Genomic DNA, 71,831 nt, shown 5'->3' with positions numbered 1-71,831 from the left:
AGAAATCTTGCTTCTGTTGCCTCAAAGTGCCTGAATGGAACACAGGGAAAAGAGTACAATTAGATATTATGAAGAACCCTTTTAAGCTGAACTAACTAGTTACAGTAAAAAAAATTCTTAAAGAGAAATCCAACAAATTTTAGCATAACTGATGATGATTGATTACAAAAATATGTTCCACTCGTGTTTGTTTGAAACATTGTGTTCGTGTTGGATCACATGGCAGGTAGGTCAGAAATGAAACCGCTGAGAAATTGAGATTTGGTACAACTTAAGATGTGGCTTAAGTAGTAACAAATTATTAGCTAATCACATATCTGTCTAACTAATCAATAACAACTCATCCAAAACATAACTTACTCTTAGAACATTAGCTGAACAAGAATTGTTTCAGTTGAATAGGAAAGGATGCACAATTCATGCAGATTATAGAAGCATTGATAGAATAAGAATAGCATAGAGGCTACAGAAGAGACTCACGCTGAAAGCTTTCCATGAGACACTGTCATGAGTCGTTTCACCTTGTCTGGTTGCAACTGCGGCAGAAATCAAATCGAATTAGAAACTCAATGAGAAATTTTTCGGTAAAAGAGTGGAAATTTCATAGCTTGAAGAAACAATGACCTCCTTATCAACAGCTAAGGCTGCGCATACGATAGCAGCATGTTGTTCATGTCCAAAATCCACTTCTAGGTCACTGTAATGGTCATGAACAGTTACTAAGAGATAAATTTGGTACATTAGCTTATCAAAGTGTTCATCAGAAGTTGGTGAAGTTCGTATTCAAATAACACGGTATCCACTTGCACACAGATATAATTCACAAATAAGGGCTCATATACCAAACAAGAAAGCAATCTAAGACCACAAAAATCAAAACTTGGGAGTGATTAAATTCATGGATAGCATATAAAACAATGCAAATAGAAGATTAAGAAAATACTAAGTTTTTCAGAGAAAGAGAGAGACCAGCTGAATGGCCATTGGGATCCGGCTTCAGCTGTTGCTGTGGCAGCCATTTCTGTTCTGATGATTCCAACAGCGGAGGGAGGGATATCACGGCAACAGATATTGGGCTTTCTTGGGTATGGGCCTCGCGAAACCAATCGGCCCAAATAAAGCCCACTAATCGAAGAAAAGTGGAGCCAAGAGAGAATACGTCTTCTCAAGTCCCAAAAAAAAAAGAAAATACTTCTTTTTTTTTTCTTTTACCAAAGATATGAGACTCGAACTCGCAACCTCTTAATTGAGTATGGAGAAACTATGCCATTTGAACTATTACTCATTGGCAAACACTTCTTCTTGTTTGTGTATGTGTGTTATACTATTATTATTCTTTGTTTTTTTTAGAGCTGATATATTGTATCACTCTAACCCGATATCTAATTTATGCATATTGAATTTTTTATATTATAATGTCCCTATCAAAAAAGAAAGATAACAAAAAGATTTATCGTTTTTTTTGTTTTTAAATGTGAGATCTATTAATAATTGCAGTATGTTACTTTTATCTCTCAAAATAAGAGTGGGGGCAGTATGACCTTGATGGTAAACTTCACTAAATAACAAATCAGATCTCTACCAAAAACACACTTGTAATATGTACAATAGAAAAATGAATTACTCGTGACATATATCATATGACTAATTTTATTTGATAATTCAGGAACATACTATTACACATATCTAATAGTCAACTTCTTTGTTCACAGTTTCTTCCTTGATTAATATTTACCTTAAGATCATATTTATATATATACACTTGTGATGAATCCTATCAGCATAAACATAAGATCAGAGTGGTGTTGGTGAATGAATCAGTTTATAATGAAGGAAACATCCATCCCATGGTCCAAGTCCAACCAAGAATCAAACCAGCACCAGAAAGGCCTAAACCCACAGCAAAAGCAACAACACATTTTCCAATCCCACATTTTTTGTTACCATTTCTGCGATGACTCTTCTTCTTCAGCTGCATTTCCTTCATTGGCATCCAAGGTAATGATGCTGGAATCAGATTCAACAAAGGCTGGTTTATGTTTGGGAGTTGAAGGCACAGATTCTCCAGCTGCAGGATGTGAAACCATTGCTTGTAAGCAAAGAGTTGCGAGGCCTGTCTGAAAAAGAGGCTCAGAAGGTGCTCCTTCTCACTGTACGCTTGTTGCGCTGCTTTTTCGGCCTCCCTTGCTCTTTTTTGGGAGTGGCACAATGCTTCCAACAAGTCAGACACGCTACTGTTCTCAGAATTTGTTTGCCGATCCTCGCTGCTCGAACTAGAATCCTTGCTCTGGCTGGAACTGAATATATGAAACATTGTTTAGATAAACTGATCTTAGCAATTAGCACAATAAAATTGAACTTTTTAGCAATTGACATATGAAATCAAATTCGTTGATCCTGCACATGAGCTTATAGAACATGTAGTCACTGCCAAAAGACTGTCAAACCAGTAGAACCAAGAAATTGAAAGCCAAATTTAACAATCCACTTGGTACGTCGATACTTTAATCACGAAAACAAAGACAACACAAAGTTAAAATGCAAAAACTTTAATGTATCCCAGATACCAGAAATTCATGTTTGAATCCTGATAAGAATAGCCAGAGGTTGGAGTTCCAGATGTACAACTATTGATATTGGGAGAACCAGTCTTGGCTCTCCAGTCTATAGATGATAGTGGAGTTTTGTCAAGGTCAACACTGGGCTTCTGCTTAATATGTTTAGTTTGTGGCTGAGGGAGATCACAATTCTCTATATGGTCAATTGACTTTTGAGCAACCAAGGAAGCCAACTCGTCTTTTCCAGCAGTGCGCCACCAAGGCCCGGTTTTCTCTGCTCCCATCAAATGTGACTCCAGATCAGAAGCTGACATTTTACTTTGTTCATAGGACAAAAAATCCGCAATATCACAGTCCATAAAATGACCATCAGAGAAACAGAATTCTTTCTGTTCTTTCTTCTTAGCTGTTAAATGAAAATCATTATGCAGTGAAGCCTCGGTTTTCGACATCTTGGTATTACTGCTGGTTTTCACGCATGTTGGAGAGGCATACCATGGGTGATCTACGGCTACATTGGCGCTTTCGGCATATGAAAGAGCATCAAAATCAGATTGATCTGCCCCAAGTTTGATATCATCATCAACAAATCCATACACGGCACACTGCTCAGACCGCCAAGAATAGTGAGGCTGAGATGTATAACTTGCTCTTCCCCCCATGTTGGTTTTCACATTCAGCCACCATCTCTTTCCTGTTGTTGATCTATCAGAATTCAAATCATGATCATCAACAGAACTACTATGCGGCCAATCAGATTCTAAATCTTTCGAAAATGATGATGGTTGATCAGAAGAATTAGGCTTCCTAAAATCTTGAGCAAAACAATTAGCTCTATAAGCACCCCTCTCTTGTGATGATGCCATTACCTCTTTTCTCTGATTAAGGACCAATTTTATGGAGCAACATTTGATGGATCCAGCATCTGTTGTTAGTAAGACAAACTCAAACACATTAGATGCATTATAATGCAGATTTCAAACTCAAATCTTAATGATATAGTAACAACAATTTTCTTTTTTTTTTTCCTCCCAACCCTCTCTTCGACTACCTATAAGCCAATACTAACACAAGGAACATTAGATTATTAATGAAATATGAAGTCAACCAGTAAGTAAAGAATGAAACTGTCAACAGAAATGATCCAGTTTGATACTGATGACAGCAAAGCGAGAATTCAACGAAGTCGTTACTTTTTAACAAGAATAATTAAGTTTCAATAAATAATAGCTATCAAGTCAAGTTATCATCACATTATGTAGTAAGGAGAAAAAAACGAAATAATATATAGGCAATGCAGGAGTAACAAGAGAAACTTTTTGTTAGCTACTGAAACAGAAGGAGCATGCCCATTATGGATATGCAATAGAGCTTTAAATTTACCCAAAGAACGAGAACCTAATTGAAGGTAACAAGTATATAGTACACAGAAAGTTGAAAAAATTTACAAAGGGTTTTGAAGAGAGGTTCCAGCGAAACAGCAGAAGCAAAGCAAGCATATTCGTTCAATCAAAGGAAACGGATCACGCAATAAACACACACACACACACACACACAGAGAGAGAGAGAGAGAGAGAGAGAGAGAGAGAGAGAGAGAGAGACTTGCCTTTGGTTAAGATCTGAGAAGTGAAATAGTTGAACTTGATGAATCAAACACTATAATTGGGAGCGACAAAGGGAGAGAGAGAACTTTTGGTTTGGTTCTTCCTTCTTACAAGTTACAAAGAAACATATCCTACATTCATGTGTACACATATTAAATAGAATTCTTTTACACACAAACAAAAAAAAAAAATTCCCAGTTTTTTTTTTTTTTTAGTATTGTTCCTATAAATTCTAGTTTTTTTCCTTTTATGCAGTAGTTTCTACATTTAATTTTTCTATTCTCAAATTTAGAATTTCCTTTACTATACTTGTTTTGTTGAGAATCACATTTTTGTTTTCATGTTAATGACACTAAGTGCTTTATCATATAGAAAGAATTTCAAGTATATCAAGTACATTAATATTTTAATAATTTTAATTATTAATTTTAGTTATAAAAAATATATATATAATATATTACTTTAAAATCAACTATTAAAATTATTAAAATACCGATATTTAAATATATTTCAAAACTTTTCTACCATATAATTCATTATATGCGAATGAATCTAATATTTTTAAGAAATTTTATCTTGGTTTTAAAATTTATCTAAACATGATTATCATTTAAACAGTTACCATTTAGAAACACGCTAAAATTTTAAGAGTAATAAAAGTGGAAATTAATACGAAATATTAAAAATGACATAGATGCTATAATTGTGTACAGTAGGAGTGTGTATGGGCCGGGTGAAATCGAGTTTGATGTGATCCAGATCCGACCCGAAATATATATCGGGCCTATTTGTTAGACCCGAACCCGATTCTAGACCCGATAAAACCTATACACTTTCGGGCCACGATTATACCAGATAAAAACCGGGTGAAAACCGGGCTGTTAACATTATATTACCTTGATACCTTCTTGTAAGTTAGCATGTAAAAATATCCCAATTTTCAAGACTCCAACCATTATTTGACACGGTAAAATTCACTTAGAAAAATATAATAAGAAGTAACTCTTCTCTAAAATTAAAGTATAACCATAATCAATACTAATATTGCCTAATAACACCAAATATTTAAATCAATACAAATAACACAAAATTATGCATTAGTCTAAAGTCTTATACATTTTAAACATAAAACATTAACTTATAGTCTTATATATAATGACTAATAACACAAAATATTAAGGTTTACAATACTTAAATTTCACATAATAATAGCCATCATCCATCACTAATAACACAAAATATTAATTGTGTGTGATGACCGGGCCACCGGGCCGATTTCGGGTGACCCGAGCTATGGTCCGGACCCGACTCGAAATAATGACCGGGTCTACTTTTGAGACCCATACCCGGCCCTAGACCCGATGAAATCACATCAAATTAGCCCCTAAAGTTCTCGGGGCCGGACCGGGTTTTCGGGCCGGGCCGGGCCATGCACACCCCTAGTGTACAGCATGACCATACTCATTTATCTTTTGGCTTTTGTCCTTGTCCAAAATATTTCTTTAGTAGCAGATGCATTCTATTCTATTCTCGTTCTCCTTTGACTATTTGATCTCTACTCTCTAAAATATCTAATTATTTTCTCTTGTGTCTTCCATATTTATTGTGCCATGCCGAAGAAGATTGGCTTTCCAGTGATACCTCTGTGATATGGATTGTATTTCATTTTCCACTTCTCTTTATGTTTCTTGTCCTTTATCTTGGCAAAATCAAAGTGATAATTATTATAAACGGAAGATATATGAAAATTAAACATTTTTTTTTTCCTGAAAAGATTGCTGTCAATTTTAGACATCATATTCAGCTAGTTACGCATTGTTTTCATTTATCCCTTGCAAGTTAAGATAGAAAACGAAGCTTGAATTAGCATCCAAATTAATTAATCGTATAAATTAATTAGTTACGCGTCGCTCTCATGGAGAGAAATAGAGAATAGCCACTATTTAAGACTTGTTAGTTGTTATTCACCTTAACACGTAAGCATGTATGAATTAATACAGATACATGGGCCACAGCCAGTCAGCCACAGGTCCTCTCAATAATATTCTAAATAAATCGATTCCAACACTCTTCTTCCTATTCATTTACTCATTTCCAGTTCCTAAACAAAAAACAGTTCACTAAATCGTAACCAATCTGATTGGTCTAGACTTTTTATTATTTTTTAAACCCGCTTGGATTGCCATTTAAGCTCACAAAGACAGCACCAAAAAGGAGGCCTTGAGTTCAGTGATAAATCATCTGCTTATACTTCTTCCTAAGCAAAGACAACCTTCTCTGCAAGGGAAGCATTTCATCACTTCTCCCTAGTTTATCCAAGAAGGACACAATCTTTTTTAGTGTAACCAAAACCTCCTCACTCTCATATCCAAATTCCTTCTCTTGTATATCTAGAATCCTCCTAAGTAGCACAAGTAACTCACTCTCATCTTTACCAACTCGGGTTTGAATAGACACCAAACAGTCCAAAGCCTCCCCTGCCATGCATAATATCATGTTAAAATAAGAATTTTGATTTACACTCTCGCGGCAAAATGTAACAGGAATTATGGAAAGGAAAGGGGAACATACCAACTGGAAGAGAATCTTCTCCAAAAGTCTTCTCACGGATGCGCAAAGCATCCAGTGCCAGTTTCTCAGCTTCTTCATCTTGTTTCAAATGGTAGAGCGTAACTGCAAGTTGCAACATTGGAAAGCTGACTGACTGGTCATCGCTTCCCTTCTGCTTTATCATTATTTCCAAACTTCTTCTCAACAAGTGCTCGGCCTCTGCATAATTCTTCGATTGGGAATATGAAGTTGCAAGATTTATCATGTGTGTCACTAAGCTGGGGTGACCCTTTCCTTTGTGCCTCTCTGTGATTAATAAGCATTCCTCTAATAACTCTCTGCCTTCTTGTGCTCTTAAATAAAGCAACAGAAACCACAGTGGGTGCCAATTTTTACCATCAAGTCTTAGTATTTGATTTTCCTTGATGTTTTCTTTTTTTAAATATGAGATAAATATTACTTTAGTTGTCTGAATTTGTTATTTGAATGCCAAAAGAAATACTTAAATCTTCCATTCAAAATACCAAGGTTGTAAAAGTTTACCTCCCAACAGCATGAAGCAACTCAGCAAGATCTACCCTCATCTTTTCCATGATGCTGTCATCTGGCAACAAGTAATTGGAATCATTCATGACATGAAGCGCACGTTCATACAAATGGATTGCTTCATCTGACTTCCCTGCAAATTATATTTCATATCAATCAGTGCAAAAATATTGTGGCCAAAAACAAAAAGCAGAAAATGATGCGAATTCTATACTTGGACATCATTTATTTATTAAAAAAAAAAAAAAACTCATGCATGAAAGAGCTTGTAACCAACATTTGTCTTAAATGATACACCACCAAATAAAAAAAAGAACAATACACATGCGTGCGCACAAAAAAAGGAGGAGCAGCAGAATAAAGAAGAGAAAGAACTAGATAAAGAAAAGAGGAATATGTAAACAAAAATGAAGTTGCATAAGTGAGAATGTACAGTTACCTTGAGCACACTTAACTTGGGCTAGGGAAGTCATGGCCAATCCGATTCTTCCATCATTTTGTCCGTATGACTTTGTGTATATGTCTAGAACCCTAGAAAACAACATAAATACAGGTAAATATGCAAGAAAGCAGAGCCATTAATGCATTGAATCAGAAAGGGCCATATTTTTTTATTAGAAAAAAGAAGTCAAGCTCAACCTAGTAAAATGAGTTTCTGCATCATTGACTCTTCTTTCTTTCAGTAAAAGATTCCCAAGACCAAGTAAAGGTACAACCAAATCCTTACTTTCAGCACCTCTCTTAGACTCCAAAATAGTTATTGCACAGTGGTATTTCTCTATGGCTTTTGTTGCTTTTCCAGTTGAACCAAGAACCTTTGCCATAGCCAAATAGGGTGTGACAAGAAAAGGGCTGTCCTTACCTAAAAGAAGAGATGAAATTGAGAAAACCAGAATTTTGAAACTTTGAACATCAACTGCATCTTAGATGCAAATTTTTCCAGGTAACTATAACTGGACACGTACAAATAAAAAAGTTTGAAGAAAATAGATCTAGTTTATAGTGAAACCAAATAGACAATTAGCAGGTCAAACTAAACACAACCATTCAACAGGCTGTACTAAATTAGAAAACAAAACTTAACATTCCTAGCTGGAACATCCACTCACCATAGGTCCTTTCCATAATGTTGAAAGCCCTTTGATAAGTGTCCAGTGATTTTCCAAACTTGCTCAAAGTTGAATACATACTTCCCATATGCATTAGTATCAAATCTAGATGTGGTGAGTCATCTTTCAAATTGTCAATAACTTCTTTCATCTAGCATTAATGAAAATATGAGAACAGACACCACATAGGAAAGGGAGTGAAACACTATAAGATTCTAGAGGGAACTACAACTAGAATAAGTATGCAAATGTATGCCTTTCACCATTGAAATATGACTTCAACAGATACGTGGAACAAATAACTATTGGCAACTATAAGTATACAATTACAAACAGATATAGTCACAAGGACACTACTTCAGCATGTAACATGTCAAACAAATTGATAGTTCATAACTTGAAAGGTACCAATTATAAGCCTCATGTGTAAGAAAAGATACTCTTCAAGACTAAAACCATGATAAATTTGACAAAATCGAAAGTAAAAACAAAATACTCAAAAATGGGTAAATTGGATCAAAAGGAAAGCATACCGCATTCAACAGAGAACCAACAGTTTTTAGGTCTCCAACAGCCACATAACCCAACGCTATGACATCCAGAAGTGCAGCTTCTTCAATGCCTTTAGCGCCAGCATTCATCCGATCTTTTACCACTTCATAATTTGCATTAAGTAGGTCAACAGCATCATCCTTTTTTCTCACCCTAATCATTCTTTTCACTTCATCAAACAATTCGTTCAACTCTCTCTCAAATTCGTTTATTCTGCAGAACACAACTTGCACAGTCAAGTGTAACAAAGAAAATCAATGAAGAGGGACAGCGAAGTCATTTCCAGAATGGGGTAGTGCCAAATACAAAGTTTGTTATGAAAGAAACACAGATGGCCCATGAACCGCAAGCTCAAGTGGTGACAAAAAGCATTAGGGTGAAAACAATAAATACTCAATTGAGGAGCTACATTCATTAGGCATTAAGTGGTATTTTCCTTTCTTCCTGGTATCTTCTTCCTCTCTGGTTATCTTCTCTTGTTTATCTTTTCTTCACATTATTCTTATTCCAATTCATACACTTGGTCCAGGTAGTGAAGCTTCCCATGGAACTCCCCTGCAACTTGAGTTTCCTCAGCAATCAATATATATCTCTTATACTTTCAGCTACTCCTTGTAATTAGCTTACTCATAGAACTATTATACTTCATTTGTGCATTGTTCTGGTTTTTTTTTTTTCTTCATTCACCTCATCAATATATATACATCAAGGACTCCATCTCATAAATTAGCTTGTGCCTACCAGCTGTTTGATTAATTGTTCCATCAAGTGACATTGGCAATCAGATAATACTTCTAGCTATATCGATGGAATAAAACCGCTTTATCATTCCATGACGAAATTTATAAAATTGGTCTAAAACATTTTAGACAAAAATTCAGAAATACTTGAAAATCTGAACCACTTCTTACCTCTGATTTTCATTAGCATTGGTGCATCGGGAAGTCTCACCAAACTGCAAGGACTCAAGTGATGCTCTTGAGGCACAGAAGCGAGTAACAGTCTTGATGGGTATAATGTAAAGCTTTGAAGTGTGATTCTCCTTTCTGTTATTACTAATTGGGAAGCATGCTATGCTTTTCAACTCACACACTGAAAACATACGTGGAACCTCTTTGCTACCCCTAATAACAATAATAGATAACAAAGGAAATTAGATGAAGACTTTTAGAAATTATTGCAATTAGAATTAAATATCTAAAATAAACAGTAAAATCAAGAGCGGTGAGTTAGAGAATTGAAAGAGATAGAGAGAGGGAACCTGAATGGAGTGAAAGAGGGAGCAAGAAACGAAGCTGAAGGTTCCATTGTAGAAAGAAAGTGAAAGTTGGTGTTAGAGTTGGCATTCAGCACAGAGGCATAAACCGTGTTACAGGCTTACAGCAACACAACGAAACGGATAATGCGCTGCTAATGGACTTTCCTTTTTGTTTTTGTTTCCTCCTTCCGTGCGTGCAGTTTAAATTGGGCCACTTGAAAGCCCAATTTTAATAGGTCGCGCCTGAATACCAAAGGCGAAAAATAACACTAATACCGTAATACGTAGCGGCGTCCTGAAAATGAGTTTAAAAATTTTGGCCCGCCATGGAACGCGCCAAAAGGAAACGGAAATCAAAAGAGCTGCCTTACAAAATTCTAAAGTCCCCGCTCAGGCTCTCCTCAAAACTCCACAGTCAACATTGTCATTTGTATTTTGAGTCAACCCAATTACAATCCTTTCTTATTCTTCTCTTGTTTCTACAACATTGTTATTATTATGGTGAGAGAGCAAACGGCCGTTTCCTTCTACAACAAGATGCGGGAATCGGCATCCAAGTCGTCCTCCACGCCGCTCCTCATCTTCCCTTCAACCTCCGATGTCGACTCACTTTGCGCCCTCAAGATCATCTTCCACATCCTCGAGTCCGATGGCCTCCAATACTCCTGCTACCCGGTCTCTTCCTTCAACGAGATCTACAACTACGCCGGCCCCACCCTTGCCTCCGCCGCTGAAAACGGTGACTATGTCTCAATGCTCTTAATCAACTGGGGCTGCCACAGGGACCTACAGAAGACTCTCAATTTGCCGCCCTCCGCCCGCATCTTTGTTGTCGATAGCCACCGCCCCATCCATCTCAACAATATCAGCCAAGAAAATGAATCAGTGGTTGTTTTGTTTACTGATGAGGATGAGAAGATAGCGGATCTTGTTTACAGTTTTGATATTACCCTTGCTGAGTTGGCCAATGCGAGCTACATGTGCAGGGAAAGCAATGAATTGGAAGAATCCGAAGATGATTCGGATGAATCGGATGAGGAAGATAGCGAAAATAGCAACGATGATGAAGATGAACAGGGATCTAGGAGAAAGAGGAGAAGGGTTTCGGATTCTGATCCGGTTCAGTTTTTTAAGAAGCAGGTTAAGAGGTATTATAAGTTGGGGACTTTTCACGGGAAGCCTTCCGGGTGTTTGATGTATGAACTGGCTGATTCGCTACGTAAGAATACAAATGAGTTGCTGTGGTTGTCTTGTGTGTCTCTTACTGACCAGTTTGTCCATGAGAGGTTGAGTGATGAGAGATACTGTGACGGTGTGGCGGAGCTAGAGGACCGTATTAGATGTGCTGGGAACTTGGATGTTGTTACATCAGTCACTCTCAAGGATGGGACTAAGATTCGGGCACCACATTCCTGCAAGATTGCTTGTGAGGATGAGCCTAGGCTTATGTTGTTGAAGGAGTGGAGCTTGTTTGATTCAATGTTGTGCTCATCCTACATTGCAACCAAGTTGAAGACTTGGAGCGATAATGGGGTCAAGAAGCTGAACCTTCTGCTGGCTAGGATGGGGTTTGCACTTGTCGATTGCCAGCAGAAGTTCCAGTACATGAGTATGGAGGTAAAGAAGAAGATGAAACATGAATTTGAGCGGTTTTTGCCAGAATATGGACTCACTGATTTCTATTATAGGAGTTTCTTGAGGATACATGGGTATAGCTCAAGGGTGTCTGCCGCGGATGTGGTGTATGGAGTGACTGCCCTACTTGAATCGTTTGTGAAATCAGATGGTTCATGTGCATCCAAGCAATTCGGGGTGGCTTATGATGCATTGTCTTTAAGCAATCTTGATAAGCTCAAGGCCGGGATGCAACACGCAATTAGGATTCAGAGAGCTATCTTAAGGCAAGGTAGCACTGCGATTACAAAGAATGGGTGTATAAGAAGTGGGAGGAAGTTTCGGTGGGTGAAGCTTGAGGATTCGGTTGACACCAAGTTGCTTGGTTATCCGCAGGCATTGACTAAGTTCTGTTATTTTCTTATGGATGCTTTGAGAGAGAAGGGGGCACGGATGAAGCCTTTGCTTTGTGCTTGCTTGTCTCAAGAACCCAATAGGATGTTGATTGTAGGCGTTTATGGGAAGCCTCGCCTGGCCGGAGCTCAGGGGAATGCATTTGGGATTGCGTTTAGGAATGCTGCTGAGGAGATTGGAGCAGAGTTCTTCCATGAGTTGTTTGAGTCATCATGGATTCTTCTTGACTCTTCCACTGTAAATTCGTTCATGATCAGGTTGACTGAGAAGCTATGATGCTGCAACTCTGCTATGTATCTACTTCAAGGAAGTATGTTGACTTACTGAGAATATGTGGTAGTTGATGTTGAAACAAACATGTCTCTTTTTCTGTCTGTTATGTTATTTATAGCATATGTCCCAAATGTGTTAATTAGGTACTTTCATGTAAACCTATGTCCGCAATGACGTTTAATTTGTTTAAAATACCCTTAACGTTGCAATTTTCTCCCCAATAACTATTCTGTATGTTTATTTATACAACATTATATATACAGGGACTTTATATAACTTTTTGTCCCATTTAACTATTCTATATATTTATTCACCATGTTGTCATCTGGCAGAGGTTAGGGTTATGAATTCATCTCCAATTTCTTGGTATTATTATTTTGCTGCTTCATATATAATCCTAATTCCTAGGTTATGAATTGACCTCCTATTCTGACCCTAAATAAAGAGAGATATAGATACAACTAAGAGTTAATTTGTTCTAATGCAACTTGCAACCAAAGGAAAATAGTTGTTATAGGGAAAATTCATCTGAAATATTGTGTTGATGAATTTAGTGTGTAAAATTGGCAATTTTTCTTTAAGTAATCATCACATTGTGGGTTAGCTAGTCTCTATTGATAATTACTGTATTGGAATAAAGGGATGTTACTTTAATCTGTTGGATTCACTAATGGTTTGGTGTTTGGGTTTGAACGTGTGATTCAAGTTACATGGTAATGCTGAATCCATGGCTGTGTTTAGCATTGGAGGTGACGATGGTTCTCGAAGGAGGGATACAATCATTTTCACTTTTAAAGATGCAAAGATTTCTGTTTGAGTATGGTGATTTTATTCATGGACATCGTATAAGGTGAGTGGCTGCTTTTTAATTTGAATAAATAAGCCTTCGGTTTGATAATTCTTTTGGTTTTGCACTTGTATAGTTATATGAACTAAAAACTAAAGGGATCTTTTAACAATTAAAAATGTGGCCTAAGCTGTCTAATCTCTACATAAATAAAACAGGAGTTCTATTGATATATGTATCTGTTGCTAAAGCAGAATAGAATCCACTTAAAGGCAAGTGTTATAATATAGCTTTGTTGCATTATGTAATTCAACTAACATCCCAAGTATGATAGAATGCACTTAGATCGTGTTCCATTTTATAAGTGTATTTTCTTATGAATTTCTTTTTTTTTATTTTAATTATAGTTTTTGAAGATTTGTGAATCATCTAGAGAAGACGTTAAATTTATGGTCTCCTTTTTAATCTCTCTTTGTTTTTTTGCTTCTGATTGAACTAAGAACTTAGTACTAATGTGTTTATTAAGTTAAAAATCATGAGATAATTTTATTTTGTCATGAATTCTTTATTCTTGGATAGTTGTGACTTCTTAAAATCACACAGTCATGTATCCTAGTTCAGTTATTATGTGTAATGTGACTTACATCTAATTTCCTCTATAACAATAGAAGAATTTTCACTATCTTTTACAAAAATTACAAATATCAATTTTTCTAGGATTAAATCCAATCTTATTTTGGACAAACCCATCTTTTACCCAAGCTAGATTTAGAACCTATTTTGAACCTATTTTGGACATACTCCTTAGATTTACAACTACTAAGTGCTCATTCAACTTAGCAAGAAAATTCTCTCAGGATTATGTGTACAAGACAAAAAAACATACAAAACAGCTTTGACATAATTTTTTGGTTTTTTCTTATATCTCTCTTTGTTTTTTCTCTCAATAGTTTTTATTGATATCTTATTATATGCCTTTGTTCATTGAAAAGAAACAAAAAAAAAAAAAAAAGATGAACACTGAAGAACAGAAAATTTATTGTAAAACTCTGAAAGAGAAAAGTAGCTTGTAAGCTATGAGAATCCAAACTGTGTGCTCATTCTTTGAATCAATTTTTGGCCGCTTCTTTAATAGAGGAGTAAAACTTCTAAAATTTGAAACTTGGCTTGAACATTTGACTTTTCAAATATCACAGCAACAGCAGCAGTGCCGAAGACAGCAACACTGATTAAAGCTAACATGCAAATAAACCTTGTTGCTTCTCTTATATCCTTTTTCAATCTTCTTTAAAGATCTGAGTTATTCATCAATGCTTTGACTCCAAATTTTATTTTTGACTCTTGATTTTATATCAGAGCTTTATAGCCTTCGGTTTCTTTAAATTTCAAGTTCGGTTCTTGTAGGAGAACATATTCAACAAATTACCAATGAAGCACTAAGATAAAAAAGTTTTTTTGATTTACCTCTTGATTTGATCTTAACTTCTGAATCTTAACTTTTGACTTGCTTGGATTTGATAATCATTTTTTCTTCTTTGATATGAACCTTAATGAGACTTTTTTTTTTTTTTGTGATTTCTTCACAATGTAAGAGAAGAGAGAGAGAATAAGTTCGGCTGCTTTATTTTTTGTTCAGAGAAGAGTGAAGTTTTCTGGCTTTTTTATTAAAATAATTAAAAAAATACATTATTTCCTCAAATACGCATGGTATAATTTATTTGCCAGAATACGCATCTCCATTTCATGTTAGGCAGCCACGAAATGGAATTTGCCCCCATCTCACTTCAGGCGCCCACGAAATGGGTCAGAAGACCAACTCATGGCCAGCGCCCAAGAAATGGACATGTCCAGGTAAGCGTCCGCGAAATGGGCTAATTCCTGGATGGTACACACGAATTGGACCCGGCTGACATTTCTAGCAGGCCTGACGCGAAAAGGAACTACTTCAGTTGTACTCCACACGAAATGGAGCCATGAATTCACTATAAAAAGGGGTTCGGAAGACAGTTTGCAAGCATGCTTGAAAATTTTTGGTGTCTCACCGAGGAATTTATCTCAAGCAACTCTCTCCTCTCTCTGTGTTTTCTTTCTTTCTAAAATTCTTTGTTTGTTATTTTGATGTGGTTATGGCCACCGAAAATGTGTACATTGTGTTATATCCTAATGGAGAAATTTCTGTTACATCTGAAGGTGTTACATTCGTTTGTGATGATCCGTTGTGGATAATGATCCCGCCGCAGTCGTCTTTGGAAGAGCTGAAGAACGTGATCTTGGTGAATACCGGTATAGTTGGAAAAAAGAAAATCACGAAGTTGACTTACAGAATGCCAGTTGCAGTGGCCAACTCGTTTACGTATCAGAAAATGCAGATTAAATCTGACCAACAAGTTTCGATGATGTTTTCTTATCATCGGAGTATCGGAAACATTTATTCGCTGGAGCTTTGTGTGTGTCTCCAAGATCTTGGTGGAAGCTTCTCTAGTTCCAATAATGTTGTGAATCATGTGGTGCAACCTGGAAATTTTGTTGCCTCGGATTTGGTGCCATTCTAGGATTGTTAGAGCTCCTAGTCCCACGTTCAACGCCTTTGTCACGCACGGACAGACTGGAGGAAATCGTTGTACACGTCCTCCCCCTTGTACCCGAGTTGCATCACCAGAGGGTATTGGTGGTGGGTTGGCAGACACTTCCGACGAAGATGAGATTGAAGATGATAGTGGTGAAGAAGCAGAAGTGGTTCCTGAAACCCAACCCGTTTACCATGACAGGGATCTTCCGAGTCGGGTTGAATCGGTTGGTGGGTCAAGCGATACTCCGGGCCACTATCTGTCCCTAAATCTCGGAGCAATGGGTTCGGCGACCGCGGAAGACACACCTAGCAACTATGCTTTGTCCGGTGAGATGGAGCTCGAGGTCGGTCTAAAATTTCTCAATAGAGAAACTGCCATGCTTGCCGTAAAGAACTACAACATTCGTAGAGGTGCAGAATACAAGGTTGTAGAGTCGGATCAAACTAGGTATGTATGTCGATGCAAGCAGTTTGGGGACCAATGCCGTTGGTCGGTTCGAGTTGCCAAGACAAGGGCATCCAGATTTTGGATGATTCGAAAATACGAAGGGCCTCACAGTTGTCTAGCAACCTCAATGTCACAAGATCATGCTCAACTTGATAGCGACGTCATCTGCCACCATATACACCCCATGGTACAAGCAGATGCTACTATTTGCGTAAAGGTGCTGCAAGGTTCAGTCGAGTCAGCATACGGGTACAAGGTTTCTTACAAGAAGGTTTGGCATGCGAAGCAGAAGGCAATTGTGAAGATTTATGGTGATTGGGATGAGTCATATGACCAGCTGCGGAGATATTTCAACGCATTGCAAGCTTTCATTCCAGGTAACATTGTCCATTGAAAGTTTTGTCAATTGTTAAGTTTGAGTCCTAAATGCATGTTTCTAATTAAGCCTCGTCGTGGTAGGTACAATTGTTGACCTCCAAACCCGCCCGAACTATGTCGGCAACACATTGGACCGTCAAAGTGTTGTGTTCCATCAGGTTTTTTGGTCTTTTCCGTCGTGTGTTGAAGCCTTCAGGCACTGCAAGCCACTTGTCTCGGTGGATGGAACGCACTTATATGGCAAGTACGCAGGGACATTGTTAATGGGCATAGCGCAGGACGGGAATAACAACATCCTGCCCATTGCTTTTGCAATTGTCGAAAGGGAGAACACCGATTCGTGGTTTTTCTTCTTATCGAATCTAAGGAGACATGTAGCCACTCAACCAGGAATACTGTTAATCTCTGATCGGCATTCAGCAATAAGGGCTGCTTTAGAGCGGCCTGGCTGCGGATGGGAACACAATGTGTACTGTGTGAGACATATTGCATCTAACTTTGCCACAACATTCAAGAGCAAGGAAGCCAAAAAGCACCTAGTCAACGCGGCGTACTCGAAGACAGCCGAGCAGGCACAGTACTACCTTGACTTAATTAGCAGCGAGGATCCAACCAACTCTCCCCAAATGATGGCCTGGATCCGTGGGTTAGAGCCGCCAAAGTGGTTACAGCATCGCGATGAGGGTCGTCGATACGGTCACATGACAACCAACCTGTCGGAGTGTATAAACTCAGTTCTTAAAGGTACTTGCAACCTTCCGGTGTGCGCTATTGTGAAGTCTACCTTCCATCGACTGAATGCATTATTTGTCAAGAAGGGTCGGGAGGCACAATCGCAGATAGCATGCGGACAGGTATTTTCGCAATTTCTGCAGAAGGCTATATTGGCAAACAGAGAAGGAATCTCCCAGATGCTTGTCACGTCGTATGACAGAGCCACGTCTATCTTTACGGTGGACGAGATAGCGGCCGTGGGGTATCAGTCACGGTTCAGGGTATACCTAGAACATGGCAGATGCGACTGTGGATATTTTCAAGCATTGCATTATCCATGTGCCCATGCGCTAGCTGCATGTGCACATGCAAGGCTTGATTGGCAGCGTTATGTTGCAGCAGTGTATCGTGTTGACAGCGTGTTCCGGGTTTACGAGATGGAATTTCCTCCAATGCTGGATGAGGAGTTGTGGCCACCTTACGTGGGTGAACGGGTTGTTCCTAACCTCCATCTCCGACGAACAATGGAAGGGCGTCCGGTGTCGACGAGGATCAGGAATGAGATGGACGAGGTAGAGCCAGGACCTGGGAAAAGATGTGGACTTTGCAGGCAACCGGGTCATACAAGGCGGAACTGCCCGCATATCAATTCCACTTAGCTTTGCATGTTTCATTTACATCTGTTTTGTTATCGCACGTTGTACTTTTTATTACCGTACTCAAGCATGTTTCTTGTTGGCATTTAACTTACATTAAGCTTAAAACACTGAGTTTGAGTTACATATGCTTTGAAACTTAAGTACCACAACCTTTGAATAACTTACATTCACACCCTAGAGATGCATCTAACAAGCACTGACGATTAAATAAAACAGAGAAAAACTAAACATACGGAACTTAAATTACATGCAACATGAGATGGGAATAAAAAGCACATGACTCTGAATACAACATAGACTCCACTAACGATGGTCGTGACCCAGTCTGCCACTTGTACCACATGAAGGTGGTCGAATGTCACGCTGGGGACGGCCTGTGTCCTCATCCTCCATGGAAGGATCAGCCCCTGCGAATGAAAGACGTCGGCCCTGCATGAAGGAGACATCATAAACTGGACGCAGAGATGACACTGCGGTGTCGGCGATAGATGCGGATCTCCTCCCCCCGAGTATGGGCTGTGGATCGGTATTCGAATGTGGAAGGGCAAGACTAAGATCTGTGGGTGTGTGGGGTGACGGCTGCTGAGGTATGAAATGGTCCAAGCCGTCGAAAAAGGAAGAGAAGTTCGTCCAACCAACTCTATCCATGGAATCAATCAAGTCCTGTGTGCCACCCCCCTGGGATGATCCACCGACCTCATAGCTACTCTGTTGTGGAATGAATTGCTGCATGGAAGGTGGCTGAGGGTAGTAGAAATCTCCGTGAGGATGAGGTTGTTGCTGTGAATGATGTGATCCGACCTCGGGCTCATCTTGTGGCCGATCTTGTTCGGGAAACTGTGCCTCCTCGCACCCCATCCCGGAAGCTTGTTGATGTCCTGCTTGTCGCGTTCGTCGGCGCCTACGGTCTTGTGGAACATCAGGTAACCTAACCACCGGTGCTCTTCCATACTCTACAGGTACTCTAGGAGGAATGTCATCCGTCCGCGGATCATGTAATGCTTCCGGGGCAGATAGAAACCTACGGGTCCTGTCACAGTACCATCTATAGTAATCCATACTAGGACGCAAGGTGTCAGCCCGATCAATGTGCAGACGATATGCCTCGGTTCGGCGACTAGCCCAAACCTCAAACCAACTTGACAAACGAATGGGCCACCACCCATCGTCATTTCGGGCCGACTGTCGATGGAATGTGTCGATATTCAACGGAGGGTTCGGCGGTCCTTGTCTTCCTCCAAACTGACGCAATACCCTGTCGATATTTAGAATCTCAATCCACCGGAATAATATTAAGGGTACAACCGAGTGATAGATGTCTCCATGAGGATGGCCAAGAAATTCAGCAGGCACTCTCGACAGAATACGAGAATCCATGTACGGCATCCAATTAAACTGCAAAAAGCGGAAAATAACGTAACCAAAGGTTTAAAGGCATACCCATATCCGAAAACCAAATAGAACATAAACCGCACCTCGTCCACTTGAAGGTTGTCCAACCTGAGGCGGTGCCTGAGAAGGCGTTGCTCAGCATAGTCATTGTGTCCCTTCTTTCCTGCCCACCTGATGCAAAGCCAGTACGTGCAAATAAACCGTAAAGTAAACAGCGAAGGAAAATCTATGATGTAAGTAAAGCTAGAAGGATATGACAAAAATTACCACACCTAGTAGCTAAGGGAAAAGTATGCGGAGTCGTCACATCTGGTGCCCAGAACGATAGCCTATAATAAATCCACGACATTAATAAAGTATGACAGCCACCCATACTTTCGACGGTGTAATCTGTTGCCAAGCACATGGCTCGATATAGCCAACAAAGACATGCGCTCCCCCAACTATAACTGCTGATACCATCAAAATCGGCAAGCAAAGGTAGGTAGCGTACATGGACTGTGTTGTTGGCCTTGTCCGGTAATAGCACGCCGCCCAACAAATACAGAATGTAACAACGTGCATACTGGATCATGACATCATCTGCAGCATCCAGCGGCATCTGCTGAAGACGAGTTCTAATCCACTTCAGCCTTATGTTATACTTAGTTGTCCCAACATGTCTGGGTGGTACATCACCGAGTAGCTCTTCGCACCATTGCCATATATCTCTCTGGTGAAACTTGCTCCATGACCTAAGAGTTCCACTAACAGGCTCGCCATCAATGGGTAACTCTAACTGCATAGCCACATCCTCTAGTGTTATGGTACACTCGCCCCACGGAAGATGAAAGGTGTGCGTCTCGGGTCGCCATCGTTCAACAAATGCACTTATCAGCGGATTGTCATACTCAAAACGCCTTATTAAGGACGCATAATAGAATCCTGCTCGTCGTAAATAAGGTTCAAGTCTCTGCCGCCTGAGATCCATGCTTGGATCCACCGGCTCCGACGTGAAAACATCAACAAGTGTGCCATGCGACGTCAGAACACGTGCGGGCTGCAACACCGAAACAGAGATGCCACACTTAAGTTTACACTACCAAATATTAAATAAGGATATAGACTAATAACAATATTAACCACACGTGACACTTACCTTATGAATCAAATGTGCGGCAATATGCACTTCGTCTAACCGATTAAGATTTTCTTCCACGTTCATACCACTATCATCCCCCATGTCTCACTTTTATATTCAAGCCACAATACAAAAACACTAGTCAACACTCACTTTTTTTTTTCCAACTCTCTTCCACGGTTTGCATTACCCAACCCTCTCTTCCACTATTTTTCATTGCATGAAATACTTGGTCCCCCCCCCTTTAAATACACAAACCATTTCAGCACCCCCAACCTTGCCTCCCCATGCAACCAATGCATGCTTGTACGGGACTGACGCACTGAAAATTGCAGCCTTCATCAACTCCCCATGCATTTCGTGCCTGCCACCATTGACATGGCCATTTCGTTGGCGCCGCAACCGAGGTCGCCATTTCGCGTCTGTCACCCACGAAGTGCCTCATCTCGTGGTCGCTTCACCTGAGGTCTCCATTTCGCTGGCGCCGCCCCGGATATGGCCCATTTCGTGGCTGCCAGAGGGGAGTTAGCATCAGCTACAGCTTTGTCAGTCTTTTTTTCAGCCATTTCGTGGGGGATTAAAGTGACATGGGGGCAAAATCCATTTCGTGTATGATTGCTGTGAAATGGTGCTGCGTATTTTGGCAAATATTTTCATCCATGCGTATTTGAAGAAATAATGTATCATTTTTACTTATTTTAATAAAAAAGCCGAAGTTTCCTTCCTTTGATTGCAACTATTTTCATGGGCCATGAATGAGTGAATGAGCTGATTTCTTTTATCATGGGTCTAGACTATCATTGGATCTTGTTTGCTTGTCATTAGACATGTTTGGTTTCTGTAAATTATTGCACAATAGACAAACCTAATCACCCACATAATTGGACTTTTAATCCAATAATAATGTTTAGTCATCATCACTTAATTTGTTATTATTTTTTAAACGGGTTAACCACCAAAAATGCCCTCGAATTATTCAAACGTTGACAAAAATACACCCAAATTTTACTATCGACAAAAATACTTTTAAATAATTTAAAAACACAATAAAAATACCCAACAGTAAATATATATTTTCAAAAAATACCTTAGAGATTGAATTTTGATGCAATTTTTTGCAAAAATAATTATAAAATTGAGATATTATTATTCTTAAAATTTGGTGATTTTTCGTTAAGTACATTATTTTTTAATAATTTTTTTGTTAACAACCAATAATACTTTTAAAAAATCACAAAAAAATATATACTTAACAAAAAATCACCAAATTTTAAGAATAATAATATCTCATTTTTCTAATTATGTTTGCAAAAAATCGCATCAAAATTCAATTTCTAATGTATTTTTTGAGAAATACATATTTAATGTTAGTTTTTTTGCAAGATTATCTAACATTAAATATGTATTTATCAAAAAATACATTAGAGATTGAATTTTGATGTAATTTTTTACAATCATGATTAAAAAAATGAGATATTATTATCCTTAAAATTTGGTGATTTTTTGTTAAGTATATAATTTATTTGTATTTTTTTATTAACAACCAATAATACTTTTAAAAACTCACAAAAAATATATATTCAGCAAAAAATTACCAAATTTTAAGAATAATAATATCTCATTTTTCTAATCATGCTTGCAAAAAATTGCATCAAAATTCAATCTCTAAGGTATTTTTTAAAAATATATATTTATTGTTGGGTATTTTTGTTGTATTTTTAAATTATTTAAAGGCATTTTTGTCGATAGTAAAATTCGGGTGCATTTTTGTCAGTGTTTGAATAATTTGGGGGAGTTTTTGGTAGTTAACCCTTTTTTAAATTCAACAATCCTCTCCCCTCCTTGATGACAAATATTATAAAATGAATTGTAAATAAAAAAATGAGAAGAGTTTAATAAACTTTCCTTTGATAATTTAGTGTGGAGTAAAGTATCGTTTTTGTCCCCACGTTTGGGGTAAATCCTATTTGTGTCCCTAACGTTTAAATTGTCCTATTTGTATCCCTAACGTTTGTAAAAGTGATTCAATGTTATCCTGCCGTCAATTACACACATGAGTGCTTTAGTTTGAGTTTTAAAAATCTCTTCTTGAAGTTAGAATACAAGTGTCTGGGATAGAATCGATGATGTACTCCGAAAAATAGCTCATCAAATGTTGAAACTAATCCCTACAACATTTACATAATTCACTTTTCTAGGGACATAATTGAATCTAAACACAAATAGTGGATATAATATTAAAATCGAACACATCCAAGTGAGAATAATTAAAAAATATAATCTGATTTGTTAGTATAATTGATAGTAGGATAACATTGAATCACTTTTATAAACGTTAATGATACAAATAGGACGATTTAAACGTTAGGGACACAAATAGGACTTACCCCAAACGTTGGGGACAAAAACGATACTTTACTCATTTAGTTTAGTGTGTGTTTGGATTGTGGTTTGTTAAACTTGATTTTGAATCAAAGTGATTTTATAAAATTGATTTTGGGTAAAAGTAAGTTTGTGTCAACATGATTTATGTTTGGCAACCTATACCAAAATTGATTTTGATAAAATAAATATTATTTGGATAATATTAGTTAAAATCGCTTTTAGATAAATAATTACTAAAAAGGATATGACATTAAATTATAATATTATTTTTTTATACATGTTTAATTTTTTTATACTTTTTTCTGATATATTTTTCAAAAATACTATTTGTACACTAAAATCAGCCATTAAAATTAGTCACCAATGTATTTGTGTATAAATGCATGTGTGGTTTAATTTATTTTTAATGTGTATTTATATTCCAACATATATTTTATACTAGTGGCTGACTTTGATAGCTGATTTTAGTGTACATATAGCGTTACTCATGTTTTTTACATAGTATATTTTTAGTATCCTTAATACTCTTTTTTATTACGCTATAAGTTTTTACTATTATTATTATTTATGGTTAATTTTTTTGTTTAATTTACTTTACTTAATGAGATCAATAAATTATATTATAAAAAGATAATAATAAATATAATATACAAAAATCACCATTATAAAAGTGTATAATGTCAAAGAAAAAGTTAATAAAAAATAAAAATAATAAAGAATAAAAAAAACTCATATAAAGAGAAATAATAAGAATTTTATAAAAAATAGGGTTAAGTTCGATTTTGGTCCCCAACGTAGAGGTCGAAAATCGAAATCGTCCCTAACTTTTTTTTTGCTACGAAATGGTCCCCAAAATTTCAGTTTATTTTAAAACCATCATTCGGACCAAAATGCCCCTATTCCTTCTTCCCCAAAATGGCAAAATCATGCAAAGCACCAGCAGAAACACAAGCATAAGCACCACCACCACCACACCCACCACCACCCACCACCTACCACCACCATCATCATCATCATCGAATCATAAGAACTCAGAACCAGAACCACCACCACCACCCCCACCCACTGCCACTCCATCACCATCTGCATCACACCAACCAAAACTCAGAAAATCAACATCATCATCGTCATCCTCATCAGAACCCAAAGCTCAGATCCAGAACTCAAACTCAGACAAACAAGAACTTAACTCAGAAAATCATCATCATCATCAAGAACCTAGAATCAGCAACAACAATACTCCAAATTCAAATTTCAGCAACAACAATGTTCCACAACAAATTTCACAAAAAATTCAGAAATTTCACAAAAAATTCAATTCACAGAATTCACAGAAGAAGAAGAAGAAGCGGCGGGCGGCGGTGCGGCGGTGGGGTCGGCGGTAAGAAGAAGAAGAAGAAGAAGGAAGAAGAAGCGGCGGGTATGGCGGTGGTGAAGCAGGGGAGGGGAAGCAGGGATGCTCGCTGGCGGTGGTGAAGCAGGGGAGGCTGCGGCGGGCGGTGGTGCGGCGGGTATGGCGGAAGAAGAAGAAGAAGAAGAAGAAGAAGAAGAAGAGGCGGCGGCGGGCGGTGGTGCGGCGGGTATGGCGGAAGAAGAAGAAGAAGAAGAGGTGGCGGCAGCGGGCGGACAGTGACGGTGTGGCGGTGCGGCGGTGAGCTCGTCCCCCTTCTCTCCCCCCTCCTCCCTCCCCCCTTGTCGCGCCCCACCCCCCTTTCTTTCTCGCCCCACCCCCGCTTCTCTGTACCCTTTCTTTCCTTTTTTTTATTTATTTTATATTTATTTTATAAATTTTTTAATGAGGGGTACTTTGATAATAAAAAAAATAAAATTTGTAAAAAGGACGGTTTTAAAACAAACTGAAACTTTGGGGACCATTTTGTAGCAAAAAAAAAGTTAGGGACGATTCCAATTTTCGACCTCTACGTTGGGGACCAAAATCGAACTTAACCCTAAATAATACAATAACTTAAATAAAGGATAAAGTTGGTAAAAAAAATAAATGTTGAATGACAATGACTAAAAGCATTTTCAACCAATAAAAAAAATACCATTTTCGACCTTTAATATTTAACTTTGTGAGACTGATTAGTTTTTCCTTCAATAATGTATCTTCAGAACATGCTTATGTGATACGTTAATCACTAATATATTTTCTATTTAATTTTTATAAGTGCAAATAATTTAAAAATCACCAATATTTCTCAGTTTTACACAGTAAATTTAACTAATGTATTTAAAAAATAATAAAAAATCAAAATCAAAATAAATGGCTTTGACAATTATTCTCAAAAAATAATGAGACTTCCAACAACAAAAAAATCTCTCAATTCTAGTTGGTTCTTAATGGATAAATTAACAGTTTAACATGCTATATAGGCTTATTCTATTAATACAGAGAAAAATATTAACAGAAAAACTAATCAGTCTCACAAAAATAAAGATCAAGAATAAAAAAAATATTTTTTTCTTAAACATTTCGTTATCATTCGAGATAATTGTCAGAACCATTTAGAATTTTTTGTCAAAAAGAAATTCTTGGATTTGCATCAACCTCCACCCACAAGGCACATAACAGATAGCTTGAGTTTTCTCTGTCTTTACCCAACATAGTCGCAATGAGTTTACATTGTACCTGCTCTTATTAGACATCTCAGTTGTATTTTTTTTAGCAATGCAATTATGCAAGATTTTGTTCAACAATATAGATTTTTCTTTAGAAATCGACAGTTTAGAAGTGCTTTAACATTTTTTAAAAGATAAAAATAATAAGGAAAAAGGACAAATTAGTTTCTAAGTTTTTTTTCGTGGACAAATTCGTCCCTGAAGATCTAAAAATACAAAAACATCCTTACTATTCAAAACGCATGACGGATCAGTCCTTTCGTGCAAAATGATCCCTCAGATGTAATGGAGACAGGTGATGTGGCGCTTAGTTGGTGTTGATGGGTGACCTCCACTGTAACGGTGTACAGGTGTAAAGATCGATTGATGTTAGGGACAAATTCGTCCCTGGATAAAAAGACGACGTCGTTTTGCTTATGTGCCCTGTGTCTTCAAATGGAACCCAGTCGCCATTGCCGTTGTCATTTCTGTGAGAGCTTGAGAGTGGTGGTATTGTGCAATGTTCAATGGCCAGCGATGGAGCTTCATCTAGAACACGATGCGTTCTACTGCCGTCAACCGTTAAATGCGTGGAAGCTGGAGAGGAGAAAGACGAGATTGCTCCGACGTGTAAATGTGGAGTGTATGCCATATTGTACAAATCGAGGACGATGACGAACCCCAATAGATTGCTCTTTGGATGTCCATTCTTTAAGGTAAGTTGGTGATTTTGTTTTAGTGAGTTTGATTTTACGGACATTGTTTATGTGATTTTTGTTTTGGAATGATAAATATGCAGTTGAAAAATTCCAGTCATTACAAGTTCTTCTTATGGCTGGATGACCATGTTTCAACAATAGGAGCCAAAGACAAGTTTATGACTGAGAACGAGGTTGATGATCTGAAAGTGTATCTTGAAAAAAAAGTAGTAGAACAGAGACTAACTGATTTGGAGAAGAAGCTGTTGCATCTGGAGAGGAAAAAATGTTAATGTGTATTGGATTATTCTTGTAGTGGTTAGTATAATTTTTGCTTCCGTTATTGCCAAAATTGGCTGAAAAGTAGAAAAGTAGGTCAAAAAAATATTGTAATGAGGTATGGGATGAGTTCCCAAGAGTTGTATATTTTTTAGACAAAAGTATTGTATTAAACGATGCTATATCCAGCAAAGTGATGAAAAATGTATATGAAGCTATTGCCCTAAGCAAGTTAATGGCATAATCTGTAGAGATATGATTAGATAAGTAAAGCATATATTAATCTCATTAAAGAGATGTTAATGTCATCAAAGAAGTCTAAACATACCTACTACCAAAATAAGGCATAACTTAAGCCTGCGAGTTATACAATCACATTGTTTCCAAAAAGAGTTGGTTTGTAAATCACACTATTTCCAAAAAAGATGTTGATGGCATAACTAAAGTCTAAACATGTAGTGTTAACTACTAGACTTATTTAGTCTTGGAGTGGGGATGAACTTAAACAGCCGTTGAGTTGCTTTGTCTGCTGATGCCAAAGCCTGTGGAGAGGCTCCTGATGTAGTTGGTTGTTATGGAGAGGGCAGATGCTATTCAGGCTGGGGAGGTGATACAGGTTGAGAGGGTTTATTTGCCTCATGCTTCCTCCTTATGGTTTGCTTAGGTCTAAATTGCCTAGGAGCAAGCCATGATGAAGACTGGGCGGGAGGCCTAAATGTTACTTGCGGAAGCCTTGATGGTGTTGCAGCCACTGCTACTGAAAGTCCAGATTCTTACTCAGACATCGGGGAAAAGTTTGTATTCGGATTACCCTGCAGTAAGGTCGAAAGAATTGTGAATGCATCGAAAACAACAAACAAAAGCCAACAAAGTCTATGAAAGGATACCTCATTAGCAAATGAATGTTTATTAGAATTCTATTCAACATGAGGAGGGTTGGTTGCATCAAGTTTACTCTGCTCCCCAGTCTAAAATTCCATTTAGTGTTAACAGTCTCAATGAAGCGTATAATAAATTAAGACGTTTAAAACCGTAATGAATTACTGTGGAGACAGATAAAACCCTAAGTAATTTTAAAATGGATAACTAAACCCCTGAAGTTATTATCAGGGGGACAGTAACATCCCTGAGTAACTAAGTAGTACCTCTCCCTGAGGGGCTAACTGTGACAATGGAAGCACCACAAGTGAGAGGCATTCGTTGGGCTTCTTCCATGGATTCTTCGTCTTTGGCTTCCAGTTTGGGTTGGATGGTGCCCCTTTGCACGTCTTGTAGTTGTGTCCCCTCTCACCACACTTGCTACACATGACATAGAAATTCCTCTTTAACTTGTCACCATCAATGACAACCTCAGCTGGGTCTTTCTGTCTGTTATGGACCTTAGGACGTTCAATTGGCCTTTTTAACATGGGTGGAGCAGGTTTAGTATACTCAGACTGTGTCCAGTATTCCTCACTAGTTACTGGCTGGATGAAGTATTCGTATGTCTTTTTAATAGACTCCATACACAGCCATGGATGCACATAATCATTAGGGTTATCGTGTCTTTTTCTTACTGCAGCTATAGCATGAATGCACGACATCCCTTTACAGCAAGACAACAGTAAGACAATAATAAAATGGTATAAGCATGATTAAAATTGAAATTCACAGCATGATTAAAATTTCAGGCTTTGACTGACTAGTGAGTTGCCATCTGTTACATGAGCAGCTATGCTTGATCAGATCCACATCGACTTTAGAGCCCTTGTACGTAACTTCAAAATGTTTGCGCTCGTTATCACCAATCCACTCTACTGTCCATTTGTTTCTTGGTTTGATGAGCCTCTTTAGCCTTTTCTCTTGCACTGGTGCGAGTTTTCCTTCATGAGTCCCTAGCATTTTCTTGTGTTGAACCATTCGCCGCATCACATAGCACTATAATTCCTCGCACGTTGTAAGTATCGGCTTGCATCTATACTTCAACACCTTTGCGTTAAATGACTCGCACATGTTGTTTGTTAGATTGTCGACCTTGGGACCATGGCTAAAGTATGCTCTAATCCAGGTAGCAGGATCAAATTTCATGAGGTAGGCCCAAGCGTCGTTGTTCACTTCTTTCATTCTTTCCACGGTTGACTTAAATTCAGAGATGGTGGTGCATTTTGCACAGTCCATACTATTTCTCTGATATACAAATATTTGAATCGGTTTATGAAATTCTTCCACATATGCATGACACAGTTTTTGACATGTGCATTAGGCATTACCTCTTTTAGTGCAGGTAGCAGGCCCTAATAAAAAGGAAATAATCCAAATTTACAAATAAATATAATCCATTCAATGACTCACAGAACACATAAGGATTGACAAAAAGGGAAATAACCTTCTGTTGGTCCGACATAAAATTTCAACCGTAGTTGCTCACATCACCAATATCCTCTTGTAAAAGTGTTAAGAACCACTTCTATGATTCTTTGTTTTCAGATCTTGCAACTGTATATGCAACCACGTAGAACTGGTTGTTAGCATCTTGTGTAATGGCCGAAGTAGTTGCCCCCCATGGTAGATTTTAAGAAATGCTCCATCCAGGTGAATCAATAGTCTGCAGCCACTCTTAAATCCCAGTTTATAGGCCTCGTAACAAACATACAACTTGTCAAACGTATGGGGATTGGGGTGCTTGAGGTTGAGGAGTTAGGTCTAGCAATGTAGAAGACCCAAGATTACTTCTGTGTATCTCCAATAAGTAGTTCCTCAATTTTTCATACTGTTCCCTTTCATTGCCCATCATTCTCTCTTTTGCCTCCTTGATAGCTCTATACACCATCTTTGGATGCGTAGTAAGGTCAAAGTCTTCTCTCAAAAATCAATAGCTTCATGAGTGGTCATAAGCGGGTGTGTTAGCATCCTTTTCTCCACCTTTTTGCTGATCTAATGTTGACCAGCTGCATTACTTCCAAGGTCCTTGGCACAAGTGTGCTCATTTCTATAAGTCTTGACTTGGAAGCATTGTAATTGCCTATTATAAGACAAGTGGGCAATTCAAGGATACTCTTCATCCTTGCACCCAATCCTAACTCTTTCTCTTGTCATTCTTGATCCAAACCAACTTCCTGCCTTCAGCAATAAAGGATCTTTCAATTGTAGCAAATCTTGTTCCAAGCTCAAATCTTCCTTCTCTGAAACTATATTGGTCATTGAACTCAGGCCAATGATGTTTGTTTCCCTTATCCTCAGAAGAAACGGGTGTATGTAGCTCCTCAGACTCATACTCCTATACAATATCATTATCATCCGTGTCTACATCACTGATATAGTCTACAAGTGCTGGCCTTGCTCCTCTAGTTCTATTGAGCTCCCTTGCAGGCCTAGATCTATTGGGCTGTCTTGCAGGCCCACCTGTCTCGGGCTCATGCGCAGGCCCATTCTTTCTTGCATTAGACCTTGTTCTCTGAGACACACGTCTTGCTTGTTTCTTGGGTTGCTTCTTGGGCCAAGTGGTTCTCTTAGAGGAATCAGGCACTTGTTTCCTCTTTCCTTTGTTAGATATAGTCCTACCAACACCATCTTCCCCACTCTCACTGTTACTTTCATAACGGGGAGGTGGAGGTGCATACAGCTCATCATATGCACTCTCGTAACTATTATGCTCAGTCGATGACTGATCTAATTCCTCCACTTCAATACGAACGACATCTTCCTCTACCTCATCGTTTTCCTTACCAGCACCATCTTCAAGTTCCGGGTCATCAATAGGATGATCGAAAAATATATAGAACTCATCAGTGTCTTTGTTTTTCATCTTAGCTTGACGCATCTGGTTGATTCCTGCATCTCCCCTCAGTACATGCATCCCTGACTCTATATCTTTGCTCTTTAGATCATACCAATATGCCTCCTTGTATGCTTGATATCCTAGTCCTTTGAACAATTTTATCAAATCATCGAAATTTACAAAATCTAAGTCCATCGATAGAAACCTTTCAACTTTACCATATAAGTAAACTAACTCACCAGTAGGGACCCTTGAAAAGTAACCCCCGTGATAAAAAAAATAGGAACCACAAAAATATCGTCTATCTGCAACATTGTTCAGCACAAAATACTCAGATAGTTCACACTTTACCAAATTTGTCTACCATGATTAGCACTAAGCATTAGCAAATCAGCACCTACCTAAGCCCTAAACCCCACAAACCCATCGTCCATGTCCCTCACTAACTACATTATACAAAAACCCCAACCCATGACATGCATAGCAAATAACTTTCGAAAGCATAAACCCAATGAGTTTCACAATAAAGGTACTTACCAGTATAGACGACACTGTTAACTCCACCAATGAAGTTTCACTAGTGCAACCTTACATGAAAACGAATAACCGGAGAAGATCAATTGTTTTATATAGAGGAAAAAGATCATACATATATATGCTAGGGCATCAAGTAATTGTATGGGATTCATATCGGCTTCTTTGGAATTACGTTTAAACGCAAGGACTATAGTCAATGTTCTCAAATGTTGCTATTTTAAGTCATAGTGACCTATTTGTCCAAAACTTTTTCCATAGCGGACACACAAAGCTTCCTCAACGATACTGCCTCGCCACATAGGCATATAACACGCCAACTAAGCACCACATCACCTATTTCCGTTACGTATGAGGGAACATTTTGCACAAAAAAATTGATCCGTCATGCATTTTGAATAATAAAGAGCGTTTTTATATTTTTAGATTTTTAGAAACGAATTTATCCACGAAATAAAAATTCAAAAATTAATGTCTTTTTTCCAAATAATAATAATAATACTGAAATTAGTAAATCTATAAAAAGGGTTAAGTACTGAAATCGTCCCTAACGTCTTGCGTGAAAATCAAAATCGTTCCCGACCTTTTTTCGTTATTAAAATCATTCTCAACGTTCAAAAACGCTTTAAAATCATCATTTTTACCAATTTTATTTTTTTTATTACCAAACTACCCCTCATTAAAAAAATTATAAAATAAAATAAATATAATTATAAAATAAAATAATATAAAATAAATAAAAAGAAATGAAAGATACAGAGAGGGGGGTAGAGAAGGGGGGTGGGGAGAGAAAGAAAGGGGGGAGGGGGGAGCGCGAGAAAAAGGGGGCGGAGGGGGGGGAGGGGGGAGGGAAGGGGACCGCCGCACCGTCGCCCGCCGCCTTGCCGGCCTGCCGACTGCACCACCACCACCTTCTTCTTCTTCTTCTTCTTCTTCTTCTTCTTCTTCTTCTTCTTCTCTCCTCGCCGCCGCCACCGATCTTCATTACCGCCGCCGCTCTTCGCTGCCGCCGCCGCTCTTCGCTCCTGCGCCGATCTGCTCCTCGGGAAAAGGGGGAAGGGAACGCGAAGGGAGAAGAGGGGGAGGGGGTTTCGGGAAGAAGAGGGGGAAGGGGAAGGGTCCTCGCCGCCACCACCGGTCTTCACGGACGCCGCCGATCTTCGCTGTTGCCGCCACCGCTGCATCGCCGCACATGCACCGCCGCCCTGCCGCCTGTGATCTGCCACTCTTCTTCTTCTTCTTCTTCCTCTGTTGTAGAATTTCTGAATTTTTTGTGAATTGTTGCTGAGTTTTGCTAAGTTTTGATTATTGTTGTTGCTGAATTTGTTGATTATTATTGCTGAGTTTTGATTATTTTGATTTTCTGAGTTATGATTTTCTGAGTTGGGGTGGTGGTGGGTTCTGGGGAAGGGGGTTACGGGAGTGGGGTGAGGGGGTTGCGGGAGGGTGAGGGGGTGAGGGAGTGAGCTGAGGGAGTGAAGGGAGTCGGAAGTGGGGTGATGGGTGAGGGATGAGGGGTAGGGGGTGAGGGAGTGGGCTGAAGGGGTTACGGGAGGGTGAGTGAGGGAGTTACGGGAGGGGGGAGGGGGGAGGGTTGAGGGGTGGGGGGTGAGGCAGTCGGTTGAGGGGTGGGGGTGAGGCAGTCGGCTGAAGGGGTTACGGGAGGGGAGGGCGGAGGGGGGAGGGTTGAGGGGTGGGAGGGGACAGAGGGTGGGGTGAGGGTTGAGGGGTGGGGGGGGGGGTGAGGCAGTCGACTGAGGGGGTTACGGGAGGGTGAGGGAGGGGGAGGGAGTGAGGGAGGAGGGAGGGGGGAGGGGGGTTTGGGGGTGGGGTTTGTTTTAATTTTTTTAATATTATTTTTAATTATTTTTATTAATAATGAAGGGTAATATGGTAAAAAAATAAAATTGAAGTGGAAAAGGACAATTTTATAATGTTTTGTAACGTTGAGAATGATTTTAATAACAAAAAAAGGTCGGGGACGATTTTAATTTTCACGCAAGACGTTAGGGACGATTTCAGTACTTAACCCCTATAAAAATGTACATGAGAAAAACTATTACTTCGTGGCTATTGCCAAAATCATCAAGTATCATTCATTTAAGACATTTGTTGAATTATCCAATCATCTAAAAAAAAAATGGAAGATGGCATATTCTCTGACGCAAGCAACTTCAATCTTAAAATACTATGTCAAAGTTTCCTCGGACTCCCTAAGAAAATCCACGTTATCCACAAAATCCTGTACATTAGAGTAGGCGAAAACCAAGTTAGTAAAAAATGCATAATTTCTAGAACAAATTAGTTTATTAATTTAATAGTTCAACCGATTTAAATCGAAATAATTGAATTATAATAAAATAATATATAAAATTATAAATAAATACATAAAAGTATAAATATATTTTAATATAAAATCTAAAAATATACAAATTAAAAATACAATTTTAATCAAAATCTCATAAGCCTATATAAGTAAAATACAAAATTCAAATATAAAATATCAAAATCAAAGTTTATATATATATATAATTCATGATATTATATATTACATATTATAAATACAAAGGTTAAGCACACAAAAAAATATTATATTTGTCAGTGTAATTGTATGTTAGTTCCTAAGGTTTTATTTAAAAAGTGTATTATATATTCTATAATTTTTAATATATATTTAATTTAAATTAAATATTTAGATGTAATATATGAGTATTTTAAAATAAAGTAATTATGATAAAAACAAAACAAATAAATAAATATTAACAAAAATTAAAAAAAGTCTTTTTGATAATATTTATTTATTAGCAATAAATAATTAATAAATATTTTTTTAATATATTTAGTTTAAACAATCCTAAAACATTATAACTATGTCCAAACACATCTATATATTAAATAGTAAATACTTACTCTTTATAAAAGCTCTTACAATTTCACTCGTGCCTATTGGAATATACTATTTTTTAAAAAATATATTTTAAGGTAAATTTTACTGTATCTTTTCTAAAATAAAGGGTAAATTACCCCTTGTGATATATACAATGTATTATTAATAATTATTTTTTTACTAGAGTTTCAAGATTCACGTTATCTTCTCTTTTCTTTTCAATTGACGCTATGTTTCCCTTGATATTTTATAACAATGTCATTTTCATCATCTCCACCAAATACACTTCTTTCTCCAATTTTAAAATTCTAATTCCTTTCAAATCGAATCACCATTTCCAATCAATTAAGTTAGGATTTTAAACTTGTTCATACGTTTTTAATCTCTAATTTCAACGAGCACAACTATCAATTTTTTACCTCTCTTCTTTTTAAGATTTTTTTTCGTATTAGAAGATATTACGTTCGGAGAGAAGCAAGAGAATATGAGTTTGTATGACAAATATGAATTTGCACCATAAATAAAATTCTTGTAGGTAATTAATGGCATGAATAATAAAATAATTAATTAATATTTGAGACGAATGTGAATATTAAAATACTTGCTTCATTTTGTCTTATTGTTATTTGAATAATAATTTAATATTTTTGTGACAATATAATAGTTTAACATGTTCCCACCAATGCATTAGTTTTTTTTTTTTAAATTAGGGAAGAGGTGTATTTGGTAGAGATAATGAAAATGACACTGTTATTAAATTTTAAGAGAAACATAAAGAAAAGAGAAGACAACGTGAATCTTAAAATTATGATAAAAAAGATAATTTATCAATAATTACTGTATATATCACAAGGGATAATTTATCCTTTATTTTAGAGAGGGTATGGTAGACTTCACCATTTTATAAATGAGAAGAAAAAAAATTTAGTTTTTGGACTTTAGATTTATCCCAATGCTCAAATATAGCTCTCTATAATGCGAGTGCACATAGCTAAAAAATATTACAGTGGCGTAATAATTCATGCTCTAGGAAACATTGCAGCAGCAACATTTCATACTCTTTCCTCAACTGAACAACCTTCCATAACACAGTGTAAAGGGTTGAAACACTGAACTCGACGGATGAAGAGGACAAAAAAAAAAAAGAAAGAAGAGTTCGGTGGAGAGCTAGAAAAGAAACGATATCGTCTATTGGCTTTAATAAAAACTGATTGATTTTTGGTTCGATTTAACTGACCAATTTTCTAGTTCTATATAAACTTTGAATTGAGTGATTTTGTTTATAATCCGAATAAAAATTTTTAATGGTTTTTAATTGGATCGGTCTGATCGACCAATTTAAACTGGTTTTTAGAACCTTGAATTATAGAAAATGGTGGCCACTCTGATAAAGTTGCCAATTTTAACTTTTTCTAAAGATGTTTTTCATTTTGTGGTTGTTATTGATTTAAAAGCGTGTCACTAAAAGTGTTGCTTAAAGAGAAAGTGTTACCATTAATCGTTAACTTGGCTCTGATATCAATTTTTTATAGTCGACTTTTCTTTTAATTTCTTTTTCGAAATTTCTATTAACTCTTCATATTTTATTTCGAATATAGATTCAATTGGTGGTGCTTTATTTAAAGGATTTTGATAAAAATAATTTTCAAATTCATAATCTAAAGTATTGACCATTTCTACTATTTCTCTTGTATTTGTTATATGATCATTTATTACTAGTCCTTGATGTATATTTATAATTCTGATTTCATTTTTATAATTTTTCAATCTTGTTTTAGTTTATAATATTCTTTTTTGCATGGATTATTGTATATAAAATCTTTTATCTATTTGTCTTTTTCTTTAATATAATTTCTCAAATCCTCAAAAACTTCTTTTATTTCTACACTTTCTGTTGTTTCTAAATATCTTTTTAATTTTTCGACTTCATTCTCCATTTTTTCTTTCAACAGCTTTAATTCTTTTAAGTCATAATATGGTTTTCCAGGCATTTATAAATTTTTTAAGTTTAATTCTAACTTATTTATATTTATTCTTATTTCTATCCTTTTTATTAAAAGGTCATCAATTTCGATCTGAAGATTATTTAATTCCCTTTTATACTCCTTTATTTTACTTTTTAATTTCCCCCCCCCCCCTTTTTCTTTTTATTTTATTTTCTGGTTTTTCTATCTTTTTATGCTTCATTATTTATTTTAGAATTTTCGCGAACTCTATCATCGATTCATCACTATTTTCTAGAGATTCTATTAATTTTTCTAACTCTTCAACTTCTCTTTTCAACTTGTCATAGATTATCTTTAGAGCTTCAAATGCTCTTTGATTTATTTCAGAGAACTGTAAATAATTCAAACGATTTTCTCTTTCAAAGAGCTCTTGTTTCTTGTCTTGATAAGTTACATATATTTCTTCTTTATTTATTCTCATAATTTAGTGTTTAGGATTTCATTTAATTTTTCGACCTTTTTTGTTAATTCTTTTATTTCAGAATTTTTTTCTTTAATCTTTAACTTAGATAAACTTAAAGGGTTATTAATTTTAGATTCTCTTATTTGAAAATTTGATGAAACTAATTTTCCTGATGGTTCTTTTAATAATAGAATCGTGTTTTCAATAGCTTTATATTTTGGTATTTCTGTTTTTACAATTTTCTGAAATAATTCATCGACATAAATTCTTTCTCTGTTTTTAAATATTATACTATGATGGCTATTTGTTAACGCATAATTTATTGCATATGTAATTGAAAATGGTTCATCATCTTGTTCCATTAGATTCTTTCTGTGAAATTTATAAGCCAAACTTTAGATCTTCCAAGATTTTCAGTTGATAAAGGTATAGCATATCCAAGATGGGCATTGAATTTAACATTTACGTTTTCCAAGTTTCCATGGACAATTCCGATTATTTGATCTATTGGGTCATCAGTAATTCTTTTGTCACAGATTGCTAAGCTTATTGGTGAATTAATTCCTTTCATATATGTAGATTTGATTAAGACTTGTATAGTACTAATATGAATCCATCCAATTTTAGATTTTTTTGTTGATCCTTAATTTTCTCAATCTGTTTACTCAATTCTTCATCATTTATCAAAGCTATTTCAAGTTCTCCATTGGCGGATTTTATCTTTATAGGGGCTTCAAGTTGAATTTTTCCATAGTATATTATATTTTTACTATTAAAAACTTCTTTTAAAAGATTTTGTTTATTAAAGTTTTCATTTGATTTGAGATTTAATTCTGTTTTTAGAACAGCCTGTTTTTCATTATCTAATAAAGCAGTTAATCTATAATAATCAGATTCTTCTGTTAATTCTAAACTTTCTAAATAATTCATAATTTAAAGACTAGGATGAAGATGTACCTTTCTGGAGAAAAACTTCCTTTATTTAGTATATTTTACATAAGGTGTTTTTATCTCCAGAGGGGAGATTGTAGATACTAACTCCAGAGGGGAGTTCAGAATTATTTTTCCTAAGGGAATTCTTCCTCAGACTATAGAATCACATCGGCAGCTTCCTCCTTGCTCTCCTAGCATATGAGTACTCTTAGCCTTCTGCTTTCTATTGTCTGATGCCTTCTACAATTGCCTAAGCAACCTATTTATAATAGTTGGGTTTGATGGACAATTCCCATCCTTACCCTTCTTATGATGTCATTGCTTACGTCATTGCTTACGTCATTGTTTGTTATCTTGCACCAGCTACATTGTTGGTGCTTTATGACCTAAGTGCTTACGTCACTATGCAATAATGTTGAGAGATGCTTCAGATGCACTGTCCTCCTCTTTTATCATGTGACCTTCAGATGCATTGTCTTCTTCCTTTATCATGTGGGTTGATTCCGTTTCATTATTGCTTTCTTCAGATATCTCTGAGGCACATAGCTGGCACTTGTGGTCTTCTCTGTCTTTTATCAAATAGCAGAGATTCCTCTTTATCCCTTCAGGGAGCTTTTTTAAAAGTCCAAATAAGTTGTAGAATGCTGATTCAAATTCCACCAAGATTCTCATCTCTCTTTCTTCAATTTCATTTCTTTTACTGGACACAAGCAGAGTATTTCTACTTTTATAATTAATCCTTGTGTGAGATTCCTTCGTTATTTTTTGAGTTCTTTCAAAGACCCTTGCTAATGTGCTGGCTAGCCTTCCTTCATGACTGTAAATTGTTAAATCTTGAATCTGATCAATTGGTTGAAAATTTCCTGGGAAGACGGACATGAATATTACTTGGTGTGCTGGAACCAAGCATTCTTCTTCTTCATTAAGAATAGGTTGACTGTTTGTAAATTTTAGGGATATATCCCTTGGATTTACATTGTCAATCATATTTTTAAATCTCTTTACTGCATATTGAAAAAATTGTATAGGTGTCAGATGGGGAAGCATCTGGAAATATAACCAGCTTTGTTAGCTGTTCTTTGGCAATAGGATAATATCCCAAAATTGCCATTTTTTCTTCAGTCCAATTCAGGACTATGTTAAGGGTTTCTCTGAGATTTGATCTACAGACCCTTTTCTTATCCTTGATTTCAGCCCTTGTAGGAATGTTTCTAATTATCCCTGTTCTCTGGGTTTGAATTGGAGCTTTATCTGCTCTTTTTAGGATTTGGTCTGGATGGAGAGCTTCATATTCCCTGAAGGATTCCTTTGTCTCTTCCAGTGTTAAAAAACCTCCTTTATGAATTATCCTTGATTGATGTGTGAATGGTGCCGCTTTTTCCCAGGCATCATATACTCATTTCATAGGGCCATTATAAATTACATAATATTTTTTATCTTGGGTGAATTTTTTAATAATTTCAGCAATTGTTTTATTTTCTGAAATTTTTTCTTCACCTGATTTGTCCACCATGCTTAGCTGGCTGAACTCTGATGGTTTTGCTTGTTGTGTTGATTTCATTGCTTCAATGGCCTTCTTGAGGGATTGGATCTGTGTCTTTATTTGCTGACAATGCTTGCATTTTTCGAGTTCTTGCTCATATTTTTGAATTTCTTGATCTAATGCGTTGTAGACGAACTCCATTCTCTTGTTAATGTATCTGTAATAACATTTTTGTCACCCTTAATATATTCAATTTTTATTGGATATTGTAACAAAAATAATTGCCATCTTACCAATCGTTCATGATTATAATCAACTTTTAAATTATATCGTATGAAACCTGTTAGGTAACTTGAATCTGTCCTTAATGTAAATTCTTTGGGTAGTAAATCAATTTTTCATTTCTTAAGAGATTTAATTGCTGCTAGAGTTTCCTTTTCATGAGTGGTATATCTCTGTTCTGTTGGAGTAAAAGTCCCTGAAATATACCTGCAAAGTAATTCCTTTGGGAAATATTTAGAATCTAGTGATTCTTTTTCTTATTCCAAACTTTTTATAGCTTTCTTAGCTTTTAGACATCCTGACCAGGTTATGTCTGAAGCATCTGTTTCTACTATTAAGTAGTCGTTTTCTTCTGGAATATAAAGTTCTGGAAGTTTTTCATATAATTCTTTAACTCTTTGAATTTGGATACTATCTTTTTCATCCCATTTCCATTCTTTTTTAGTACTTATTTTTGGAAATAAGCTTTTAGTGTATTCTGTTATATTCTTTAAAAATCCTTAATCAGAAATATAATTTATACACCCTAAAAATCTTTGTAATTGTTTTCTATCTTTTATTTTATTAGGAAATAAATTTACCTTTTCTAGAACATTTGATTGAAGTTTTAGCTTTCCTTGAGTGGATAGAATTAATCCAAGAAACTCTATTTCTTGTTTTGCTATTCTTGCTTTCTTTTTGCTAAGAACTAATTCTTTTTCTTTACATCTTTCTAAAACTATTAATAATTTTTGAAGATGATCTTCTTTATCCTGTTTTATAAAAATTAGTATATCATCAATGTACACTAAAACAAATTCATTTAACTCTTTTAGATTTTCTTCCATAAATCTTTGATAAATACCTGGGGCTTGTTTTAATCCGAATGGTAATACATTCCATTCATAGAGCAACACACTTGTTGATTCTTTTGTTGGGCAAGTAAAAACAGTTAATTTCTTTGTTTCTTCGTCTAAACGAAGTTGCCAATATCCTGATTTTTCATCAAGAGATGAAAACCAAGTTGCTCCTTTGATTTTTTCTAAAATAGAATCTTTTCTTGGAAGTTTATGAGCATCACCAATAGTTGCTTCATTCATCTTCTTATAGTTAATAACCATTCTTCGTTTTCCCCTTTTAATTTCATTATTGTTTTCGACATAAACTGCTGGAGCCGCATGAGGACTTTTACTTAATCTTATAATTCCTTTTTCCAAAAGATCTCTACATTCTAATGAGAACTCTTCTCTATCTCTTGCGGAATAAGGAATTTTATTTGGAACATTTATCTCTTTTGTAGGATCTTTTAATTTAATGCTTACTAATTCGTTATTTGTATTTTTAATATCTAAAGGATTTTCAGCACAAATTTCATCCAAAAGTTCTTCTATCTTTATTTCAATATTATTTTTTGGAATATTTATCTGAAAGTATAAATTTAAATAACATGTCTCTAATATAGAAAATATTTTAAATTTTAAGATCTTATCTATAGTAGTAGTTGGTATTTTTATACGTTTTGATTTTTGATTTATTGAAGAATCGTGTGGAGCTTTTAAAACTATATATGTTAATTCTTGAATGAATGGATGATATAGCTTTAAAAAGTTATTTCCTATGATAAAATCCATTCCAGAATCTAACATATATATAGATGGAACAATGAACCTATAATTTTGAATAAAAATTTCAGCCATCTTTGTTTTTTGGTCAATTTTATGTATTGATTTGTCAGCTATTCTAACTCTTAATGGTTTCTTTAATTTTTTCCAATCAAGTTTTATATTTGTACTAGCAAAACATTGTGTTTCTCCAGTATCTATGAAAGCATTTATAAATTTTTCTGTTATTTTTATAGTAATAAATGTGGCATTATTACTCAGTCTCTGAGTCTGTTTCTGAGACATATTCAAAAATATAGTCTAGGTTATCATCAGATTCTTCTAATGGTTCCATGAAACAAGACTTAGCAATTTCTATTTGTTTGGTAAGATCCTTTTTATCCTTCTTTTTTGGACATTCATTTGCATAGTGTCCTTCTTCTTGGCAATACCAACACTTACAATTTTCTTTTTTATTTGGGCAATAGTCACTTTTTTGTCTTTTGTTTTTATTGTTATTTCTTTTTCTAAAATACCTCTTTTTTCTCCAGTTTGGATAGTATTTTCTTTTTCTAAATTGATATTTTCTTTTTCTTTGAAAATTTTTATTAAGACCATATTTTTGGGGTATCTCTCCATTATCCTGACAGCAAATTCTAATTATATTTGCAAATCTTTTTTGAGTCGCTTCTTGCATACAACGTTCTTTTATTTCCTCTCTTATTGCAGAGGTTGCTCCACCAAAATTATTTTCAATTGTCCCCCTATTTATTTCTCTTATAAATCTTCCCATTATAAATTCATTAGCAGGATATGGAAGTTTTATTATATACATACTAAGATAATGATTTTTATCTTCTTCTTTTAATTTGTAATAATGTATTCTATATTCACATATATAAGACTCCACATTACATAAATCATATATCTGAATATTAGCTAAATGGTTTTTTGCTTCTTGATATTCTTTATTATAGACTTCTTGTCTATGATCTATAATATTTTTTCCAAAAAATTCTTTATATAGAATCATCATTATATGTAATATCTTATCATAAGCTGTTGTTTTTGTTGCTAATTCTTCTATTATTTGGTTTTCTATTGATGTCATATAATCTCTTATAGTTCCTTTAGTATGAAACCCTATGTAATTCTAAATATCTCTTCCAGATAATTCACTAAGTTTTGGATTAGTAAAGGCTTCTAATAAGAAGGAATTCAACCAATTTTCGAAAATTTCTTTTTCATTCTTTTTACAGTCTAAATCGAGCATTCTTTCTCCTTCCATTTCCTGGGTTTTAGGAACATATTTTGATGGTATTTTTGTATATTTTGAATCTTTATTTATAAACCCTTTTTTAAAAGCATAATTATCAAAACATGTTTCCCATTTAAATTGAGATTGACTATCATTAGATGTTCCAACTTCGTTTTTTACTTGTATTGGAATTGCTGGTTCTTCGTCATTTGAATAATCTAGGATGTATTCTTCATTTTCTATATTTTCAGAATTTACTAATTCTTCTTCTATTTGAAATCCTTGTTCCATAATATTATTTTTCTGAGCCGTTTTTAATTGTTTAAAAAGCATTGTAACTTCTTCTAATTTTTCTTCAATATTCATAATTTCAATGGTGGTTTTACTTTTAATTCTGCTATGTTGATTATATTTTGAAAATTTTCTTTTTTGGGATTCTCTTTCTGAAAGTATTTATTTAATATCTGTTTGATTTCGTTTATATTAGGTTCCTCTTTTTCCTTATTTCTTTGAAATTTTATGGATACTAAAATTTCTTTAAGCATATCTACTATAGAATTTAATTGTGGGTTAAAAGTATGATAAAGATGTGGGAAATCATTTCCATGGTAGCATTTTTTAGAAATTCCGTGTGAAATATAAGTTTTTTCAGGTTTTTGAAGTCCTTCAATAAAACTTATAATAAAATAAAGATTTTGAAAAAAATCATTTTGTATTGATTTTAGGAATTCAGTGTCATTACAATTAACATTAGTTAAAATCATTAGTTTTTGATCTATTAATTTTGATAGTTTAATAATTTCTTCTTTTAAATCTTCTAATTTATTTTTTTCCATTAGAAAACGCTTTTTCTTATAAAAAACTACGGTTTTAAGTGTTTTGTAATGAAAAGTGTGGTTTTAGAATGTATAGTTTAGATTTTGCTATGTAAGCGTCTTTAAAAAAAGTTGTTTTTGTAATGTTTATGTGAGTGGTGGCTATAGAAAATTTCATGGGCTCATCCACGAACTAAAGCCAACTAAACGCAACTTGTGGGCTGACCATTTATGTCTTTACAACAACACTTCACAGGCATTTATGTCATTTTCCTCCACGTCAGGACAAAAAAAAAACCAGCAACCTGTTCTGACATGGAACTTTGTTTTACCATCAAATTGCAAAACTGTGTCTTACCATCAAATTGCAAAACTTCATCAAATTGCACACTGCAGTTTTTAGAGCTGCAACGTCCAATCGCCGCAGAGTGAAAGAGAAAACAAAACAAAATCAGAATTGCAATTTGCAAAGCAAAAGAAACCGTTGAATACATAGTCACCTTTTTCAGCTTCAGGCACATAAAAGCAGTGGCATTACTATTCTTCTCTATTTTGCTTAATAATGCATAAACACCACCAAAAATCTGAGCTTCAATTCGAAGAAGAAGAAAGCTTGGCCCTTTCTACCTATTCCTCATCAACACTAATTTCACCACCGAACACCAAACTAGATCCACAGACTCAAACCACTTCCACCATTTTCACACCACCAAGCCAAACCCATCAGTTCGCAATCCAAATTTCGCCCTTTTCTTCTTCATGTACACACAATCCACCAACCCAACAACACCACGATGAACAAGAAAGCAACACAACCATAATTCCCTCACAACATGAACACCAATGCTTCTTCCCTAACATGCCATCATCATCATCATCACAATCCCCACTCTCTTCACCCCACAAGAGACCCATAATGAACACTGCCATTACCAACCATCCCTCTTCCTCATCGCCATCACCCTCGCCTTCACAACTCTCCCCTCCCCGCCATAACCGCATCCAAGATCTCCCATTTCAGACAACCTTTGGGGCAAAGTTTCAACCTTTGAAGCTTCTCACACATCCCCACTTCCGCTTCCTCATATTCCTCTCCATACCTTCCCTCTACTTCCTCCTCTCAAACCCTACTCACCGATCCTTCTTCCCTCTCGATCTCTTCTACATAATCATCTTCTCAGCATTGCTATTGCTCTCTCTCAACCTAGCACTCCCGCGACTACCCTCAATCCGCTTGTTCCTCGCTCGATCACTCCCCACAAAGCTGTCTTCATCATTTTCCACCTCAAACACTCACCAACCCGTTCTATGGTCCATTGGGTCCAACCCCAGGAACCAAAAGATCCCAAGTTCAGGTTTTTATGCTCAAATTTATAGCAATGGTGATGTGTATGAGGGTGAGTTCCACAAAGGGAAGTGTTCAGGAAGTGGGGTATATCACTACCATATGAGTGGAAGGTATGAGGGAGATTGGGTTGATGGAAGGTATGATGGCTATGGTGTTGAGACATGGGCAAGAGGGAGCAGGTATAGGGGAATGTATAGGCAAGGTTTGAGGCATGGTGTTGGAATCTATAGGTCCTACAGTGGGGATGCGTATGCTGGTGAGTGGTTCAATGGGCAGTGCCATGGCTTTGGAGTTCACACTTGCAATGATGGGAGCAAATATGTTGGGGAGTTCAAATGGGGTGTTAAACATGGGATTGGCCAGTACCATTTTAGGTCAGTTTTATTTTTCCAATTAAATTGTCTTTTCAAATAGTTTGTGTGAAAGGTAGTTGTGAACATGTTGCAATATATGATCGAATGCCTGTGTTGTATAGAAATTAAATCCTTGGTTATTTTTTGTGCATCAAGAGTCTAGAACTTTTCAGAATTATCATGTAATCAAATTCATCTTTTTATGACCTTTCAAGCATTGGGTATGAAAATCTAGGTACTAATTTCACAATAAATGATTAAATGTTTGGATAAAACTGTTTTTTACATTGTCTTACATTGCATAGAAACTAATTTTGTCACTAATACTTTAATTTTGATACATAAAAAATGTTCTTTTCTTTTTCTTTTTTTCCCTCTCATCTAATTGAGTACATTCTTTGGTCGTTTTCAAGCAATGAGTGTGAGGGCTGAGAGGTAGTTATTTTCCTGACGTGGTAATGTGTGCATGATTGGATGTATGTACATGTATGTGTGTGTCTTGTGTTGTGTATTTCTTGCACTTTTTTATTTTCTTTTTCTTCATTGTAATGGCATGATCCATAGTAAGAACCACTCCTAATCTCCTTGTTTAATGTTTCGTTTGCATTAAAGCAATTAGGGTGGTTAACTAACTGTTTTTTCATTTGGTCCTGAATTTGCCACTCAAAAACAGCTTGGAAGATGTGGAAATTGGATTTTATCTGTTTAGGTTCAATGCGTGTGTATATATATTTCGTTGTTCATTGTTCAGGGTATAGGGATTGTTCTTATTTGTAGTGTTTCCTGAACAACTGCTTTATACATCAACTTTCTCATGCATCTTGTTCAATCCAACTTTGGTATATTTTTAAGACAGGTTTAGGGTTTTTCTGTGAGTTCAAGCTAGAAATGTCCATGCAGCATTTCTTGTAGATGATTAGTACTTGACTACTTTCTAAGTGTTACACATCCTGATTCCATAATAGCCACTGATTCGGAGCCTAAGAGAGGGAAAATTCCCCCACTACCCTTTTATTATAGGAGAAGTACAAAAATGCAACTTTATTCAATGTGTTATATATTCAATTCAATGTGTTAGTAGAAGAACAATTGCAGTAGAAATGTTTAATTTACCCTTCACATGTGAAATATATATTTTCTTCACCAAGTCTATTTACTGCAGAAATGGAGACTTCTATGCCGGCGAATATTTTGCGGACATGATGCACGGTTTTGGAGTGTACCAATTTCAGAATGGTCATCGCTACGAAGGAGCGTGGCATGAAGGAAGAAGACAAGGGCTGGGAAGTTATACTTTCAGAAATGGGGAAACACAATGCGGTCACTGGCAGAATGGGATTCTTGACGATCTGAAAATGCAGAACAATCACACTGCTTCTCCATGTGCTGTGGACCAGGCCAAGGTTTTCAATGCAGTCAATGTAGAGTACCATAGTAGACCTTTTTCTCTTCACTTTTCTTGCATCTATATCTACATGTTAACCTAAATTGGATCTGAAACATAAAATGGTAGTTTTGAACAACCGAAAACAATTGGATGAGGAAGGAATTGTTCTGTTCTTTCTTTTGAAAAATAAAAAAACTCAACTTGAAAACACGGTATAATTATATAGTTTTACTATTTGATATTTTTGCTCATGTTTATTTCTGATTGTTTATTGTTATCAAGGGAATTAGGGAAATTGCAATTAACCCTCTTTTACTTCGGTTGAAGACTTTACGCAGTAAACTTTAAAAAAAATTTGCAACGTGGCTGTGCAGCACCTTGTTATAATTAACCCTTTTTACTTCTCTCATTGCAAGCAGGATGCACATTCTGCTGCTGAGAAAGCTCATAACTTGGCGAAGGTAGATGTTGGGGTGAATAAAGTGGTGGCTTCGGCTAATAAAGCAGCAAACGCGGCCAGAGTTGCTGCCATAAAGGCCGTACAAAATAGGATGCATCATAATAACAAGTAATACTTACCATCCTTTCCTCAACCATGTGGCAACCAGAAAATGATGATATCATCTCGGTGTCATATTCCATTGGAAGCTACATGAATATTTTCTTACATAACATATGAGAAAGAAAACAAAGGAAGCAGAATGAACTCAGAAAGAGGAGAATCATAATATTTAGGACTAATGATATCTCCTCTGAAAAATGTGATATTACAAGCTTGCTTTCACATTGCCTTTTATCAAGGTGCAGCTACGATGTGTGCCTCTTTGGAACCACTTTCTGTGACTCTGATTCAAATCAGTGCCACAGATTGTGGAGCAAATAGGTTCATCACTTTTCAGTGGCTGTGATGTATAGGAAGAAGAGTAAAGAATAATAATAGTGTGTTAGAGTTATTACAGTGCACTAGTCTTTCCATTTGGGCTGCACTGCAGTTTTATATAGTTGTTACGACCAAACAAGTGTTTGTGTTTGGTGAAGAGTCGTATAAAGTTACGAAGCTCAATTTCAATATCATTTATGCTTGTCTCAGACTAATGCAACCATATATAATGATGTATGATTTGTGATGCCAAAGTGCAGTGAATATAATTTTAGTACAGGAGTTCAGCTAACATAGAGGACATATATTCATTTAAGGATTTCTTTTTTTTTTTAAAAAAAAAAAAATTAATGTCATGCAATTTTAACTTAAAGCAATAATATTTTTTATTGTGTTTTTGCCATTGTGGGGCTTGTACAACAATGAAATTTAGTTTGTGAGAATCACAGTTTAAACTATTTTACACTTATTTTACACCGTTGTTTCATTATATTTGTTTGTTTAGATTCACATATTGATTGTTGAAATAGTTATTTTTGTTAATGTGACAATAAATAATTAGATGCATGTGTAATTTTTTTTTATAATTTCGATGTGTGAAAATTAAATTATTCATATAATGAGTAAAACTAAAAAGTAGAGGATGTGTATGTATGTACCCATGAAATCTTTCTCAGCTAAGATAAATCTCTCAAAACTCATCATCAATTTTGGTTGAATCACTCATAAAATAAAACTAATTCTCATTTGATTTTTGGAGTAACCATACAACATGCATGTCAAATATCAGGTATTAAATTAATTATTTATATATAAAATATATTGACAAAATAAATATTAAAAATAAGTTAAAATATATAAAATTTTATATAAATACATAATAATTAATTTTTTGTGTACACAATATTTTTTATTTTTGGAGCATAAAGATATTTTAACCTTTATTCTTCTTTTATGGGATTGAATATTACTTTTTTACAAGAAAATCGAATTTTTTATTTAAATAAATAAAATAAATATTTTAATTATTGAAATAAATAATTACAAAAATTATTATCGAAATCCGTTCTCCAGCCTTATCTCGTTTACAGTGTAAACGAGATAAGACTGGGGGACGCCTATATATACATTTAATTGACAGTGAGGTTTTGCGCCCCAATTTAAATCTTTCGACCACTTTCTCCTCTCTTTTATCCCTTTCTGACCATATTATCGAGTAATACGAAGATGGTGCGCGCAGATGGACGTGATCAGGACATCAACAGGCTGAATGCGACATGGCACTACGCTGGGGAAGACGACTTTGCGGTTAGTTCTATTATCTTAAGTTTTATGTAATCTCATACATGTATAGCGATGGTTAGAATACTTGCCAAGAACTCGAATACAATTTGTATGATTAGGAATATGTCACTGATAAACAATGGTTAGGGTACTTGCTAAGAACTAGAATACAATTTGTATCATTAGGGATAGGTCGCTCATAGAAAATAGTAATTCTAGGGAGGTGGTTATCATTTTTTGGTAATTAAGTTGTTAACTATATAATTATTAATTTAGAGTTTAAATGCAAGAATAGATGTTTTCCAATTGTTGAGTCTAGTTTATTGGTCACATGTGTCTTAATTTATTAATTTAGTTAGTAACTAGCTAAGTATGATAATTAGATTATTAAGTTAACTCAAAGTTTGATAGTTTAATTATTAATTACTTTATTGAATGTTTTAATTTCACGTAACGCAATGAAAAAATGTGTATTAGTTAAGACAGTTTATTATGTCTATCAACGTATACAAACTTATAATTTTTAATAATTGTGAAATATTTTTTTTGTTAGAGACCTCGCCTACTCCTACCCCGACGAGTGTCACACACGCTTCCTCCACTAGACACCATCGTCTCGTATCTGAGGGAGGTTAGATTCAGCGACACGGTGCCTCTCAGGGATTTCGTATTCGACAACTCCTTGATTACGACATTCATGGAGTGATGGCGTCCGAAGACCCACACATTCCATCTGCCGTGGGGTGAGGCCACCATCACCCTGCAGCACGTGGCGTATCACCTTGGGCTTCACGCACAAGGGGATCCAGTTGGGGAGTGCTTCTATGACTTTCTCAAGTGGTACGGCATCGAGACGTGGGAGTTGGTGGAGCGGCTGCTTAGTGCCAAGCCTCCGATAGTCCCACAGCAGGGGGCTTAGAGGAAGGAGTCTTCTCGTTGAAGCTTGTATGGCTGAGGGACCGTATCCGCCATATGCCACCGACCGACGATCCGGAGACACTCCAATAATATGTGAGGTGTTACATCTTGTTACTGATTGGTGGCTATCTGATGACAGACAAGTCGAACAACTTGGTCCATCTGCGTTGGCTGCCACTGCTACAGGACTTTAGGTGGTGCCGTGCATTGTCTTGGGGCTCGCGGTGCTTGCTTGAACATACTATTCATTGTGCCCTGCAGCACACCGAGGCACCACAGACATCGTCGGTTGTACTCCGTTGTTGATGTCCTGGATATACCAGAAATTTTTCCAGTGGTGTCCACCTGACCGAGGAATTTTCATGTATCCTGGGCTACGAGGTAACAATTGTTTGTGTTTCTTATCTTTTGAATTTGTAACTTGTTATGACATTGCGTAACATGAACTCGTGTTATTCTTGTAACTGGTGGTAGGTTTATAGGAATGTCGCAGTAGAGCAGAGACCAGCATGAGGCGAGGGTTCTGTGATGGCGTCTAGTAATAGACTATCTACACTCAGACGAGGTTAGCACTATGATTAAAACAACCAGTTTTTTAATTTCGTCCTGTATATAGACTTTGTTGTTTAAATATTATTGAATATTTACAGGCTATAAACAATAAATTTTGTTGATCTTCTAGTATTTTTTTAAACTTAAATGTAGTAGACTAAAATATTGATATGAAATAATAAAATAAACTAATAGTATGAACAAAAAATTGAACATATACCTCTAAAGGAATGACTGGAGCACCATAGATCCAAGGAAGGGATTTGTTTTTTTAATAGGTTTGATATTTAGTTATGAATAGATTTTTTTTAATGCTAAATTCTAGTAGTTGTTGTTCAAATATTTATTGTTTGTTGTTCAAATATATTATATAGTTTGTTGTTCGAATATTTATTTATTCTATAACGGTTGTTTCAGTTTGTCTGAACGTCGTATGATGACCCTGCTCTCCAAGCTCTGTGGCCCTCGTGGTTAGTCGAGGAGGCAAAGTGGGGGACATGGATGTCAGTCATCCCCCTCGTTTGCTTCAACCTCATCGAGTTTCACCAGTTTGATCGGGTGAAGCGCCAATTCAATAGAGAGTAGCGGTGTCTAGTACCCCATTCAACGTCGACAGGTTCATTACCACCACAGGCGGAGGCGAGGATGTGTGGTGGCCTGACAGACATGATGAGTAGTATGCTGGCTAGACGAGTCATTTTGAGGAGGGCCGTAGGATTTCCATTCAACACACGTTTAACTATAGGCCGACCCGGGAGTATTGGGATTGGTGGCGGGGCACTTGCCGAGTTAGGCACTTATTAGGCCAGGACGTACTCGATGATCCGAGGCTAGCCGATTTATCTGATGACGTCTAGCCTACTGCCAGCCATCCGAGGGACGTTCTGCACCTTCTCCGCGACATCCCGAATCAGCGTAGGTGTGTGTGGGAGGTCAGAGCGGACACCCGGCTGCCTACTAGGAGGGAGAGGGGTGCTAGAGAGCACAGACCAGGTGAGGGGGTTAGGAGGAGGGGGTCAGGCCTCGCCGAGCACGACTGGATGTAGAGTCGAATGAGGAGGTAGAGTACGACAGACAGGAGGACCATCGAGACATCTCCGCAGGGGGCGATGATTCACCCCCACCGCCACCTCCTCCGCCTCTTGGACCGCGTGATCCATCTGGTTCTGGAGGTAAGTAGCATCGGCCCGTCTGGGACACCTCACCCCCTGGATGGCATGATGCCCGCCCATCCAACAACAACTATCAACAGGAACAGATGGTTGAGAAGGTATTCTTCGAAGATGCATTACAGCTTCATACCGCTGACCCGGCGTCGATGCAATGCCTTGCCAACTAGTTCCGGACTGGCAAGGAGCAGGGGTTCGGGTAGCTTCATCAGCCATCTGCTCTAGCGCAGACGTCAGCTTAGATGCCACAGATATTGCTGGGTGCTTCTTTGGGATACCGGGCAGGGGTGAGACCGGGTGCACAGTATGCGACGCCACTGTCAGTGGACTACAGGATCTTGTTGACCTCATCCCGTCCTCAAGTGACACCCCCTTCAGCTCCACTACCTCAACCTCATCCTCATCTGCACCAGTATGCCCCATTCTTTACTCACGGGGCCACTATATCTCACATCTCCCACAACCTCTGCAGCAGCCACAGGATCATGCTGCGCAGCCCCGCCCTCATGCAGACCCTCCGATGTATGAGCATCTTTCTTATCTTTTCTTAGTAATTTGCATGTGGATTTACTATATTATTTTAAGATTTAGGTGTTTTAAGCCACCATGAATTCTACTTTGATTTGTTTTGTAATTTGATTTATTACAGGTACCATTCATGCAAGTTTGGAAAAGTTTAAAAAAGAGAAAAGACCAAGAATTGAAGACAAGTGCCAAAAGAATTCATGGATGCTGTCAACCCTTACTACTTCACACTCGATCATACCTTGAGCTACAGAGGTACAAATGATGTGGTTCTAGCAACACTAGAAAGCTAAGTTCCAGAGCTTTCCAACGATATACAATAGTTTATACTTATTCTTTGGATTTGGAGCAGAAGGTGGCGTCAAACGCCGTGACGTTTGGCGCTGTGATCAGCGCTATATACATCATAAGTCCTAAGTATGGCGCCTCACATACCAAGTTGGATGCCATCATCACAAGCCTCAAGCAAGGAAAATTCAAAGATCCCAAGTTAGACGCCACTTAAAGAATCTCAAGGTAAACTCCAAAGCCCTCACGCCAAACGCCAGGCATTCCATAGCACATCAAGTTAGGTGCCACTCACTTCAAGTTAGGCACCACCAATTGCACCCAGGGTGTGATCCTGATAAAGGAAAATCGTCAGTTAGGAATTTTCACAAAATAATCTCGTCGAAGTATAGATCCAAACCAATAAATAACCCTCAATCAAAGTTTAATTTGTTTGTTACTTATGCAAACCGATAAAAACTAAGAGTATTTAAACCTCAGGTCGTCGCTCAAGGAATTGTAGGGAAGTTTGCATATTATTGGTTATGAAAAAGTATTTTTGGGGTTTTTATAGTAAGAGATAAGAAAGTAAATAACAAGAAAGTAAAGCTACAACTAAGAAAGGTCTTAACAAGGATTGATAATTGAAATTCTTATCCTTATTATCATCCTCAATTGTAATGGTAAGTGGAAATTGCTCTCACTTAGTTAACCTCTAACAAATGAAGGAAAGTCAAGTGAATACAATTAACTTGAGTTCACAAGTCCTAGTCAACTCATAGTGAAAGACTAGATTTAGTGAAATTCAAGCCAACTAGCAACCTTCAATTACCAATCAATAAGAGATTTAGACAATTCAAGAGTCTCCAAATTACCCAATCACAAGCCAAGAGTATAAAAATCTACTCTAAAACCAAACCAAATATTTTATCAAACACTTGGAAGGTATAAAAGGAAAGTATGGTAAAATAACAAGAAATAGCAAAATCTAAAATACCAAATGCAAGAAAACAATAATAACAACTCAATTAAGCAATAAAGAAACATAAAACATAAAATTGCATTAATGAAAATTAAAATCAACAAGAGTTTATAAACATAAAAGTGACAAAATAGAGGAAATGACAAGTTAAACTAAGAGAGCAAAGATGTAGCAACAAGAAATTGTAAGGAAAACTAAATCAAAGCAAGAATTAAACCTAAACCTAAGAGAAATTTAACCTAATCTACCCTAATTCTAGAGAGAAGAGAGAGCTTCTCTCTCTAGAATATAACCTAAACCATGTTTCTAAACTACTCTTAATTGCTCCCCCTTGTTCCTTCTTGATTTTGGCTTCAAATACTTCAGAAATGAGTTGGATTTGGGCGGCCTGGATGAGGTCAGAAATCGCTCCCAGCGTGTTTCCTTTAATGAGGCACGTGACAAGTGTCACGCGTACGCGTGGGTCACGCATACGCATGGCCTGGCGAATTTCCTTCCTCACGCATACGCGTGAGACATGCGTACGCGTGGCCATGATTTTCACCAAATCCTCATTTCTTCATGAATTCTCCATTTGCATGCTTTTTCTTCACTTCTTCAATCCAATCCTTGCCTCCTATGCCTGAAATTACTAAGCAAACACATCAAGGCATTGAATGGAATTAAAAGGAACTAAAATGAGCAAATTAAGAGCCTAAAAAGCATGTTTTTACTCTTAAGCACAATTTAGGGAGAATTTACAAAACGATGCTATTTTAGTGAATAAATATGGGAAAAGTTGATAAAATCCACTAAATTCAATACAAGATAAACCATGAAATTGTTGTTTATCAGGTGCCACATGAATTTAATTTATATTTTAACTAGAAAAAATATCAATTATTTAAGTTTTTTTAATTTAATTTCTAAATCAATTAGAATCAGATATAAAAGAGAAGATATCTTAGTCCTGTAGGCACACTTCTCCTCTTCCGCACTTTACACTTTTCTCTGCTAGGATTTTTCCACACCATGAGCAACTAAACAAACCATTTTTAAGGTTATGATCCCTATTTAATTGAATGGATTAATAACTATTATTTTCTACTTCTGATTAATGCATTGATTTACATTCAAAAATCTGTTTCGTTCTTCATCCTACGGATTAGAGTGTATTTGAATATAACTCTTTTCTAACTTAAATTCTTGTTGAATCTTGAAAAGGTTATCTCACCTGAATAACAGCTTGAAACTAAATTCTCATAACTCTCTAATTATCTGAATTTAATGTGATATGTGACTTATAATCATATCATCTTTGGATCTTTATGGTTTTGTGTGGTTATAAACTAGGTTTTGAACTTAAACCATGTAATTAGATTAAGTGACCAAGGAACTGGCGGTTAATTAAGTTAGAGGAGGATTAAATCACCAAGGAATTGGAATCTAATCACTTAAAGTTGCTATGAATTAAATCCTTGTCTAATCAAAGTAGTTAATAAGAATTGTTAATCTAGAAAAGTAAATATCTCCAAAACCTTAACTGTTTTCTCATATAATTCTTACAACCAATCTACTGTTTGCTTTTTTAATTTCTCTGATTAATGTTTAATGTAAATTGAATCCAAAATAATGCTTTGTGCTTGTCTGACTAAGTTATCATTCAATTATTGTTGTTTGGTCCATCAATTCTCGTGGGATCAATCCTCACTCACCTGAGGTATTACTTGATACGACCTAGTGCACTTGCTGATTAGTTTGTGATTTTCTAAATCTGCACCAAGTTTTTGGTGTCGTTATCGGAGATTGATTGTGATTGACAACTACCCATTATTTGATTACTTAGATTAGACGTCCTTTGCTTTAATTTTGTTTAATTTTTTTTACCCTTTATTTTTTGAAAACTTACTTGGTATTTTTCTTTTGTTTTATTAAATTATTTTCCTATTTTTTCTATAATTTTTGAAACTAATTTTTGTATTTTTCTCTTTGTTTTATTCATTTTATTGTCTTATTTTCCCTTTCTTATTTTTCAAAATTTTAGTTTAATTTTTCCTTTAATTTTCAAAAATTTGTCCTCTTTATTTTAGTCTATTTTATTCTATTTCTTTTACTCAGGTTACCTCACTGGAAATCCTATTCACTCTGACGTAGAGATTCCTATTTTTTTTGTTTTCTGTTTGTTTATGAGTAGGAACATAGATAAGGAACCTCTTCTTGAATTTCATCTTGAAATTGAAAGGACTTTAAGAAGATGCCTACAATAGGTTAGGGCTTATAGAGATGCTAAGAATCTCAAAGATAATTTTGAGAAAGAAGTTGAAGAAATCACTATGGATGCAAACAACAACAATATGTTGTTATTCCTAATATTCCTAATGCTCTTGAGCAACCTAGGAGAACACTTGGTTTTTACAATGCTCTTAATCCCACCTTTTATGGCAGTAGCATTGTTGTGGCACCTGTAAATACTAATAATTTTGAGTTGAAGCCTCAGCTCATTACTCTGGTGCAACAAAAATGTTAGTTTCATGGACTCCCGTAGGAAGACCCCAACTTATTCAACTCTAATTTCTTGCAAATCTGTGATACGGTGAAGACCAATGGAGTCCATCCTGATGTCTATAGGTTGTTACTCTTTTCGTTTGCTGTACGGGTCAAAATCAAGCAGTGGCTTGAGACACAACCCAAGGAGAGATTGGATACATGGGACAAGTTGGTCAATAGATTTCTGACCAAATTATTTTTACCTCAGAAACTGACTAAGCTTAGGATTGATGTTCAGACTTTCAGGCAGAGAGAGGGTGAATCTCTCTATGAAGCTTGGGAGAGATATAAGCTGATGCTTAGAAAATGTTCTCCTGACATGTTTTCAGACTGGATCCAATTACAGGTCTTTTATGATGGAGTTACTGAGGCCACAAAATGTCTTTGGATAATTTTGCAGGCGGATCTCTTCACATGAAAAAGACCCCTAAGGAGGCTTTAGATTTGATTGAGATGGTTGCTAACAACCAATATCTGTATTCTTCTGAGAGGATCTCTGTGAGGAAAGGAGTCATGGAATTGGATGTTTTGGACACAATTCTTGCTCAGAACAAGGCTATGTCTCGACAGATAAATGCCATTACTCAACAATTGGGTGGACTACAAGTTTCAGCTATTAATACCCAAGATACTTCCTATAACATGAGTGGCGGCTTTCTTTAAGATGAGACTTATGATTATGGTAAATTTCTCCTGAACAGGTCAATTACATGCGCAATTCCTCTAGACCCCCAATAATGATCCTTTCTCTAAGACTTATAATCTGGGGTGGAGGAATCACCCAAATTTTGGATGGAAAAATCAACCACAGAGGCACCAGAGCTTCAATAACAATCAGGGCAACCAGAATAAATTCAATTAAAGTAATTTCAACAACAACAATGCACCTTCTCATTCTCAGAAATCTTCTAACTTGAAATCTATAGTTGCAGAGCTCTCCAAGAGTACTCTTAGTTTCATGTAGAAAACCAGAGCTGCAATTAGGAACTTGGAGGTTTAGATGGATCAACTAGCCACAAAAGTTGCTGAGATTGATCAAAGGTCTACAAATATCTTTTCTAGTGATACAATTCCAAATCCAAGAGAGGAGTGCAAGGTTATCACCTTGGTAAGTGGACTAGTGGCAGGTAAGGAAGCACAAGTTACTGAGGAACTAGTTGAAAAAGAAGCTCTAGAGAAGGCACAAGCCAAGGAGAAGCACACCCCTGAGAAGCACCCTGATAATCCTTTTCCAGTTAATCTTGAGCAATATCCAGTGAAGTCTTCAGCACCTGAATACAATCCAAAGATGCCATATCGTCAGAGGCTTCAAAAGAAGACCAAAGACAAGAAATTTTCAAAGTTCTTGGAAGTCTTCAGAAAGTTACAAATCAATATTTCTTTTGCTGAGATTTTGGAACAAATGCCTCTCTATGTTAAGTTCATGAAGGAGTTGCTATCCAAGAAGAGAACTTTAAAGAGAGATGAGACAGTGGTTATGACCAAGGAATGTAGTGCCATCATTCAGAGCAAATTGCCAAGAAAGATGTTGGATCCGGAAAGCTTTTAAATACCATGTACCATTGGAAGCATGGTGCACGAATTGTGAATCACACTTTTCACAACTCGTACCACTAACCAGCAAGTGCATTGGGTCGTCCAAGTAATACCTTATGTGAGTAAGGGTCGAATCCCACGGAGATTGTTGGTTTGAAGCAATCTATGGTTATCTTGCAATTCTTAGTCAGGAAGTCAATTATATTTATCAGTTGAATTGCGAATAAACAAGAGAGCATGGGTTAAAGGTTACTTGTTATGCAGCAATGGAGAATATGTTGGAGTTTTGGAGATGCTTTGTCTTCTGAATCTCTGCTTTCCTCTGTCTTCTGATTCACGCACGCACGTCCTTCTATGGCAAGCTGTGTGTTGGTGGATCACCGTTGTCAATGGCTACCATCCATCCTTCCAGTGAAAAGGGTCCAGGTGCGCTGTCACCACACGACTAATCATCTGCAGGTTCTCAGTCGTACCGGAATAGGATTTGCTATCCTTTTGCGTCTGTCACTACGCCCAGCACTCGCGAGTTTGAAGTTCGTCACAGTCATCCAATCCCAGAATCCTACTCGGAATACCACAGACAAGGTTTAGACTTTCCGGATTCTCATGAATGCCGCCATCAATCTAGCTTATACCACGGAGATTCTGATTAGGGAATCTAAGAGATATTCATTCAATCTGATGTAGAACAGAGGTGATTGTCAGACACACGTTCATGGATTGAGGAAGATGATGAGTGTCACTGATCATCACCTTCTCCATAGTTAGGCGCGAATGGATATCTTAGATAGGAACACGCATGTTTGAATGGAAAACAGAATTACTTGCATTAATTCATCAAGACACAGCAGAGCTCCTCACCCCCAACAATGGAGTTTAGAGACTCATGCCATCAAAGAGTACAAAATTCAGATCTAGAATGTCATGAGATACAAAATAAATCTCTAAAAGTTGTTTAAATACTAAACTAGTAACCTAGGTTTACAGAAAATGAGTAGACTATGACAGATAGTGCAGAAATCCACTTCTGGGGCCCACTTGGTGTGTGCTGGGGCTGAGACTAAAGCTTCTCACGTGCCTGGGCTATTTTGGGCGTTCAACGCGAGGTTGTAACCTGTTTCTGGCGTTGAACTCCACTTTGTAACTTGTTTCTAGCGCTAGACGCCAGACAGCAGCATGGAACTGGCGTTGAACGCCAGTTTACGTCATCTATCCTTGAGCAAAGTATGGACTATTATATATTGCTGGAAAGCCCTAGATGTCTACTTTCCAACGCAATTGGAAGCGCGCCATTTGGACTCCTGTAGCTCCAGAAATTCCATTTTGAGTGCAGAGAGGTCAGAATCCAACAGCATCAGCAGTCCTTTTTCAGCCTGAATCAGATTTTTGCTCAGCTCCCTCAATTTCAGCCAGAAAATACCTGAAATTACAGAAAAAATATACAAACTCATAGTAAAGTCCAGAAATATAAATTTTGCCTAGAAACTAATGAGAATAAACTAAAAACTAACTAAAATATACTAAAATCTATATGAAATTAACCCCAAAAAGAGTATAAAATATCCGCTCATCACAACACCAAACTTGAACTGTTGCTTGTCCTCAAGCAACTAGACAAATAAAATAGAAGACTAATAAGTCAAGAAGCAATAATATCTCAGAGTTTTTGAGTGAAGCTCAGATTCTAATTAGATGAGCGGGACTAGTAGCTTTTTGCTTCCGAACAGTTTTGGCATCTCACTTTATCCATTGAAGCTCAGAGTGATTGGCATCTATAGGAACTTAGAATTCAGATAGTGTTATTGATTCTCCTATTTCAGTATGATGATTCTTGAACACAACTACTTTATGAGTCTTGGCCGTGGCCCTAAGCACTTTGTTTTCCAGTATTACCACCGGATACATAAATGCCACAGACACATAATTGGGTGAACCCTTTTAGATTGTGACTCAGCTTTGCTAAAGTCCCCAATTAGAGGTGTCCAGGGTTCTTAAGCACACTCTTCTTTTTGCTTTGGACCTTGACTTTAACCGCTCAGTCTCAAGTTTTCACTTGACACCTTCACGCCACAAGCACATGGCTAGGGACAGCCTGGTTTAGCCGCTTAGGCCAGGATTTTGTTCCTTTAGGCCCTCCTATCCACTGATGCTCAAAGCCTTGGGATCCTTTTCATTTACCCTTGCCTTTTGGTTTTAAGAGCTTTTGGCTTTTTCTGCTTGCTTTTCTTTTTCTTTCTATATATATATATATTTTTTTTTTTGCCTTTTTTTTGTTTTTTTTTCTGCAAGCTCTGTTCTTTGCTGCTTTTTCTTGCTTCAGGAATCATTTTTATGATTTTTCAGATTATCAATAACATGTCTCATGTTCATCATTCTTTCAAGAGCCAACATATTTAACAGTCTTAAACAAAAAATTCAAAAGATATATGCACTGTTCAAGCATTCATTCAGAAGACAGAAAGCATTGCCACCACATGTTACTAATTAGAATTTTTCTTATTAAAACTCGAATTTTATTGCCTCTTATTCAAAAGATCTGCTATTTTATTCATGTTTGCTGATGATGAGAAAAATAGACTATAACTTAATTGGAGATAAAATCAAAATAGACACTAATTACTACTATATGACTCCTAAGGTAAACTCCTATAACGACAAATATCACAGAGTTAAAGCAGAAATTGGAATTTAACAACCTTTGTTCTGGGAAGTGGATGTTCCTCGGATTTGTGGGGTGCTTGGTCCTTCAAGAGATAACTTCTGGCGCTTTAATTCCCTCAAGTCATGCCCTTGCTCTTCCTGTTCTTTAATCAAATAGCAAAGAATTTGACTTTGTTCCTTCTGTTCCTTTATTATTTGTTCCATAGCTTCTTGCATCTTGGTAACTGATGTTTCAAGATACTCCCAATATTCAGATTGAGGGATTTTTGGGAGAAATTCCTGTGTTTTCTTCTTGATGAGGTCATCCTGTGCTTGTTGTTTTTCCATTGATGCTTTGGTGATTGGTTTCTCAATTGAGATATACTCAGTTATTCCCATCCTTACTCCAGCGTCCTTGCAGAGCAGAGAAATCAAGCTTGGGTAAGCCAACCTAGCCTCTTTAGAATTTTTGTTAGCAATTTTGTAGAATTCCATTGAAATCAGTTGATGAACTTCCACTTCTTTTCCCATCATGATGCAATGGATCATCACTGCTCTTTTAACAGTGACTTCAGAATGGTTGCTAGTGGGCAGCATGGAATGCCCAGTGAAGTCCAGCCAGCCTCTGGCCACTGGTTTGAGATCTTCTCTTTTGAGTTGATTAGGAACACCCTTCGTGCTGGTGGTCCACCTGGCTCCAGGGATGCATATGTCTTCTAGAATCTTATCCAGGCTCTTGTTTGTTCTCATCATTCTCCTATTGAAGGAGTCTGGATCATCTTTCAGCTGAGGTAGCTTTAAGATCTCTCTGATCTTGTCAGGGTGGGTATGAATAATCTTTCCTCTGACCACGGTTCGATAGTCATAGATATCAGATCCAGATAGTCTTTTCCTGTCTGTATGCCACATATTAGCATAGAACTCCTGGACCATATTCCTTCCCACTTTCATTTCAGGATTGGCTAGGATCTCCCAGTTCCTGATTCGGATTTGCTCCTGGATCTCCGGATATTCGTCTTCTTTCAGATCGAATCTAACTTCCGGGATCACTGATCTTAGAACCATTATTTTAGAATAATGGTCTGAATGTTCTTTAGATAAGAACTTCCCTTGATTCCAAAGTGGTTTTGGAATGCTCTCTTTCTTGCCTCTTGAAGTGGGTTGTTTTCCCTTAGGAGCTATGCTCTTAGTGATCACGGATAAACACACCAAACTTAGAGGTTTGCTTGTCCTCAAGCAAAAGAAAAGAAATGAGAGGGATAGAAGGAGAGCTAGGTGCAATTGTTGATGGAGGAGGGAGGAGGCCGAACCCATATATAAAGGGAGGGGGGTGGGTTCAAAAATTTTGAAAAGATATGATAAAAAAATTGATTTGAAAAAGATAAGATAGAAGATATGATAAGAGAGGATATAGTTTAAAATTGAAAAGATATGAAAATTTTATGAAAAAGATAAATCTAGATTTTGAAAAAGATAATGTGGAGATTTGAAAAAGATATTAGTTGAAAAAAATAGATTTGTTTTGAAAATTTTGAAAAAGAGTTGGATTGAATTTAAAAAAGAGGGTTTGTGCTTATGGATTAAGATACATTTGATATTTTTAAGGTAGGGTTTTTAGAAATTAGGGATTTTAGAAATCAGGGTTCTTAACATGTTTATGCAAGAAATCATGAATTGAAGCATGAAAATTAAGATTGAAATGAAAAATATGAAGAAAAAATGAAGTTACCTCCTCCCCACCATCCTGGCGTTTGAACGCCCAAACGCTGCATGTTTTGGGCGTTCAACGCCCAAATGCTGCCTCTCCTGGGCGTTCAACGCCCAACTGCTGCTTCTTTCTGGCGTTGAACGCCAGGAAGTCCTTTGGTATTGGGCGTTTTTCTGAACGCCCAGAATGCTGTAAATCTGGCGTTAAACACCCAGAAAGAGCTTCTTTCTGGCATTTAACGCCCAGATGGCTATCCTCACTGGCGTTCAACGCCCAGTGGATGCTTCTGTTGGGCGTTGAACGCCCAAAACAGACTTTTACTGGTGTTTTCTTGCCAATGAGCTCTTTTTCTCTGTTTTATGTGCAGAATCCTTCTGTAACCCTGTGAACTTATGCAATTGATTCTTTACCTTGTTATCAATGAACTTTATATAAACAAATAAAAATAAAAATAGGGCAAAATGCTTAGAGGATTGATGCCCCATGGCTGGGTTGCCTCCCAGTAAGTGCTTCTTTATTGTCTTTAGCTGGACCTTGCTGGGCTTTTAGTCTAGCTTCAGCCTTGAGCACTCTTGCTCAACATTGCCTTCAAGATAGTGCTTGATTCTCTGTCCATTGACAATGAACTTCTTATCAGAATCAATATCTTGAAGCTCCACATAACCATATGGTGATACACTTGTAATCACATATGGTCCCCTTCACCGGGACTTCAGTTTCCCGGGGAATAGCCTGAGCCTAGAGTTGAACAACAGAACCTTTTGTCCTGGTTCAAAGATTCTAGATGACAGCTTTCTGTCATGCCACTTTTTTTATTTTTCTTTATAAAGCTTGGCATTTTCGAAAGCAGTGAATCTGAATTCCTCTAGCTCATTTAGCTGGAGCAATCTTTTTTCTCCAGCTAATTTGGCATCAAAGTTCAGGAATCTGGTTGCCCAGTAGGCTTTATGTTCCAGTTCCACGGGCAGGTGACATGCCTTACCATAGACCAGTTGGTATGGAGAGGTCCCTATAGGAGTCTTGAATGCTGTTCTGTATGCCCACAGAGTATCATCCAAGCTTCTTGCCCAATCCTTTCTATGGGTATTTACAGTCCGTTCTAGGATTCTTTTTAGCTCTCTGTTAGAGACTTCAGCTTGTCCATTAGTCTGTGGATGATATGGAGTCGCCACCTTGTGGCGAATCCCATACCGGACCATGGCAGAGTAAAGCTGTTTGTTGTAGAAGTGAGTGCCCCCATCACTGATTAGTACTCTAGGGACCCCAAACCTGCTGAAGATATTTTTCTGGAGGAACTTCAGCACTGTTTTAGTATCATTGGTGGGTGTGGCAATGGCCTCAACCCATTTTGATACATAGTCAACTGCCACCAGAATATAAGTGTTTGAGAATGATGGTGGGAAAGGTCCCATGAAGTCAATTCCCCATACGTCAAACAACTCAATCTCCAAGATTCCTTGTTCAGGCATGGCGTAACCATGAGGCAGATTACCAGCTCTTTGGCAACTGTCATAGTTACGTACAAACTCTCGGGAATCTTTATAGAGTGTGGGCCAATAGAAGCCACATTGGAAGACCTTGGTGGCTGTTCGCTCACCTCCGAAATGGCCTCCATATTGAGATCCATGGCAATGCCATAGAATCCTTTGTGCTTCTTCTCTAGGAACACACCTACGGATTATTCTGTCTGAACATCTTTTAAAGAGATAGGGTTCATCCCACAAGTAGTACTTTGCATCAGTGATTAATTTTTTCTTTTGTTGCCTGTTGTACTCTTTGGGTATGAACCTTGCAGCTTTATAGTTTGCAATATCGGCAAACCATGGTGTTTCCTGAATGGCAAATAAATGCTCATCCGGAAAAGTCTCAGAGATCTCAAGAAAGGGGAGGGACGTCCCTTCTACTGGCTCTATCCGGGACAGATGATCAGCCACTTGGTTCTCTGTCCCTTTTCTGTCTCTTATTTCTATATCGAACTCTTGCAGAAGCAACACCCATCTTGATAGTGGACTTTCAGTTGATAATCCCGGGTTAGTTAACCCAAGTTACCAAGTGTTGATGCACTCCAAAGAACTTAATAATCCAAGCAGATCCTAGTACAAAGACACCACAGGCATATATTCTAAGGTTCGAGCTATTGGTGTCTGGCTTTGTTTTTTTTTTTTTCCTTTTTTGTTTTTCTTTTCACCCAAGGACTTTTATTTTGTTGAGATCCATAGACAGTGAGCTACTTTCTTCTTAAAAAGAGAACAGTCTATTCCTTTTATTCACTAATAGTGAGTTGCCACACAATCACACATACATGCCACCACTTACTATTATTTGACTTCTAGCTAGCAGTGAACCATCTTACTTCATGTTTCAAACATTTTTTTATTGAATTAAAAAGATGCAGGGGACAAAGCATGCATTAGTTAAGTGAAAGTAAACACACAAGTACACTTAGACTAGCATTCTTATTGACAATAATATTCAAGATTCATAACTACTGAACTAACAGTTACTGCTAAGATGGGCATATTCAAACTTCAAATTTAGAAAAATTGCATGCTGATGGAGTTAAGTGACAATACAACCTTTTGGTGGCTTCTTCTTCTTACTCTCAACTGATGGTGTGAAGCCCTCCCGAGAAAGTGTTTGAATCCCTGCAGAATTAAAGGGAAGTTGCTTGTTTCTCAAGCCCTTAGATAACTAGTTAGTGTGCAGGACCTTCTTGTGGGCTTTTGAACTTACTTTGGTGTGTGAACACCAAACTTAATCCCTTGCCACTACCTTTGATGCATCGAGTTGATCATATGTGAATTCCTAGTGTCTTAGCTAAAAATAATAAAACTACAAAGTAGAAGCAAACAATGATTAAATGATTCATCTGATTGCTTGGAACTAGCAACCCTTTATGCAGAAGGTGAGAATGTGTTTTTAAATTAGATTTTTGGTGGAACACCAAACTTAAAATCCTTCATTCTCCTTTAAATTGTTTTGGTGTGTGACACCAAACTTAGCTCATTGCACTGCAGGTGAATCCACTTAATCTTTTTATTGAACTAGCATTGAAAGAAAAGGACTACCTCAGGTTGGGTTGCCTCCCAACAAGCGCTCTTTTAATGTCACTAGCTTGACATTGATCCTCTTAGCGTGGTTGATGGTTAAAATGTCGCAGCTTATCCCCCCTCACTGTGAGCCTTCTTTGTGTGCCTTGGTGCTCAATTTCAACGTGCTCAAGAGAGAGTACTTGGTTAACAATGTAGTGATCTTTTGCTCCCAGCTGTTGATATACTAATTGCACCTTGTCACCTTCGGAGAATCCTTTAGTTGGGGTTCTTTTATTCCTCCACCCTTTGTTAGCCTTCTTCTTATTTTTCTTTCTTTTTCTTGTTAACCTTTCTTCCTTGACAGTAGCTTTAGTTGTGGCACTTTTTTTCTTGTTTATCTTCCAAGTTTCTTTTTGAGTACCTTATTTTCCTTGCATATGTTCATTCTTCTGCTTTACTAAATTGTTGATTGCTTGCCTTGGGAAACAGTCATTGATTACTTGGCTTCTTTCTTCAGACTTTTGTTGTTCTGGAAACACTTTCAGAGTAATGCTTTCCTCATGCATCCTGAGAGTTAGTTCTCCTTGCTCTACATCTATGATGGCTCTGGCGGTAGCTAAAAATGGCCTTCCCAAGATAATCGAATTGTTTCCTTCTTCTTCTGTTTCCAAGATTACAAAATCCGCAGGATAAATGAACTTGTCAACCTTAACTAAAAGGTTTTCGATCGCTCCTTTGGGATGTACTACTGACTGGTCCACCAGTTCCAATGACATCTGTATTGGTTTCACCTTCTCTATGCCAAGCTTTTTCATTAAAGAGGATGGAATCAGATTTATGCTTGCTCCTAAATCGCACATCCCCTTGTTGATAAATAGACTTCCAATGGTGCAAGGTATGAAGAAACTTCCTGGATCTTCCAACTTGGGAGGGAGTCCTTTTCTGATGAGTGCACTGCATTCTTCAGTGAGAAGTACAGTCTCCTTCTCCAGCCAGCTTCTTTTCTTGTTAATGAGTTCCTTCAAGAACTTGGCATATAAGGGCATTTGTTCCAATGCCTCAGCCAGGGGAATGTTGATTTCCAGCTTCTTGAAAGTCTCCAAGAATTTGCGAAAGTGTTGATCTTTGGGTTCTTTGTTGAACCTCTGTGGATATGGCAGCGGAGGAATGAGGGCCTTCTCCTTTTTCTGTGCTTCTTCCTCTCTCTCATGTATATTGATTGGCTGGTCTTCTTTTCTTTTGGGGTTCTCTGTGTTCTTGTTTGGCACCATATTTTGATTATTGGCTTCCTCCGTATCTGTTGGCTTTTTGCTGCTCTCCACTTGTTTCCTTGTAGTGTCATTGTTGCTCATCAATGTTCTCCCACTTCTTAACTGTATTGCCTTGCACTCTTCCTTAGGATTTGGAATTGTGTCACTTGGTAGTGAACTTGATGGTCTCTCTGCTGCAAAGTGTTTAGAGAGCTTGCCTATTTGTCTTTCCATGTTCTTGATAGAAGCTTCTTGATTCTTGGCCGTCATTTCTTGGTGTTTCCACATTTTTTCTATCAAGGTTTCCAGGTTAGTGATTCTTTGAGATTCTGGTGATGCTTGTGGTTGGTTGTGAGATGTGGGTGGTGGATGATAGGTGTTTTGGTTGATGAGTTGGTTATGGGTTGGATAATGGTTAGAGTTGGGGTAAGTGCTTTGCGGTTTTCTGAATGAATTTTGGTTGTTTTGCTGGTTGTTCCTTGGGTTATTTTGGGTTGTGTTTCTTTGCCATGGCTGTTGGTTATGGTTATGATTATCTCCCCATCTAAGGTTGGGGTGATTCTTCCAGGAAGGATTGTAGGTATCACCATAAACTTCATTCTGTCCAGAGTTTTGGTTATGCATGTACTGCACTTGCTCCTGTTGTTGCTCTTCTTGGTTTTCTTCATTCTGCACCCATACAGTTGATGGGTGGCTTGTGTTCACAGCTGCTACTTGAAGGCTGTCAATCTTTTTTGCCATTTGTTCAAACTATTGTTGAATTTGTTGTTGCATCATCTTGTTTTGAGCCAAAATGGACTCTACTCCTTCCAGTTCTAGTACCCCCTTTCTCTGTGATGGTTGGTGGGTTCTTTGATGAGCAAAGAAATATTGATTATTGGCCACCATGTCCACAAGATTCTGGGCTTCCTCAGCAGTTTTCATCAGTTGTAATGAACCTCCAGCAGAGTGATCTAATGCCTCTTGAGATTTCAATGTTAGGCCTTCATAGAAATTCTGCAGCACATCCCATTCATTGAACATCTCCGGAGGACACTTTCTGATTAAGGCTTTGTACCTCTCCCATGCTTCATACAAGGATTCGGCATCTAATTGTGTGAATGTCTGCACCTCAGTTTTCAGCCTGATGATCCTTTGGGGTGGATAGAATTTGGCTAGAAATTTAGTCACCAAATCATCCCAACTAGTGATACTTCCTTGGGGAAAAGTTTCAAGCCATTGTGCAGCCTTGTCCCTTAGTGAGAACGGAAACAACAGAAGCTTGTAAGTTTCAGGATTCACGCCATTGGATTTGACAGTGTCACAAATCCTTAAGAAGGTAGATAGATGCTGGTTGGGATCTTCCAATGGGCTGCCTCCATAGGAACAATTGTTTTGGACAAGTGTAATGAGTTGTGGTTTTAGCTCGAAGTTGTTTGCATTGACATTGGGAGTTAAGATGCTGCTTCCACAGTGTCTGGGATTTGCAAAAGTGTAGGAGGCCAACACTCTCCTCTGTGGTGGATTGGGATTAGATGGATCTCCTTCCATCTCATGATATTCTTCCTCAGATTCTTCCTCTCCAACAATACCTTTCCCTCTCAGCTCTTCTTAATCTCCTGAGAGTTCTCTGGTCAGCTTCGGATAAGATAGGAGTAGCTCTCCCTGTACCTGACATACAAACAAAACAAGAAACACACAACCAGTGATACTTCAATCTATTGCTAGAATGAAGTTTTAGTTAGCTTAAGCAAAAATTCAAACAGTTAGAAGGTTAGTCAAAATTAAAGAAAAAGTGCTTGATCTAAACTACCACCTCACTTAATCATTGTCAATCTATTCAATCCCCGGCAACGGCGCCAAAAACTTGATGTGCAGAAAACGATCCGACACAAAACTCACCGGCAAGTGTACCGGGTCGCATCAAGTAATAAAACTCACGGGAGTGAGGTCGATCCCACAAGGATTGAAGGATTGAGCAACTTTAGTTTAGTGGTTGAATTAGTCAAGCAAACAAGTGTTGATTGTGTGAAATTGTGTCGACAGAAATTAAATTGCATAGAATGTAAAGGGGAGTGGGTGATTTGCAGGAAATTAAAGGGAACAAAAAAAGGAAAAAGAGCTGAATCTTAAAGAACAAGAAATTAAATGGCAGAAACTTAGAACGCAAGAAATGTAAATTGCAGAATCTTAAAGTGCAATAAATGTAAATTGCTTGAATTATAAAAGGAGTTGGGAATTGCGATTGCAGAAATTAAACAAGGAAAAGTAAATTGCAACAAGCAGGAATATAAAATATGGATTCAATCAAACCGGATCTCAAATGACAATAACAATAAGCTTGGTGTAGCAACGAAACAAGGAAATTGAAATTGAAAAATGTAGATCTCAGGGCCCAAGAGACTAGATAACCAAGTCTAGATCTCAATGCCTTCCTAGATCCAAATTTAGAATTCAATTGCAAGAAAAGTAAAGATCAAGTAGTAGAAGAAAGGAATTCAAATATTGATTTCTCAAAAAGTGTAGTAAGGAAAACAGAGAGATCTCAAGGTGAGATTGAGACAAAAATTCCTCAATTCTTCAACGCCCAAGACTCAAAATCTCCAAATAGCTCAAAACCCAAAAGCTCTCCAAAAACTACTCAGCAAAACTAAAAAGGAAAAGCTCCTAAAACTTCAAATCCTAAGCTATTTATACACTTTCTTCAAATGATCATCAAGCCTTGAATTGGGCCTTTAGTCTTGATGGAATTGGATTGATAGTAGCCTCCGTTGATTGTTCTTGGTGTTGGGAAGAAATCCATTTGTGAACCGGACCATGAACCATTTACGTTTGAGTCAACGTTGACTCAAACGTCCCTTGTGTGATATTATGCAGCTCGGCCAAGTTGCTGTCTTCCACGTTTGAGCCAACGTTTGAGGTCAAACGTGAGCTCAAACGTGGTTCCCCCATGCTACTCCTTTGGCCAACGTTTGGCCTAACGTTTGAGGCAAACGTTGGCGCAAACGTGGCTCAATTAACTCATCAATCAGGGACTTTTCTTTATGCTAAATTGGCGCCAACGTTTGACCTCACGTTTGAGGAAAACATTGGCGAAAACGTTGGTTTGCTCCAGGGGTGCCTTTTCTCTTCTTTTTGGCGCCAACGTTTGACCTCACGTTTGAGGCAAACGTTGGCGCAAACGTTGCCTTCCCTTGCTTCTTCTTCAGCCAACGTTTGAAGCAAACGTTGGCGCAAACGTTGGCTCTTCTCCAGGGTGTTCTTCATCTGCTTCTCACGTTTGAGTTAACGTTTGAGGCAAACGTTAGCTCAAACGTGAATCCCTCTTTTCAAGCCCATTCTTGCAACCTTCTTCCAAGCTTTATTCTACCTATCATTAATCAACAATTGTATCAAAGCTATGCCACAATCATGAGAGTTATTCTTCTTCTTGTCATATGAGCAATTATGGCACAAAAACTCATGAAAATGCATCAATTTATCCATAGTTGATTGAATCAAAGGAAACATGAAATTCAACCCAATTGGCTTACTTATGGCTTAAGAAAGTGCATAAAATTAAATGAAAACAAAGGAAAAAACTAGTGAAACTAGGCTAAGATGACTTGTCATCAATGCCCCAGAAAGCTTCTGATTGCCTTAACATTGGCAGGTGGTGGTAATTTTTCAATTACCTCTATTTTTGCTTGATCCACCTCTATCCCCTTGATTGAGATTTTATGCCCAAGGACAATCCCTTCAGTCACCATGAAGTGGCATTTTTCCCAGTTTAAAACTAGGTTGGTCTCTTGGCATCTCTTCAGAACAAGTTTCAGGTGATCAAGACAGGAGCTGAATGAGTCTCCATATACTGAAAAGTCATCCATGAAGACTTCCAGAAATTTTTCCACCATATCAGAAAAAATAGAGAGCATGCATCTCTGGAAGGTTGCAGGCGCATTACACAGCCCAAATGGCATCCTTCTATAAGCAAACACTCCAGATGGACATGTGAATGCTGTTTTCTCTTGATCCTGGAGATCTACTGTAATCTGGTTATAGCCTGAGTAGCCATCCAGAAAGCAGTAATAATCATGACCTGCCAGCCTTTCTAGCATCTGGTCTATGAATGGTAAAGGAAAATGATCCTTTCTGGTGGCTGTATTGAGCCTTCTGTAGTCAATACACATGCGCCATCCTGTAACTGTTCTTGTAGAAACCAGTTCATTTTTTTCATTATGAATCACTGTCATGCCTCCCTTTTTTGGGACGACTTGGACAGGGCTCACCCAGGGGCTATCAAAAATAGGATAAATAATCCCAGCCTCTAGTAATTTGGTGACCTCTTTCTGCACCACTTCCTTCATGGCTGGATTTAGCCGCCTCTGTGGTTGAACCACTGGTTTAGCATTATCCTCCAATAAGATTTTGTGCATGCATCTAGCTGGGCTTATGCCCTTAAGGTCACCTATGGACCACCCAAGAGCTGTCTTGTGTGTCCTTAGCACTTGAATAAGTGCTTCCTCTTTCTGTGGGTTTAAAGCAGAGCTTATGATCACTGGAAAAGTGTCACCTTCTCCCAGAAATACATATTTTAGGGATGGTGGTAATGGTTTGAGCTCGGGTTTAGGAGGTTTTTCCTCTTCCAGAGGAAATTTCAGAGGCTCTTTAATCTCCTCTGAATCCTCCAAATCAGGCTGAACATCTTTAAAGATGTCTTCCAACTCTGATTCGAGACTCTCAGCCATGTTGATCTATTCTACTAAAGAATCAATAAGATCAACTTTCATGCAGTCTTTTGATGTGTTTAGATGCTGCATGGCTTTGACAGCATTCAACTTAAATTCATCATCATTGACTCTCAGGGTTATTTCCCCTTATTGGACATCAATGAGGGTTCGTCCAGTTGCTAGGAAGGGTCTTCCTAGAATGAGAGTAGCACTCTTGTGCTCCTCCATTTCCAGCACTACAAAGTCAGTGGGAAAGGCGAATGGCCCAACTCTGACAATCATGTATTCAATCACGCCTGATGGGTATTTAATGGAGCCATCAGCAAGTTGGAGACATATCCGGGTTGGTTTAACTTCTTCAGTTAAGCCAAGCTTTCTGACAGTGGATGCAGGTATTAGGTTGATGCTTGCCCCAAGATCGCACAAAGCTGTCTTGGTGCAGTTACCTTCTAATATGCATGGTATCAGAAAACTCCCCGGGTCTTTAAGCTTTTCAGGAGAGCTTTTTAGAATGACTGCACTGCATTCTTCAGTGAGGAGAACTCTTTCTGTTTCTCTCCAATCCTTTTTATGACTCAAGATCTCTTTCATGAACTTGGCATAAGAAGGTATTTGCTCAAGTGCCTCTGCAAATGGAATCTTTATTTCAAGAGTCCTGAGATAATCTGCAAAGCGAGCAAATTGCTTATCCTGTTCCTCTTTTCGGAGTTTTTGAGGATAAGGTATCTTGGCTTTATATTCCTCAACCTTAGTTGCTGTAGGTTTATTGCCTACAGAAGTGGCTGAAGAAGCCTTTTTAGAGGGGTTGTCATCAGCACTTGTGTGTGTCTGATCCCTCACTGGTAATTGAGTGCCAGAGTTAGAAGCTGGAGTGATGTGAGACGCCAACTCCTTGTCTGTTCCTGGTGTCTGAACGCCAGAACTGTGCCTATTTTGGACGTTCAATACCAGATCTTGCCCATTTTGGGCTTTCAGCGCCAGATCCTTGCTTGTTTCTGGCGTTGAATGCCAGTCCTTGCTTGTTACTGGCGTTGAACGCCAGTCTTGGGTATGGTCTGGGCATTCAGCGCCAGCCTTCCACCAGATTGCTGGCGTTTTAATGCCAGAATTACTTTTCCCTGGGCTCTTACTGTTCTCAGGTGAATTTTGGGTAGTTTGCTCATTCCTTAGCTCTTTGCTACCTTGAGGTGGGGTATTTAATGTTTTCCCGCTTCTTAATTGAACTGCTTGGCATTCTTCTATTATTTGTCTTGACAGCTGCTGCTTTGTCTGCTTTAATTGTTCTTCCATATTTATATTAGCCATCCTTGTCTCTTGTAGTTTATCCTTGAATTCGGCTAACTGCTTTGTTAGAAAGTCCAATTGCTGATTGAATTCAGCAGCTTGTTTTACAGGGCTGAGTTCAGCAGTTACTGTTTTAACCTCTTCTTTCATGGAAGGGTCACTGCTTAGGTACAGATGCTGATTCCTGGCAACTGTATCAATGAGCTCTTGAGCCTTTTCAATTGTCTTTCTCATGTGGATAGATCCACCAGCTGAGTAATCTAGAGACATCTGAGCTCCTTCTGCAAGCCCATAATAGAAGATGTCTAACTGAACCCACTCTGAAAATATTTCAGAAGGGCATTTTCGTAGCATCTCTCTGTATCTCTCCCAGGCATCATAAAGAGGTTCATTATCTCCTTGTTTAAAGCCTTGGATGTCCAGCTTGAGCTGTGTCATCCGTTTTGGGGGAAAGTATTGATTCAGGAATTTTTCTGTCAGCTGTTTCTATGTCCTTATGCTGGCCTTAGGTTGGTTATTTAACCACCTCTTAGCTTGATCTTTTACAGCAAATGGAAACAGTAATAGTCTGTAGACATCCTGATCTATTTCCTTATCATGTACTGTGTCAGCAATTTGTAAAAATTGTGCTAGAAACTCTGTAGGTTCTTCCTGTGGAAGACCGGAATACTGGCAATTTTGCTGTACCATGATAATGAGCTGAGGATTCAACTCAAAGCTACTGACTCCAATGGAGGGTATGCAGATACTACTCCCATATGAAACAGTAGAGGGGTTAGCATATGACCCCAGAGTCCTCCTGGACTGTTCATTTCCACTTAGATCCATGATGGAGAAAGGGAGATGATATAAAATAAAATAAAAAAAATTATTTTTATTTATTTATTTATTTATTTATTTCAAAAATGAAATAAATTAAAATAAAATAAATAAAAATGGTTGAAAATTTTCGAAAAAATGAGGAGAGAGAAAGTGGTTAGGATGTTTTGAAAAGGATATGATGATTTTTGAAAAAGGTTTTAAATTTTGAAATAAAAATCTGAATTTTAAAGGCAA

General features: G+C 37.2%; 5 protein-coding genes across 6 annotated transcripts in view; 2 read left to right on the top strand and 3 right to left on the bottom strand.

Annotated features, from left to right (window-relative positions):
* Positions 1–1,075, bottom strand: part of LOC107617724 (uncharacterized) — a 1,233-nt gene extending 158 nt beyond the window's left edge. Inside the window, exons 1-4 of the mRNA XM_016319569.3 lie at positions 970–1,075; positions 625–697; positions 481–536; positions 1–30 (exon numbers count right to left, since the gene is read on the bottom strand). The exon at positions 1–30 is cut by the window's left edge and continues 158 nt beyond it. Of these exons, the coding sequence (XP_016175055.1) occupies positions 1–30; positions 481–536; positions 625–697; positions 970–1,019 (209 nt within the window). The 5' untranslated portion in view covers positions 1,020–1,075. The remainder of the gene's footprint in view (positions 31–480; positions 537–624; positions 698–969) is intronic.
* A 559-nt stretch (positions 1,076–1,634) lies between these two features.
* On the bottom strand, positions 1,635–4,341 carry LOC107629052 (uncharacterized). Its single transcript, XM_088501360.1, has 3 exons — positions 4,165–4,341; positions 2,568–3,483; positions 1,635–2,297 (listed from the first exon to the last, which is right to left on the bottom strand). Exons 2-3 carry the CDS (start codon positions 3,422–3,424, stop codon positions 1,823–1,825), a joined length of 1,332 nt encoding a protein of 443 aa, XP_088357486.1. The 5' UTR covers positions 3,425–3,483; positions 4,165–4,341; the 3' UTR covers positions 1,635–1,822.
* Positions 4,342–6,089: 1,748 nt separating this feature from the next.
* Positions 6,090–10,335, bottom strand: LOC107629043 (uncharacterized). Its single transcript, XM_016331729.3, has 9 exons — positions 10,181–10,335; positions 9,831–10,043; positions 8,901–9,132; positions 8,368–8,518; positions 7,898–8,120; positions 7,698–7,789; positions 7,256–7,391; positions 6,734–7,065; positions 6,090–6,639 (listed from the first exon to the last, which is right to left on the bottom strand). The coding sequence occupies exons 1-9, from the start codon at positions 10,225–10,227 to the stop codon at positions 6,389–6,391; spliced, it is 1,677 nt and encodes a 558-aa protein (XP_016187215.1). The 5' UTR covers positions 10,228–10,335; the 3' UTR covers positions 6,090–6,388.
* Positions 10,336–10,609: 274 nt separating this feature from the next.
* On the top strand, positions 10,610–12,706 carry CDC45 (cell division cycle 45). Its single transcript, XM_016331717.3, has one exon. The coding sequence runs from the start codon at positions 10,676–10,678 to the stop codon at positions 12,479–12,481; it is 1,806 nt and encodes a 601-aa protein (XP_016187203.1). The 5' UTR covers positions 10,610–10,675; the 3' UTR covers positions 12,482–12,706.
* Positions 12,707–42,791: 30,085 nt separating this feature from the next.
* On the top strand, positions 42,792–46,706 carry LOC107629025 (uncharacterized). 2 transcript variants are annotated; one of them, XM_016331706.3, is made up of 3 exons: positions 42,792–44,168; positions 45,310–45,568; positions 45,954–46,706. In XM_016331706.3, the coding sequence occupies exons 1-3, from the start codon at positions 43,009–43,011 to the stop codon at positions 46,104–46,106; spliced, it is 1,572 nt and encodes a 523-aa protein (XP_016187192.3). In that variant the 5' UTR covers positions 42,792–43,008; the 3' UTR covers positions 46,107–46,706. The 2 variants fall into 2 exon arrangements, with proteins under 2 accessions (XP_016187192.3, XP_020975880.2); XM_021120221.2 differs by having other exon boundaries at positions 42,872–44,168; positions 45,310–45,550.
* Positions 46,707–71,831: the final 25,125 nt, after the last annotated feature.

The sequence above is a fragment of the Arachis ipaensis genome, chromosome B1 (assembly GCF_059453495.1).
Source record: "Arachis ipaensis isolate K30076 ecotype BB chromosome B1, ASM5945349v1, whole genome shotgun sequence".
Classification (NCBI taxonomy): domain Eukaryota; kingdom Viridiplantae; phylum Streptophyta; class Magnoliopsida; order Fabales; family Fabaceae; genus Arachis; species Arachis ipaensis.
The sequence above is the reverse complement of the archived record's forward strand: the minus strand, read 5'-3'. Positions and strand labels throughout refer to the sequence as shown.

Bases quoted from the DNA above. Each gene is read 5' to 3' on its own strand.
- LOC107629052 (XM_088501360.1), bottom strand. From the start codon at position 3,424: ATGGCATCATCACAAGAGAGGGGTGCTTATAGAGCTAATTGTTTTGCT. The intron at 2,298-2,567 runs GTATCTGGGATA...TCATATATTCAG, and splicing joins GATTCAAACATGAATTTCTG to TTCCAGCCAGAGCAAGGATT.
- LOC107629025 (XM_016331706.3), top strand. From the start codon at position 43,009: ATGCATAAACACCACCAAAAATCTGAGCTTCAATTCGAAGAAGAAGAA. The intron at 44,169-45,309 runs GTCAGTTTTATT...TATTTACTGCAG, and splicing joins ATTGGCCAGTACCATTTTAG to AAATGGAGACTTCTATGCCG. The intron at 45,569-45,953 runs GTAGAGTACCAT...CATTGCAAGCAG, and splicing joins AGGTTTTCAATGCAGTCAAT to GATGCACATTCTGCTGCTGA.
- CDC45 (XM_016331717.3), top strand. From the start codon at position 10,676: ATGGTGAGAGAGCAAACGGCCGTTTCCTTCTACAACAAGATGCGGGAA.
- LOC107629043 (XM_016331729.3), bottom strand. From the start codon at position 10,227: ATGGAACCTTCAGCTTCGTTTCTTGCTCCCTCTTTCACTCCATTCAG. The intron at 7,392-7,697 runs GTAACTGTACAT...TATAATTTGCAG, and splicing joins CCAAGTTAAGTGTGCTCAAG to GGAAGTCAGATGAAGCAATC. The intron at 6,640-6,733 runs GTATGTTCCCCT...TATGCATGGCAG, and splicing joins AGAAGATTCTCTTCCAGTTG to GGGAGGCTTTGGACTGTTTG.